The 61,675-nt window shown below is 34.2% G+C and overlaps 7 protein-coding genes and 1 long non-coding RNA gene across 13 annotated transcripts; 3 read left to right on the forward strand and 5 right to left on the reverse strand.

The window, feature by feature from the left end:
- Window positions 1–4,295: 4,295 nt before the first annotated feature.
- On the reverse strand, window positions 4,296–5,885 carry LOC121267975 (trans-resveratrol di-O-methyltransferase-like). The gene is made up of 2 exons (XM_041172068.1): window positions 5,055–5,885; window positions 4,296–4,601 (listed from the first exon to the last, which is right to left on the reverse strand). The coding sequence occupies exons 1-2, from the start codon at window positions 5,838–5,840 to the stop codon at window positions 4,296–4,298; spliced, it is 1,092 nt and encodes a 363-aa protein (XP_041028002.1). The 5' UTR covers window positions 5,841–5,885.
- A 19,584-nt stretch (window positions 5,886–25,469) lies between these two features.
- On the forward strand, window positions 25,470–27,827 carry LOC121267979 (OPA3-like protein). Its single transcript, XM_041172070.1, has 4 exons — window positions 25,470–25,598; window positions 25,863–25,997; window positions 26,172–26,258; window positions 27,669–27,827. Exons 1-4 carry the CDS (start codon window positions 25,470–25,472, stop codon window positions 27,825–27,827), a joined length of 510 nt encoding a protein of 169 aa, XP_041028004.1.
- A 2,246-nt stretch (window positions 27,828–30,073) lies between these two features.
- LOC121268636 (transcription factor VOZ1-like) lies at window positions 30,074–34,037 on the forward strand. 5 transcript variants are annotated; one of them, XM_041172967.1, is made up of 5 exons: window positions 30,074–30,296; window positions 30,951–31,213; window positions 31,404–31,553; window positions 32,360–32,882; window positions 33,011–34,037. In XM_041172967.1, exons 2-5 carry the CDS (start codon window positions 30,986–30,988, stop codon window positions 33,553–33,555), a joined length of 1,446 nt encoding a protein of 481 aa, XP_041028901.1. In that variant the 5' UTR covers window positions 30,074–30,296; window positions 30,951–30,985; the 3' UTR covers window positions 33,556–34,037. The 5 variants fall into 5 exon arrangements, with proteins under 5 accessions (XP_041028901.1, XP_041028903.1, XP_041028904.1 ...); XM_041172969.1 differs by lacking the exon at window positions 30,074–30,296 and adding an exon at window positions 30,304–30,492; XM_041172970.1 differs by lacking the exon at window positions 30,074–30,296 and adding an exon at window positions 30,325–30,470.
- LOC121268642 lies at window positions 31,820–45,863 on the reverse strand. Its single transcript, XR_005941195.1, has 3 exons — window positions 45,853–45,863; window positions 35,425–35,427; window positions 31,820–31,955 (listed from the first exon to the last, which is right to left on the reverse strand). It is a non-coding gene; the product is annotated as an uncharacterized LOC121268642 (long non-coding RNA).
- LOC121268641 lies at window positions 36,231–37,888 on the forward strand. The gene is made up of 2 exons (XM_041172975.1): window positions 36,231–36,815; window positions 37,625–37,888. The coding sequence occupies exon 1, from the start codon at window positions 36,445–36,447 to the stop codon at window positions 36,808–36,810; it is 366 nt and encodes a 121-aa protein (XP_041028909.1). The 5' UTR covers window positions 36,231–36,444; the 3' UTR covers window positions 36,811–36,815; window positions 37,625–37,888.
- Window positions 38,656–41,591, reverse strand: LOC121268639 (ras-related protein RABA1f-like). The gene is made up of 2 exons (XM_041172973.1): window positions 41,113–41,591; window positions 38,656–39,366 (listed from the first exon to the last, which is right to left on the reverse strand). Exons 1-2 carry the CDS (start codon window positions 41,331–41,333, stop codon window positions 38,934–38,936), a joined length of 654 nt encoding a protein of 217 aa, XP_041028907.1. The 5' UTR covers window positions 41,334–41,591; the 3' UTR covers window positions 38,656–38,933.
- A 4,925-nt stretch (window positions 45,864–50,788) lies between the features above and the next one.
- On the reverse strand, window positions 50,789–53,350 carry LOC121268638 (WUSCHEL-related homeobox 9-like). The gene is made up of 3 exons (XM_041172972.1): window positions 53,074–53,350; window positions 51,833–52,642; window positions 50,789–51,361 (listed from the first exon to the last, which is right to left on the reverse strand). Exons 1-3 carry the CDS (start codon window positions 53,183–53,185, stop codon window positions 51,123–51,125), a joined length of 1,161 nt encoding a protein of 386 aa, XP_041028906.1. The 5' UTR covers window positions 53,186–53,350; the 3' UTR covers window positions 50,789–51,122.
- Window positions 53,351–58,421: 5,071 nt separating this feature from the next.
- Window positions 58,422–60,416, reverse strand: LOC121268640 (rac-like GTP-binding protein RAC13). 2 transcript variants are annotated; one of them, XM_041172974.1, is made up of 7 exons: window positions 60,131–60,411; window positions 59,962–60,049; window positions 59,766–59,875; window positions 59,602–59,665; window positions 59,148–59,212; window positions 58,990–59,055; window positions 58,422–58,744 (listed from the first exon to the last, which is right to left on the reverse strand). In XM_041172974.1, exons 1-7 carry the CDS (start codon window positions 60,227–60,229, stop codon window positions 58,646–58,648), a joined length of 591 nt encoding a protein of 196 aa, XP_041028908.1. In that variant the 5' UTR covers window positions 60,230–60,411; the 3' UTR covers window positions 58,422–58,645. The 2 variants fall into 2 exon arrangements, 1 of the variants encoding a protein (XP_041028908.1); XR_005941194.1 differs by having other exon boundaries at window positions 58,724–58,851; window positions 58,882–59,055; window positions 60,131–60,416.
- Window positions 60,417–61,675: the final 1,259 nt, after the last annotated feature.

A 61,675-nucleotide genomic window follows, 5' to 3' on the forward strand; every position in this document is an offset into this window, starting at 1 on the left:
AGGTCCATGCCTGAACGGGTCGTCTCCCATTTGTATCAACAAAGGAGAATGATCTGAAGTAGTGTGTGCCAAAACTTGATTAAAAGAATTTAGAAAACAAGTAAGAAAGTTAGAATTAATAAAGCATCTATCTAACCTTGCACAACTTCTAGCCAAACTGCCTTGGCCATTACACCAAGTCATCTTTTAGAACACATCTTTAGCAAGCAGCAATTCTGAATACAGAAATTAAAATCTTCCATCGTAGTAAACTGACGAGGATTTCCACCTTTTCTCTCAGAGTCATCTTTAATGATGTTAAAGTCACCACAAATAACCCATGGTATATTAACATTGTCACTCGCCTCCAAATCCTCCCAAAGGACTTTCCGCTCTAGTTGACTACACTTAGCATAAAAGATAGTGAGAATGAACACGTGGCCATTCTCCTCAACTTGCACAGTCACAAACTAATTAGAACCTACCACCCAAAGCATTGATACTGTCGAGTTCCACAAAAGCCATATTTTACCACCATGCGCTTCATTTGTAAGGAAAGAATCACAAGTAGATTTTCTCAAGCAACTAGGAATTTTGTCCTCCAGCAGGAAGGGCTCAGCCAAAGCTAAAATATTTGGCTTGTACTTAGAAATGATCTTTTTCAACCGCAATTGAGAAGTTTCGACTCCCCTTATATTCCAAAAAATTATAGAGCTAATCATAAGTTGAATTTTTGAAGGACGAATCACCACACTCATGAAGATCCTTTTCAAAAACTTGCCATCTGATTTTTTTGGAATTTCTAAATATGTACTGTAGTCCTATTGCATATCGTCCATAATTTTATCCCTCTCGACTTCATTTTAGAGTGAATATCTTCCTGAGCCGCATCACCAACACCCTCCAAAGCACTATTCTCACTACCATTGGCCTGTGTACTACCCATATCAGAGTAATCTTTGGATCCTAGCTGCACACTTCCTCACCCACTCCCTTAACATTTTCAAAACTTCCATTTCCTCCAGACCCCTCTTGCCGAGTAACACACAGCATGACTAACCTTTCTAAGGGACACGTTCCCCTCTTGTCTTTGTAGATCCTTCAAACACTTGCCACGGTCCCCACCCAATAAAGCTCCCACTACTTCACGGACATCACCTACAACACTTGCCTCACCGATCTCCTGCATGTCCTGTGCATGGTCCCCACCTGAAACAAGTTCTACAATTTCACAATCAGTACATGCACATGTCAGAAATTCTTGCCTACAACTGTTGGGCACAATAAACTTGTCTCTACTTTCCTGCGCATTATCACATAAATCCTTAGCCTTTTCTATTTCACGAACATAAGGTTCCTGTTGAACCCCAAAAGAAGTCAGAAATTCTTGCATGCAGCTGTTGGGCACAACGGACTTATCTCTACTTCCCTATGCAAGATCACATAAGTCCTTATCCTTCTCCACTTCTTTATAATTTCATGGTTGCCAACCCACAGTATTTAATCTTCTACAATATATTTTCCCAGCACATCATCACCAACCTATGAGATATTCGAAGGCCCCTGCTCTATCAACAACTGCTCAAAATCTTCTTTGCACTCTTCACCCGATACCACCTTCTCCTTTTTCTTCACGCACACCTGCCCTCCCTTCATTTTTTTTTTCTAGATTTTCAGTCCCCATTCTACATGTCTGCAGATTATGTCCCTGCATTTTACAGTTACGGCAATATGCAGGAAGGGTCTCATAGACCACCTCCTGTCGTTTACTACGCTGCAATCCAAGTCTCCCTATCCAAAAATGTGTAACCGATTCTTTAGAAACATCAACCTCGTAGCAGACACAGGCTCCATTCTTTCTTGTCGCAAAAAGGGTAGGATTATCCCTATGGATGAACCTACCAATTTGCGCCATCAAACTTTTGAGAATTGAATTATGATAGAAGTTAGGAGGCAAATCTAGCAAAAACACCCACATCGGCACACGTGCAGGTTCGTATTCTTCATCGAAGTTCAGCGTCCAAGCAAGGGCCCGATATGACACACCATTCACCTCGCAAGACTCTTTGGACACAGCCTTATTAAAATCCATCTCATTTGACAGCCTTATGAAGACATGCCTCAGATGTCTCATGGTTGAAACCACAGGAACAACAAAAAGTCCCCATCGACCACGTATGAAAGCTCTAATAGAATCCAATGACGGTCTTTGTCTTAGGAATTTTAGGACCAAAGAAAACCAAAATGGTTGTGCCATTTTTTCTATTTCTTTCCTAGAGAATGTTAAATAGAGTTCTCCATCAATTAACTTCGGTGCTCGGAAGGCCACATCCATCTCTGGCTGAGGTTGCGGCACTGCTGTCCACGGCAAACCTAACAAGAAGAAAATACTACAAAACCTAGCAGAGCGTATGTTATTTTTGGAAAGTTGAAAATATACAACTAGTATATAAAATAATATAATATATATAAAAATATATTTTTAAAATATATATACTAATTCGGTCGATTTCGGTTTGGTCCAGTCTGATCCATAAATCACAGGCCTCAAGATCGGACCAAAACCCATTCGGTTCATGATCTGTGGGACTGAAACCGACCACTCACAATTTCAATCCTAATTGCCACACCTATCGAAAACAGTGTCCCTAAGTGTACCAATCAATGTATTTATATATTTTTTTAGCATTTGTGTGTGTGTGTTTTTTTAGGTACACAAGATTCGAACAACTAAGCATTATCCATTTCCTAATTAATGCAAGTCTTCAGGACTGCTATGGGCTTGCGCTCTCTTTAGATTCAAGTTTTTGTTTCTTAATGGTTGTTGCCGAAAGACCCATCACTGTGCTTTCACAGATGGTGTGACCTCCATATCCCATATATTAAAGTATAACTTTAATTGCTAATTAAACAAAAGGCCTTCCTATTAGAGGCTACCCACGAGATGCAGTAGAAACACTATTTTTCTCTTTTCATTGTTAATAGTAGTAATATACTTGAAAACCTTGATCCATGACCATTTATTCCAAATCTTGAAAGCATTATTTAAGAACATTGTTAGAATGGTAGCTTGATTTCCTATTGAAAACACCATTCCAAAGACTTGGCATGACTGCGGCTTAACCTTGACTCAAACGAACTTTGGCTCAACCTTAGCTCTAGCGAATTTTAGACAAATTGGTCCCTCGATATTTGCTCAACAGTCCACTCAAGCGAACTTTAGACAGATTGCTCGCTCGATAGTCCACTCGAACAAATATTCAAAAAACCTAGTTCCTCTGCCGTTTTATATATAAACATATTTTTGTAAATAGAAAAGGGGTGAGTTGCGGCTAGAAAGAGAGATAACTCTTTTGTGAGATTTTGAGAGCTCATTGGGTGATTTGTGATTACTCTCTTGTATTCCATCTTTGTGATAGTGAATTCTTTGAGATCGACTCTGCCAGTGGACGTAGGCTATTGTTCAAGCCAAATCAGTTAAATCTTGGTATTCTTTGTGTGATTGTTGAATATTTGTTATTTGCTTCCTCTAATCTATTTCAAAGTAGTCTCTAGATATTCAGTTAATCCTAACAAGCATCATACTAGAAGACTTTTGTTCAACAATGATCTTGCGCTTTGACATTAAGAGTGACAATTTGTCTTTGCAGGTCGTGTTTGTGCTGTGTTTAGTCATAGACATTCAATTAAATGGGTCAACCTAAACATGACCCATTAAGCTAAGTGAGTCAAACCTTTAATCTTTAACATGATCTATTTAAATAATGGGTGACAACACAAATCGTTTTGACTTATTTAATAGTTAATTAGAAATTGTTCAACATGAAACGACCTATTTCGACCCGTTTTATGTAATTGGGTTGAAGAAATCCGATAACTCATTTGATTTAATTAATATAATCTCACACAAAAGCTAAAATATATATTTATTAATAGTCACGATATTTAAAAAAACAATAATACCACCTACTAACAAAAGGTATAAATATTCTTCATATTTTAATTTATAATAAGACCAATATTACAAACAACAATAACAAATATGAGTATAGGTTCAAAATTACAATCTCAACAATAAAAACATAAGCATATTGAGAAATACCAATATTACAACACAACAATGATAAAGTTAAAATGATTATTTCGAGTTTATTTCGGGTTAAGTTAATTGACCCGTTATTGATCCGTTTATTAATATTTTCTTAGTAGGTTAACCCATTTTGACCCGAACTCATTTATATCAAACCCAATTAATCCTTTAATTTTGTGTCGTATTAGTGTTGGATTCACGGGTCGTATCACATGTTTATGATTTATCAATAAGGATAAACCTCAATCAGGGACTTCAAGCCATATGGTGCCACTATTTTGTAGTGGCTAAAGCCTGCATCCAAGAAGAGCTTTTCCCACTCTTTCTTGGTTCTCTCTTTTCCAGTGACCAAAATCATCATCAGAGCGTCCGAGAAAAGCTTTGCTTTTGTAATATCATGTTGTTCCTCCTCCTCATTTATCACCACGTCTATGATAATTATCTTTCCGTCCTTACCTTTGCTCCTAATAGCCTCTTTGCATCTCTTTAGTATGTCGATGCATTCCTCATCGCTCCAATCATGCAAGATCCACTGCATGTCAAATATATATAAGATATCAGAATCAGTACATGCAGATCATGCCTTAAAATGCGTAACTTCAAACCCAGCTAATAAATTTTGAACTCTGGCCACTTGGGTATAGAGGGATCAGACACCGTGATAGTTGTCTTTAATTTACTGATAGTGTAAGTTCGCATAAATATTCTTATATATGTTCAATTTTGGTTTCAGATCCCTTAAAATACAAATAAAAACTGTATGATTCAAAGTGAAAGAAATAGTACAAATTAACACACGAAGTAGGTCCATAATATTTATGGAGCTTTGCTGGAAAAAAATACAGTACTCAAGCAAGTACGACCAATACGAATGGCGAAAACAAACGTACGGCAGCATATCCAACTAAGAAAAATAAAACATAAAATTAAAAGAATATTTTTTGTCATTAAAAAAAAACATTAGGCAAAGAAATATTTTGCACACCTTCATCAGAATGGCATCTGCAGCAGGGATGGACTGAAACATATCTCCACCGACGTATTTCAAGTTTTTATCATCTGGCAAATTAGCAACCACATGTGGGAGGTCAAACACCGTGCATTTGATGTGAGGGAATGCCTCAGAAATGATCCTCGACACTGTCCCACTTCCACCTCCAACATCAACCAACGAATCCAAACCCTCAAAAATGGTCTTGTAGTCCTTGATCACCTTGCTCATTAGTCGGGAATCGCTGGCCATTCCTTCATCAAAAGCGACACCGTATTCTGGGTTTTGTTTGCAGTAGTCAAAGAAACCCATCCCGTGCTCTTTCACAAAAGGTGTGAGCTCAGTGCCTCGAAACCAATCTCCCAAGGAATACCATGAGTTTACAACAGCAGGGTCAAGTATTGCTTGAACCAACGGTGACAGGCCGGTGACCTTATCTTCGAGGACGACCCTAGAAGAAGCTGTGAGAGCATAAGCTTCTTCTTCTTCTCCTTCTTGATCTTCATGAACTACTGGGGCCGTTTTAGTAATGAAACCGGAGTGTACCAGCAAACGCATGAGCCTGTGCATGCAGCTGGTTTTTTGTGGGTGGATTCGAAGCTTAGAAGCCAGCTGTTTAAGAGTAATGGGTTGGCCATGGTTATGGATGATGTCAGGGATACCTAGCTGAATTGCACAATAGAGTGACATGGAATCTGTGAAGCTTAGTATATTTTTGTATAGATGAGACTGAAGTCGAGACAACTCATCACTTGCTCCCTCGCCATTGACGAGATCCATCTTAATTTGGTGCAGATAAGCTTCTTGTACATCTTGCGTCCAGCATCAGCTTCTTATATAGATGTTCCTGGAGAGGTGCCCAATCCATTACAGGGACAAACGAAAATATATTCGGATTCGGGACTTTGATTTAGGGACGTGGTCGGCCCCAAAGTCGGTCGACGTGTGACTTTAGGGGATAGGGGCCCAAAGTTGTCCTGTGACAGTATTAAGGAAATTGTGAAAGAGGCACCATATGCTAAAAAGAAGGCTGATTATATGGGATGGGAACCTTGATCCGTGATCGTAGAGAATGTTATGCAGTGTATATTGTCCATATTTTATACGGCCTTTATTTTATCCATATTTTTACAGCTTTGATTCACAGTGTATAGGGCTGTACCATTTATTTATACAAAAATACTATTTTATCCATTCAACTGGTCTCTGATTTTGACACTTTATATATTTTAATTTTTTTCTTTATTTAATAGTTAAAGAAGTGACTATTAGTGTATTGATATTTTTTTTATATTTTTTTAAAAAATTTTTAAAATTATAAAAAAAATATGAATAAAAAAATTAAACAGGCCGGGTTGGCCAGTTTATGGGAGTATCAATTCATCCTATAAAAAATAATTATTACGAGTAATATTATTATATATTATTATTATTCATTCTAAACCTTATCATTTAAACTCACATCAATTGGCGCGACACATTTTAAACTGAATAAATCAACTACTTAAATTAAAAAGTTATGCGACAGCACATGATAAACTAGTATGAACTAATTATATTTTAAGATAATCGAATTCAGAATTAAAATCAATATTGCTGAATTAATAAATGAACAACCCAGGCCTTCATGCAGTAGCTAGGCGATTATCAATGATCTATACATACAAACATACATACCTCTATATATTATTTATATATAATAAACCCGGCCCACCTCTCTCGTAAAATCAACTTATTAATTGTAATTTCTTTTTTTCCTGATTGCGAAGACCGAAGACTGATGGAGACTCGAGATCGAGCATATAAAACACGTTTAAGAAAAGTAATTAGATTCGTATAATATAATTAAATATCTCCACTCATCTTAACCTAATAGCCAAATTAAATTAGAGGAAACATGATATTGATCCATTAATCCCGTATCTAGTTAGTGCATGGTCGATCAGCAAACCGGCCCGCCCCACTTTGAATATTGGTCATTAATTCTTTTTATTTTATATCTTTTATATAATATAAATTATCCTCCTCCACGTTTCCAATGCCTTTATAACGTGAATATTCCTATTAAATATTAATGGCTCATGCTGCTCACGTCAATATCTTTAATTCTTTGTATTTTACTCTTTTGTCCACCATGCCCAGCTAGCTAGCTCCCATTCAAGACCTAGCTACCATGCATATTGACCACGTGATGATCAATGCCCCTAATTAGAAAATTTGATCACGATATGTAAAGAGATATATAAAATATTTGAGATAAGTAATGATTTTATATAATACGAGCGGCTTATAGCCTGCACAATGTGCGAGTTTTGTCTTGCTCTATTATTAAAAAAAAAAAAAAATCACAGAGAAATTTTATGTACAATTAATTATATAGTCAATTTTGACATGTGTGTAACAATAAGTAATCCAATTTTAACACGTTGTACACCATGGATTGTGTTGAACAGCATGTAGAGTTTTAAATTATATATTTAAGTTTTAAAATTTAAATTATGTTTATGGCCGCATAGTAAAAGTTATAGTATATCTATTCTATTATAATAAGTGATCATTTAATTATGAATAGTAACTTTTATTTTTTTTTGTTAACTTTTCTTATTTTTTCGTTAAGTCATATTTTACCAAAATATTCTTAAAATTTTTGACCATTTGACGTGTAGTTAGGGGTGTAACCGGTCCGATTTTAGACAAAATCTAAGACTGAACCGGTATGTACCGATTTTGCATTTTTCAAAACCGATTACGCACCGGTTACCCTCCTAAACTTGTACTTCCTATTTTACCTGTTTCCTGTCCGGTCTGGTTTTCTATTTTTTTAAAATGTTAGTTTGACAGTTTGTCATTAAAATTTTGTTTATAAAAAAAAAAACTAATTTAAAAAATCTGTTTTATACTTTTATTAAAAAAATCTATTTTAACTTTTACTAAAAAAACCTGCTTTACTAGAAACTACTTAAATAAAAAAATCTGTTTTACTATAAAAAATTTGATTAATTAAAATTTGTTTTCCAAAAAACTGTTTTATTAAAAAAAATATGCTACAAGCTTATAAATATAACTAATACAAAAATTGGAAAAAGCTCATAAATATAACTACTACAAGCTTATAAATATAACTACTACAAGCTTATTAATTATATATCTTTTAAAGCAATCACAAGAAACTCAAGAATGGACATCAACAGGCCTATGAGCCTATGGAATAAAATAAGTTCAAAAGTCTAAATTAGAAATCCAAAAGCCCAACAAATTACAAGTCCAAACACTTAAATCCTCAACCCTAATTGATAAACATTAAACAGGACACACTACACATATGTCATTCAAGTAGAAAAATTACAAAACTCTATCAATGTAATTTCAGTTACCCAATCACAAAATCCAATCAAAGTAAAATTCGGATTCAAAAAGTCCTAATATCACAAATATCATCTATCATAATTTCAAAGTAATTTCACAAACCCAATCACAAAACCCTAATATCACAAACTAAATAATAAACACAATCACAAAAAATCCTAAATTTCAGATTCAAAAACCCTAATATCACAAAACTGAAAACCCAATCACAAAAACCCTATCAATGTAATTTCAGTTACCCAATCAAAGTAAAATTCGGATTCAAAAAACCCTAATATCACAAATATTATCTATCATAATTTCAAATTAATTTCACAAACTCAATCACAAAACTCATATATCACAAACACAATAATAAACACAATCACAAAAAATCATAAATTTCGGATTTGAAAACCTTAATATCACAAAAATTCCAATATTACAAAACCCAATTACAAAAATCCTAATATCACAAAAATCCTAGTATAGTAATATGTAATTTCAAAAAAAAAAAAAAAAACTTACCGTTCGGGGCAGACTTGGCAGACAGACAGGGGCCGAGAGAGTTGAGAGAAGAAAGAGTGAGATACAAGAGAGTGAGAGACGGGAGATGCCGAGGCAGAGTCAAAGACGGGAGAGTTGAGAGACGAGAGACGCTAAGGCAGAGTCAGAGACAAGAGAGTGAGCGGATGAGAGAGTGAGAGGCGCGAGACCAAATATTGAGTCTGAGACTGATAGTTTGAGAAGTGAGAGGTAGAGGCTATCCACTTACAAGAAAGATGATTTTAGTGTTTAGTTGTGGGGAAAACGGCGCCGTTTGGCGTATTTATAAAATATTTGATTATTTTCATTTTTCAATGTGTTTTTTTTAAATGATAATTAAAATTTATATATATTTGTAATACATTTAATATATTATAGTCTAATATATTATATATTAGACTATAATATATATATATATATTTGTGATACATTTAATATACTACAGTCTAATAGTATTAATATTAGCTTATTACTATTAGTATAGTTATATTAATATATTAGTATTAGTTATAGTGATTTAGTATAACTATATTAGTATAAGTATAACTATGGTCTATATTAAACTATTAGTATTAGTTAAATAGTTATAGGCTTATATATTACTTATTAGTGTAGCTATATAATATATTAGACTAGTCTAATAGAATTAATATTAGCCTATTAGTATAGTTATATTAATATATTAGTATTAGTTATAGTGATTTAGTATAACTATATTAGTATAAGTATGACTATAGTCTATATTAAACTATTAGTATTAGTTAAATAGTTATAGACTTATATATTAGTATAGCTATATTATATATAATATATTAGACTAGTCTAAGAGTATTAATATTAGCCTACTAGTATAGTTATATTAATATATCAATATTAGTTATAGTGATTTAGTATAACTATATTAGTATAAGTATAATATATTAGTATTAGTTATAGCTATACAATACATTAGACTATATAATAGTATTAATATTAGACTATTAGTATAGCCATATATTAGTATTAGTTATAGTGATTTAGTATAACTATATTAGTATAACTATAACTATAGTCTATATTAGATTATTAGTATTAGTTAGACTATATAATAGTATTAATATTATACTAAAAATTATAGTGATTTATATCTAATACTATAGTATAATATTAGTTATAGTTATTTAGTATAACTATATTAGTATAAGTATAACTATAGTTTATATTAAACTATTAGTATTAGTATATATATTAGTATTAGTTGTAGCTATATAATATATTAGACTATATAATAGTATTAATATTGGACTGTTAGTATAGCTATATATTAGTATTAGTTATAGTGATTTAATATAACTATATTAGTATAAGTATAACTATAGTCTATATTATACTATTAGTATTAGTTATATATTAGTATAGCTATATAATATATTAGACTATATAATAGTATTAATATTAGACTATTAGTTTGGCTATATATTAGTATTAGTTATAGTGATTTAATATAACATATATTAGTATTAGTTATAGCTATATAATGTATTAGACTATATAATAGTATTGATATTAGAGTATTTGTATAGCCATATATTAGTATTAGTTATATATTAGTATTAGTTATAGTGATTTAGTATAACTATATTAGTATAAGTATAACTATAGTCTATATTAGATTATTAGTATTAGTTAGACTATATAATAGTATTAATATTATACTATTACTATAGCTATATATTAGTATAGCTATATAATATAAGTATAACTATAGTCTATATTACACTAAAAGTATAACTATAGCTATAGTGAGTTTGTTAATTGTTATATTAGTATTTGTTAATTGTTATAGTGAGTTTAATTTATTATAACTGTATTATTGATAGTATTATAGTGATAGTATTAGTATAGTAATTTAGTATTAGTAATTAGTATTAACTAATTACTATATCATTATTTTATATGTGATTATTTAGTATAGTGATTATTTAGCTATATATAATATGTCTGTATAATTAGTTATATATTCGTATAGCTATAAATAAAATGTTATTAATAATTTAAATATATATTTTATGCTTAAAGCATATGATAAATTAAATTTTCATATTTAAGATTTACATTTTATGTTATAATTTATAAATTATAATATGAAATTATTTCATATATAATTATATATTATATATTATATATAAAATTATATATAAAAAATATTTTGTTTAATATTTTGTATAAAACTTATCTATATATAAAATTTTTATTTTTTTCCAACCGGTCCGGTCCGGTCTTGGAAATCATGGAACCGGAACCAGACGGTTTTATGGTTGCAAGAACCGGTCCCGGACCGGACCGGTTCAAAATCGGTCCAACCGGTCCGGTTTTTCGATTCAAATTTACACCCCTACGTGTAGCTCCCTTGTAGAATTTAATGAAGGATCATGTTTTACCAAAAGACCCTTAATAGCCCCACGGCGCACATGAATTGACGTATCTTTTTCATGTATTTTTTTGTTCTGACAGTGTGCTCATTTTTCTTTCTTTTTGTTTTAATTTTTTTAAAATAAAAAATTAATAATATTTTATTATTATATGGAGAGTAAATAGATAATCCAATATAGATGTAAACCAATGCTTATAGTTTGCTAAAATTTAGATTTTTTTAATCTTTTTTTAACCTTGTATATATTTTCTTTTCCCAGATAAATAAGTTACTGACTTTTTTACTTTTTTTTATTTAAATCATTATGTCAGGTGCACCCTGGGACTAACGCACCCGGGGCTGTTCCCTAGTATTTTAAAATTCGTATATTATATCCATTATAAAAATAAAAATAAAAAAATTCTCAGAATATTATTTATTGTTTTATTTTTATTTTTATCTATCTTTTATTATTATTCACTACTATTCAATATTTTATCATTATTTTTCACTATTATTTATAAAATATCTGAGAATACCTCACTATTCAAACGCAATCTAAGATTATACATGTCCCGCAATTAACCAAAAAAAGACAGATTATTACACTAAGAACAGGAAAAAATATATTTCTGACTCATTTTCCGATCATTAATTTTTATAGTTTTTTTATCCAAATAACTATTATGATTAGAAGAGGAATATATACAATAAGTAGACTTTATTATATATTTAATATTGAAATCCACGTTAATTGTGTGTGGATATGGTATCATGCATGTTCATGATTTTATAAGCAGTTATCATGTTGATAAGTAATGGTAATTCTGATTAGAAAAAAAAAAAAAAAAGTAATGGTAATTCAACTATATGGTTTAATAAGTAATTAGGACCAGGACCACGAGTTAAAAAGGTGGTCTGGTTTTGCAAAAAAGATCGTATTCAACAGCAAGCTAGCAGCAATGCGAAATTAGCTGTATATATGATAGACATCGTTTATAATATTTGTAAATTTTATTACACAAACAAAGCTTTTGGTGGATTTGGAGAGTTGGAGTTAGAGATGCGTGCGTGCGTGCGTGCGTGAGTGGTTCCAAAAGCTAGACATGAGAGTAGAGTAGAGTGGGGACCTTAGGCAGTACATGCAAGATCCTATAGTTTAATGGGCTGCCTAATTTATTGGACCAATTTCCCTTTTATATTAGAGGCCAAGTCCATTATAGCTGCCTCATAATAGTGGTTGGGGTGTTGGATGGGCAAAGGCCAATGATTTAAATATAGGAGTCTAGGACTCCCTTTAATTTAATGCCGCCTGCCCTACCTTTTTTGGCATATTTATTTTCTGGTTCCCTTTCCCCTTTCCCAACCCTCTCTCTTTTTGTGGGATTGTGATGCCGGGTGGTTTCAACCATCATTCAAATTCATCTTATCTAATTATTAAAATATTAATATTAATTTTATTAAAATTATCTTTAAAATTTAATAAAAAGTACATATTTTTCATAATTTCAAAATCTCCTTATCTATAACACCACATTAGATTAGTTTTTAAATTCATCAAAATAATAATATAATATTATTTTTTTAATAATATTATTATTTTTTCATATTTTGTAATTACACTAAAAAAGTCCAACAATTAATAATCAAAGATTAAACGGAATGCATCCCAGATAGCATCAACAACTTTTTTACTAGCCTGGAATTAGATGGGAGCATAAGATTTTTTAGCTAATAATATTATGTTATATTATTATAATAAATCAAAATTACTGTAGCTCTAACCTTATAGTATTAACTCTATACAAATTTAATTGAGTTATTATTTAAAGAATAAACTATTATATTACAGTACATCGTTTACACAGGAAAGAAGTTAGTTTTAGTTTTTATAATAAAATATTACTTTTGATAATGAATAGTATATCTTTAAATTTGAAGATGTACTTAAAATCACTAAAACTCAAAATTCAAACTTTTTCATTTTGATGAAACCAATGTAGATGATTTTTTATTTACATTTCTTCAAAATTTGAAGATGCATTGGCTTTTGATGAAAGCAATGTTAATGCTCTTACAACTTACTCAAATTTTTATACAAAATATAATAAATAATTTAATTTTTTTAAATCTCAAAATAATAATAATATTAAAAAATAATATTCTATTTAATTTATTTAAAATCATCTCTTATCTCATTACCTAAACCGTACCTTAACTTCAATTTTTTTTTCTTTAACTTAACAAAAGAACTTAGTAGTAACAAAGAAGAGAAATTGGTGCACGAGGAGCCGAGGAGCCGAGGCTATCATTTAATAAGGAAGATAGATTGGGTTCATTACTTCAATTCGGTCCATACTGGCAGGCTTCGGTGTACCCTTGTCCAATAAGCTCCATCCACGAAACCAGTCTTCTAGCTTTCTTTAGGGCTTGGGCTTTTTTACTTTCTGTTCATCCGCCACCTTTGCAGTAATAAAAATATTTTAAAGACAGACATAAATTATAAATCTTAGCTTAAAAAAAAGGCTATGCAAATTAGAGGGAGTTAGAATTAATATTTTTTCTTATTATAAATAAGACTCTATAAATAACACTCTCATACTTTATAAAAAATACTTACACTCCCTATAAAAAAAACTATAAGTGTGAAGTGTGAAAGTGAATAATAGCTGATATATAGTAAATCCCTTAATTAAAGCCAACAAATCCAAAATTACACTTAACATTTAACTAATTAACACCTTGTCATGCATGTTCACTTACCTTGAAAATTGTAAACTGATTTTAATTTAAAAAGTTATGCGACAGCATATAAACTATTACGAACTAATTATATTTTAAGATAATCGAATTCAGAATTAAAATCAATAGTAATGCTGTATTAATAAATGAACATTAACCCAGGCCTGCATGGTGCAGTAGCTAGGCGCGCGCGCGATGATCAATGATTTTTCTTCAATCCAATTTAACTGTTATCCGATCGTATGAAGAGTAAGATTTACAAAATTATTTTAAGAAGTAATTTTTTTGTTTCTTTTAAAATCTTATCATTCTCAAGATATATATATATATATATATAAATTACTTATATATATAGTATCCCATTTAGAGACTGTTCTTATCATTTCTATATATATATATATATATTATTTATATATAAAGAATTCCACCTCTCTCGTAAAATCAACTTATTAATTGTTTCTTTCTTTCCTGATTGCGAAGACCGAAGACTGATGGAGACTCGAGATCGAGCATATAAAACACGTTTAAGAAAAGTAAATAGATTCGTATCAATATCTCCACTCATATAATATAGAAGTCTTGATTTCTCATATTTCAAATATGACAAATACCGATCGATAATGCACACGTGGAGCATTCTCATATATATTCCTTGTTTACATGGTGGAATTAATTAAGAATGAAAAAGCTAGACACATGCAGTACCATATGTTATAGATCGCCCATTTATAATATAATTCATCACAAACAAATTAAGTGAAAAGAAAGGACTTGACACGATTCCAATGTGCTATCAGGTCATGATTTGAGAGATTATCGAGTGGTGAGCTATATATATTGGCAATCTCGCGAGAACTAATACAAAACAGATACCAAAAATGCATGGTAATTAAAGTACTCATGTGATCGGGCACATGTGCACGAGGTCGATCTCATTCATAGACCCACCCCTCCAATGAATAATTATTATTCATGCGCGCAATGTTAACTGACGTGACGAAGAGTCGGCCATGTAGATCATCCCGTAAACAATGCGTACGTGATCTATTGACAGCTATTTCTCTTCCTATATATTTAGTCTCCAAAAAATCAGCAGTTTCTTTTATTCTAGGAATTAGCCTAATTAGCTCACTTACTATATGTATATGTTTCTATACTTGTCTCTTGTAAGTCTATTTATCTGTAACTCTATACACAAAAATACATACAGATTCAATACAAACAATTATCTTCTCTTAGTTTTAAGATGGTATCAGCCTAATTGATTCCTAAACCCTACCCATATGGTCACCAACTCCAATCCACCTGTCTCCTCACCCTATCTCCATCACCCCACCCCATTCGAAAGCCTAGCCATGTCTGTTCGCACTCCTGGAAGGCCAAAATTAGTCTTCAAGTGCACGGTCTGCGGGAAGGAGGGTCATACACGCGAACGCTGCTGGACAGTCTTTGGTTACCCACCTGGTCGCGAACTGCGCTCCAAGCCGCGACCTTTGATCTTTGGCCAACCCCCACCGATTGCGAACCTAGCTACCACCACCACGTTGGCGTTGAGTCTTGTCCCTGGTCTCTCACTGGAGCTCTATAAGAAATTGCTTTCCTTGCTAGTACAGGCGACTTCTTCCCCTTCGATTTCGTCCGCCCATTTCGTTGGTAATATTTTCTCCCCCATTCCTCTGCTCCTCTCTTCAATTTGGACCACCACTGGGTGGTGGACAGTGGCGCAAGCCATCATATTTGTCACCAGCGAGCTTGCTTTGTCGATTTGAGAAACTATGTTCAGCTTCCCATTGGAGACGATGTCCCTGTCGAAGGCATTAGGACTTGTATTCTCTCCCCTTTTCTTACACCATCCAATGTCTATTATGTCCCTACTTTCTCCTTTAATCTTTTATCTATTTCCCAACTCACCCTTCAAACTTTTTGTGTCATCTTATTTTCTTCTAACACTTGTCTATTTCAGGACCCACAATTGATGAGGCCGATTGGAGTGGGTGATCTTTGCAGTAGACTCTATGTGTACTGACCTGATCATCCTTTTACATTCGCTGCACAACCCACCGTTAATAAGACCTTATGGCATCAATGTCTAGGTCATCCTTTCAGTTTTACTATTCCTAGTCTCTTTTAATTCTCCTTGTATTATTTCTGATTGTGACATTTGTGCTCATTCTAACCACACTAAATTGTCTTTTTATCTTCCTGCTAATAAAAGTGTTTTTCCTTTTAATCGTATGTTTTGTGATATTTGGGGTGACTATCATACTTCTTCTCTGTGTGGGGTTCATTATTTTCTCACAATTGCTGATGATTTTTCCCGCACTACTTGGATATATCTCATTCGTTTTAAATCCGAAATTTATACCCATTTAACGCATTTTTTACTCTTGTCCAAAATCAATTTAACACCACTATTAAAATCATTCGAACCGATAATGAACAAGAATTTCTCTCCCATAAATTTCAAACTTATCTTCGGGATCACGACATCAATCATGAATGTATCTGTGTTGAAACTTCTCAACAAAATGGCATTGCAGAGCATAAACATTGGCATCTTCTAAATGTTACTCGCAGTCTCAGATTTCATGCACACCTACCTTTAAAATTTTGGGATGATTGTGTTCTCATTGCTGCATATATCATCAATCGCACTCACAGTCGTCTTCTAAAAAAGAAATCCCCTTGTGAGACACTTTTTGATAATATACCAAACTATAATCATCTTCGTGTGTTTGAGTGTCATTGTTATGCTCAAAACTCTTCGTGCTCACCGTGACAAATTTTTTCTCGTGCTACCAAATGTATGTTTCTAGGTTACCCAAGTACTTATAAAGCATACAAGCTCTACAATATTGACACTCAATACATTTTCTTTTCCCGTGATGTCACATTTCATGAGCAGCAATTTCCTTTCCAAGATATTCCTGATTCTTCCTTTCCCTCCAATTCCCTCATCCCTCTCCCTATTCCAGAACCCATAGTGTCTTCTCTTTCATCCTCTGACTCTTCTGCCACCTCATCTCCATCACCTTTTTCACCTCCACCACCTACTTCCCCTCCATCCCCCTGTCCCTCGTCCTTGCCGCACAATTACTCGACCTACATATCTTCATGACTATGTCTATCCGATGTTACATATGGAGCCCACGACACCCTCACTTGCTCCACTGGCCTTAGGTATTACTCACCCTTTATCTGATTTTCTTTCATATTCTCATTTTTCTTCTTCTCATATATCTTATTTAACTGCTCTCACCATTTATATTGATCCTTCCTGTTATTCTAAAGCTATCTGCCACTCTCATTGGCATGAAGCCATGTCCTCTGAAATTCATGCCTTCGAGGATAATTTGACTTGGACACTTGAGCTTCCTCCTGGTAAGAAACCCATTGGTTGCAAATGAGTTTTTAAAACCAAGCTCAAGGCTGACAGTTCCATCGAGAGGTACAAAGCTCGACTAGTTGACAAGGGCTATACACAAATTGAAGGCCTTGACTATCATGAGATATTTGCTCTGGTTGCAAAAATGACCACTGTACAATGCTTGTTAGTAGTTGCCGCCACCAAATATTGGCTCATTCATCAACTCGACATCAACAATGCCTTATTGCACGACGATCTTGATGAATAAGTTTACCTGACCCCACCATTCGGATATTGCACTAAGGGGAAGACCCGTGTTTGCCGCTTCAAAAAATTCCTATTTGGCGTCAAATAAGCCTCCTGAAACTAGTTCTTTAAACTAATCACTGTGCTTTTTAATGCAGGTTTTCATCAGTCCCAGACATATCATTCTTTGTTCATTTCTGTCATCCGCACCAGCATCACTCGTGTTCTTATTTATATTGATGATATATTGGTATAAAATAGTTTTAACATGATCAGTAAGTACCCGGAAGATTTTTATGATCTTTAATTTGATATAAACTAACCTTTTTTCTGTACCACCAAATTAAAATGAACTTTTTCATATTATTTTTCACTATTTTCTGACATATGAACCTCTAAAACCATTATCTGATTGTTGTTTCATGTATAATATATAGTGCGGTTTTTCTCCAATGTAGTTCTTTTCATTGGAGGCTTATAACAATTCACCTTATGACTCATTTCTTAGTCGAGTATACTTCAAATGTTGTTTCCCCATATTTTTAAGCGATATATATATATATATATATATATATATATATACACCAAAATTTTGAAAAATGACAAAGACAACATGATTTACAACTCAATTTTAAATTGGGAACATTTTTATAAAATAAAATTATAAGTGTCTGAGTATCTCTATTTTATAAAGATATTTTCAATTATTTTGTAAATTAATAAAGGATTCTATCATATTATCAATTCTTGTAATGATGGCTATAAATTTATTAAGCAGGTCTTTATTAAATATATAATAAAAATAATTAAATTTATATCTTTTCATTAGTTTAAATTTAGTATTTAAATTTCGGATTTCGAGACAAACACTATTCATAAAAACAAGAAACACAAAATAAAAATTATACCTATGCCCATGGTTCAAAAAACGTATGTAAAGTTATATAAGCTCACGTCAATTTTTTTTTTTTGAAATCAACAACTTTTCATTCATCTAGATTGGATGTCAACAGTACATTTTTTCCCCCCCACAAGAATACAATCAGGCACTCCTCGAACCAGACCATTTCTACTTCGCAAGATAGTGCATGTTTGGCCATTAGGTGTGCTGCATTATTTCCTTCACGTGGAATGAACTAACTGACCAATGCTATTGATGTTGTGTAAAATACACACATACCCAATGATGACAACTAAAATAAACAAGTACACGATCAAGCAAACACAACACACAATTTACGTAGTTCTACAACTTGCCTACGTCTATAGAGTTACAAAAATCTTATTAATCCAAAGAAGATTACAATCACTCAATCTCAACTCACTCTCTTTAGGGTTTTTGTTCTCTGATACAATATGCACTCATACTTGACTTTTGTTCACTCTGGAACTACTGAAAAATCATACACAATAAGTCAAATATTACATATTTATAATAAACGGCACTGGAAATCCTAATTGAAAAAAACTAGGTCATTCGCTCGAGCACGCCTCGAGCGAACAACAATCAACATTAGCTCGAGCGAACACTAGGGTTTGTGTCTCGCTTGAGCCCACTGTCACGCGAGACTCGAGCGAACTCACGGGTTGAGTTTCGCTTGAGCGCTAGATCAAGCGACTGTCGAGAGAACTCACTGTTTCTCGATTTTTTAACTCCAAACCAGGCTCTACATACAACCCAACAGCCGGCCCCTGCTATAACATTTAATATCTTTAATAAGTTGGCCATGCTCAGACCAATTCTTCGTTGGCCTATTAACATCATCAGTAACTGCTTTGGCATCATCGACAAACACCACAGCTTGTAGACCAATTTCATCACATAAGACCATAGCTCTCCAAAGGGTTCTTGTTTCTGTAACCTCAGGTGTTGATGTTGCCTCTTCCTTCTGACATAGAGATGCAATGACTTCTCCCTGTTAGTCCTTTATGATGATCCCAACACCCATCTTATTATTCTTCCCATCAGTAGTTGCATCCCAATCAACATTGAAAAAGTTTTTGTATGGTTTCTGCCACTTTATAGATCCGTTTACCCTTCCAACTGTGTTATTTTGTTATATCAACATACTCTGAGCTTCTTTAAATTCTTCTAATTCCTTCTTTGCCTCAGTAACTATTGATCTTAGTCCCTCAAACCTCTACTAAAAAATGAACTTGTTTCTTTTGTACCAGATTCTTCTGAGAACTACTGATATCTCCTTTACTTCATGCTGATTCAATCTATGCACCAAGTTCTCCCATATGCTGAAGAAATCATCTTTAGTGCTATTCCATTTTTGAACTAGACTACTTACTTTTGCCCACACATCAGGGGAAGCAACACAACTTCATAGAACATGAGAATTTGTTTCCTCCACTGTCTCACAGATATGATGCTTCATTTTAGTTGGAAGAGCATCATTCACTGCCTTCCAAATAAATACTTTGACCCCATTTGGCACATTTAGATTCCAATATTGCTTCCACCCATTCAGATCTCCCTTACTACCTGATGATTGTCCACTGTCCCTCCTTCTTTTGTTAACTTCTAGATGGTATGCACTTTTCATAGTAAATAGCCCATTTTTAGTACGTTCCCAAAAAGTTTTACCTTCTAAATCCATTCTACTAAAAGACAAGTTGCATATAACATCTACCTCCCTTGCTTCAAATATTTCATGGACTAAATTCATCTTCCAGCAACCCACTTCACTATCTAACAGCTCCTAAACTTTTGCATCCTTATTCAGAATTTTCACTGTAGATCGCACACTGAAGGTACTTGGTATAGGCAGCCATTTATCCCCTCATATCCTTATTTTGTTACAATTCCCTACTCTCTATCTTAATCATTCTTTGAGTAAGGTTAATGGACTTCATATACTTCTCTATATTTGTGAAGGGCAAACCACTAACTTTGCATCTAGGATAATCTCTCTCTTGTAATTTTTTTCCTCCATTATTTTTTATGCCAGTGAAGTTGGATTTATTAGAAGCCTCCAACATTGCTTAGCTAACAAAGCCTGACTAAAGCACTCAATATCCCTAAAGCCTAATCCTCATTCAGCTTTTGATCTGCCCATCACATTCCACTTCTTCCACTGTATCTTTTTGTCTTAAGCTTTATGACCCCACCAGAACCTTGCCATTATGTCAGAAATTTCTTTACATAATTGCTTTGGAAGCTTGAACACACTCATGGCATATGTAGGTATGGCTCAAATCATTGCTTTGATAAGGATCTCTTTACCAGCTTGGGTGAGAAGATTGTCCTTCTAGTTATGCACTTTGCTCCACACTTTCTCTTTTTATTCCCTTAAAGGCTTTATATCTTGACTTCCCAACCACTGAAGGCAGCCCTAAATACTTCTCAAAATCCCTACTCACCCTAGCTCCTTACTTTCTTATAATCTGATTCTTGATATCCTGCTTGGTGTTTTTCCTGAAGAAGTTGTTAGTTTTCTGCATATTGAGACCTTGGTCAGAAGCTTGTTTATACTAATCCAACATATCTGCTATGTTCCTCCATTCCTTCAAGATGGCTATGCAAAATAGAATGCAATCATTTGCAAAGAGGAGATGATTAATCATTGTTCCTCCTTTTGCTACTATTATACCACTAACAACACCTCTAGCTTATGAGAACTTTATCATAGAGCTAAGGTCCTATACACAAATAAGGAAAAGGTAAGGTGATAAATAATCATCTTGCCTTAATCCCCTTGTAGGTACAATCACTTCACCTGGTTGACCATTAACTAATCGTAATATTGAACTGCTGACACACACTGCATTATCAAGCTCACCCATCTTTATCCAAAGCCCATTTTCTTCATAATTCCTTCCAAGTATACCCTTTCAACCCTATTATAGGCTTTGGAGATATCTAATTTAATGGCCATACATCCTTTTTTTTTTTTTTTTTTTTTTTTTTTTTTCTGGTTTTCACAGTGCAAAGCTTCATATGCCACTAATATATTATCTATTAAGCTAGTTTTGATTGCAAGGTGAGTTGAGATTATCTCAATTCATCTTACTACTATTCACAAATTTGAACTCACAAATCTCATTACTATTCATAAACTATCTCAACTGAACTCATCTCATCTTATCTCTTAATCCAAACGGGGCTCTACCAAGAATGAAGTCACTTTTAGACAAAGAAATCACATCAGGCATCACTTTTTTCAATCTGTTGGCAATAGTTTTAGTAATGATTTTGTACAAAACATTGCACAAACTTATTGGCCTAAATTCACCAACAAACTTAGGATTTTGCACCTTCGGGATCAAAGTTATATAAGTGGATTTTATATCAGTACATAAAGACTTACCATTTAAGAAATTACGAACAATTGAACTAACCTCATCACCCAACACTCCCAGTAGGATTGATAGAAACAGGCTCCAGACCCATCAGGACTTGGGGATTTTAAAGGGGCCATTTGAAAGATTGCTTCTTCAACTTCCAGCCTAGTAAAATCCTTCTGTAACTCCTTGTTCATCTCTACTGTTACTCTTGCATCCGCATGTTGTAAGCAATTATCAACATCTGCTTTGGAAGGATTCATTGTTTGAAAAATGTCTTTATAGTGATGCTGGAAAGCTTGTTGTATCCCTTCCTGATTTGTTCTAAGCACTGCTTGAGAGTCAAGAGCCTGAGCAATCTGATTCTTCTTCCTCCTTTGGATAGCACATGCATGAAAATACTTTATATTTCTATCACCTAGCTGATACTAGTTATTCTTAGCCCTTTGTCTCCACCTTAAGTCTTCCCGCTCTAACAAAAAGCCTGCCTCCCTTTGTAGATTCTTAATCAGATCTACATTTTAAGGCCCCTCTGTTGCTTGCAATCTACTAATAAGTTCATACTTTTCATTTAAAACCTTCTCACTGCATATACTTCTCTGTTTATTCCATTTGAAAAGAGAACTGCTACATTTGTTAAGGGAAGCATGAACTTTCTTCAGAGAAAGGTTAGGTAAGACACCATAGTTCCACTATTTCTTTATAATGTTTGCACACTCCCCTCTTTGATCCACTTTGCTTCAAACCTGAAGACCTTCCTTGTTCTGTATTGGTTGTTAAAGCCCCTCTTAAAGGATACTAATAAAGGTTTGTGATCTGAGCTAACTGCTGGTAAACCCTTTATCCTTACTTCTTTATATAGTTCTTTCCACAAATTATTGGCCACTGCCGTGTCCAATCTCTCCTTTGTAACACTCACATCTGCATGTTTATTTCTCCATATATACATATCTCCAACAAAATTCAAATCATACAGATTATTTTCTTTAAGAGCTAATCAGAACCTTTCCATCTAAGCTTCTGATCTTGCTCTCCCACTGTTTTTCTCAAATTGAAAAAGGATTTCATTAAAATCCCTCACCACACACCAGGCTTTATTAGTTGGCTTAAGTCTCTTCAAAAGATCCCAGGACTCATTCCTCTTACTCATGTCTGAATGACCATAAAAACTAGTAAGGAGCCACATAGTTTTTACCTTGTCATCATAGACCCAAACAATAATATGCCTCAATGAGTAATTGAAGACTTCCACTTCCACCTCTAACTTCCAGAGTATTGCAAGTCCCCCACTCCTACCCACTGGGTCAACTACAAAATAGTTATCATATCCTAATTTCTTTTCAAGCTCTCCAATTTTGGTGACTTCAAAATTGTTTCCATTAAAAACAGCACCTTGGGCTTTCATTTTGCCAAAAAGTAAAGTTCTTGAACTGTCCAAAGGTTTCCAAGCTCTCGGTAGTTCCAACTAATTATATTCATTGGTCTCGACGAGGCTAACCAGCAGCCTCTGCCGATGCCAAATCATTTAGGAAAGCCTCTAATCCATTAACAACCGTTGATTTCTTCCCACCCTTCCCAATGTTATCCTCTTCTATCTGCCCCAAACATGGTCTTTTAGTAAGATAGGATAAGGTGGTGGACTCATCTGTACCACCAATACCCCCGCCCTCCATTTTTAGTTCCTCATCTTCTCTCCATATGAATTTCCATCTTGCTTCACCCCTGTTCACTAAGAACAACGTCTGGGCTTCGAAGTGTGGACACCTTAGGCCCATATTTGCTTTCACCTCTACTAGGCTTTCTTCACTTCCCTTATCCAATTCATCAGTCAACCTCCCACTAATCTCCTGAACTCTCTCCCATACGACCTTATCATAATTACTAGATAAGCCTTGATTTAAACCCTTCCTTATCATCTCACTTCTTTTTGAATTCTCCATTATCCCTCCCATACCGTCGTAATTCTCTTCAACGAACATTGGCTCCATTGAACCACTGTGCCTTAGTTTTTGTCTTGATTCAGATGGACTATCTTCTGTTGCTCTTGATGTTTGGGGATGGTCACTGCTTTCCTTTAAGTCTACCACTCTACACCGACTGCCACTATCCACCCTAAACCATGGCCCAAATAGGCTGCCTTTGTCTATACCAAGTCCCGTACTTTGATCACCAATCAAACATCCTTCATCACCATGAATAATTTTGCCACACCTAAAGTATATCTTAGGGAGCTTCTCATATTGAATGGCACTGACATTCTTTGTGAATTAATGTTGATTGTACGCCCACGAGCCACAACCTTCCTCAAATCCATCTCTACTTTTACTCTCAGAAAACTGCCCCATCCAACATCGTCAGTAGGCACATCCACTTTCAAACTACCAATTGTTGATCCTATCTATTCTCCTATATCTCGGTTCATACAAAACATATGAAGATCATACAGATGAACCCAAAATTGTTCCTAATTGAAGTCCATCAGATGTGGTTGAATTGTACCTTTAAAATGCTTCAGTACAAACAAGTGATTGTCAAACAACCAAGGGCGTCCTTCCATAACCCGGTCTCTGTCCACTTCATTTGCAAATGTTATAACAAAAGTGTTCGATCAAATCTCCCTAGAAACAACATTGTCAACCTTCCACAACTTTAACATTATTGATCGAATTACTTCTTTACTTATACGACATTCTATACAAATTCGACCAATCAAGCTGCGGTTCTCCTTAATACTACCCAATCCACCAACATTAATTTCGATTTCTGTTTGTTCTTCATCATTGAGCCTCAACTTTTCCCACTTCATTCCCAATTCTTCCATAACAGCTCCGCCACAATCCTCCACTCAGTGAAGGAAAAAAAACTATACTCCTGAGGAATAGACAGTGACTATCTCTTCTCCTCGGACATCTCCAAAGAAACGAAAGAGAAAAGACTTTTATGACACCTAACTTACGTCAAATTAATGGTAAGTTTATCATCTCTCGTTTACAAATAAGGTTAGATACAAATTTAGATAGCACAAAGGGCACAAAATCTTTTTTAAGTAGTTTTAGTGAGTTTCTTATTTAATTTTTGAAAAAAGCTTGTATTTTACAAGATTTGTACTCCTCGAACTTACACAAACAGTTTTTTCTAATCCTAATCACACTTTGAACTCTTAGTAGGGAGAAACTAAAATTCACAGTAGATGTCCTCATTTTTCCTTCGTCACATGATCTAATTTCACGTAACCATTGATTAATTGCAAGCCTAATTCTCCGGTGCCTTGGGTGTGTCTTTCCTTTGACACCCTCGTCTGCCCTCTTTCAACAAGAAACGGAACCTCTCCGATCCAGTCCAACAAGTAACAAACAACAATACCAACATTGGCCACGACCCCTTTTATATCCCACCTATTTTTAGTCAATCATTTTCGAAGCTCCCATTTCCTTGGGTTCAAATAGGCCAAAGATCAAGCATTTGGTGCTCGTCTATTACTATGGTACTCCCCCTATTGAAGCTAGGGACGCTGGTCTTGAAGACTCTCAGCAAACCCGTGGCCAGCAGACTTAAGCAACAGGCTGCGTTTCATCCGAAGTTCCGCCAGGTCATCGTCGACATTGCCCAGGTACTAGATTACTCGACATCACTCGCTTACCCGTTACAAATGCATATTTTTAATCTCCCTCCATCAAGAACCAATCATTGTACGTAATTGAATTGAATATCATTCTAGACATGAGTAAATTGTGCACTTATGGCCATGACCCATCTAATTATTTCATAGTTGCTGGTTTTGATATAAGTGTTTGTGGTTGGTATATTGGAGAAAAATGAGAAGTCCTACTGCACTATAAAGTTCCTTGTTTTCACCTATGATGATTGGAACCAGGCAAACCATCGATTCTCAACTCAAATGCAAAGACGCATATATGGTCATGCAACCGATGTTGAGATTCGCCCTTTGAATGAAGAGAAAGCTGTTCAAGCTGCTGTAGACCTCATTGGGGAGCTCTTTGTCTTCTCGGTACTGTTTATTTACCCGTTTTAATAATTTTTCAAATCTACTTTGTCTTCGTATATCTGAAATTTTTTTATACATAAATACATACTTATGTCCAGATATATACAGACATACATACACAAACACACCAAAGTACTTGCTTACCACACTAAATACCAATTCTCCCTACATATATAGGTTGCAGGAGTTGCTGTGATCTTTGAGGTGCAAAGGAGTGCTAGATCAGAAGCCAGAAAGGAGGAATTACGCAAGCAAGAATTTGAGGTGAAAGGCATTAACCAACCATCTGTGTTAGTCATACTTAGGCCCTTGTGTTTATTTCTTTTACCCATCAAGGTGCGACCTAGTGGTCAAAGGGTGGACTTGAGCTGAACTGTAGACTTCAATTTCACATTAGGAGTTCCTTTGGATTACCTAATACATGGTTCTTGCAGGTGGTGACGTGTATCTCTGGGGTTTTCTCCCCAGAGATTAGTCCAAAGGGTTCTACCTTGATAAGGTTCCACATCATTAAAAAAAATGGATATCTTTCCAGACAAAGCAGTAGCCATAGTGTCATACGCCAAAAACTCTTGACAAGCGCATGCTTTTTGTGTGTCTTTGAATGTGTCTAATTTCTGCATACATTATACGCCATAGTTAGGGAACAAAGACTTGTAAACATTAAACCTTCTCTTTGCTTCTATTTGCTAATATTTTCATCAACAAGTTAGTTTCTTCACCGTGAATTATTGGGGCTAAGTAAACAAAAGTTATCCAATTTTGCTAAATTGTCAAGTATGTGATTGCTAGAATATCGGGGCTAGGTATGTGATAAGATTGTTCAAATCCAGATGGAGTATGTTTGTCTTGCCCACAGCACGTGGTTGTTTTAGTACAGATTGCTGCCATATTTACAGGGGGAAAAGGGGCTTCACTTTGGAAGCCCAATTGAAAGTGGGCTACCTCTTTGGACTGATTTGTGAATCTCATCTTACAAACCAAACCAACTAAGCATTTTCTAGTGGAGCTGTATTGAGGTTGTGATAAACCAATATATATGAAACTCATGATGGGATAAATAAAGGTGTTAGAAATATTGGATTGATTCTTACTTATAAAAAAAACAGAGAAATATTGGATATGGAATTTTTAGTCTTCAGTCTTTCTGATGGAATCAATTCCTTTATTCTCCACTACTTTTAGAATACCCATCATAAATTAAACTATTATTGCTTTATGAATGCACAAAGTTTTGAGATAATGGATCGTATTTTTAAAAAGTTTACTATCTGATGCTTAAATAAAAAGTTCTCTTTGTTATGAAAAATTAAAAAATTAAAAATTCTCTTTTTTTGTAAGAAAATGTTTGTGTCTCTCTCTTTTGGCTTGAAAGGACTTAAGCTAATATATTTAACAATGTGTTGTTGAAGACAACAATCCGAAGGCAGACATGTCAATGGTTGTTACCACTAGGAGTTGGTGGATGATATTAGCCATTTGTTAAAGAAGATGGGTTTTTTAGAACATTTTTGCTTCATTTTGTTTGATATTTTGAAGAGAAAAATAGAAAATAATATTAACAGACGCCTTCTATGAGTCTGACTGCTATAGTTTTTTGATTCTCAGAAAGACTCAGTATAATACTTTTTAAGTGCCCCTAACGCACCAGCCCTGTTGATCGCCTTTTACTAGGCAATGAGGCAAAGAGATGACGACTTGGCAAAAGAGGTGGAACTTCTCAGGCAAAAACTTGAGGAACTGGAGCAGCTCGCCAAGGGACGAGGACTTAGAGGTATTTTCAACATCATACATAAGAATACAGAAGCTGTAAAGGTAGCCAAGCCAGCTTAATCTGAACAGAAGTTTCTTCAAATAAATCAAGTTCTGCAACACAAATTCTGATTCATCGAATAGTTTCCCTCATGTAAGAGGCAGCTCTTTTTCCACCATTCTTTAGACCCCCAATCATCTTTTGAGATTGAATTTTGGCTTCACCTATCTTAATTGTAAATGAATACTATCGAAAATTGGAAATAGGGGTCCTGTTTTCATTGCTGGAAAATAAAATGAAGTTGAGTTATACAGAGGCTGTCGATTGAGACAAGTGATATATCATAGCAATGGGACAAGATTTTCTATAATTCGACCAGCTGCCAGCCTTGGTTAATTTATAAATGCCATCACTTTTCCCCTTGAAAACTACACTCCCTCTCTCAGTTTCTCCTCTCTTACACACGCAGACTGTCTATATGCCCATGTTCATGTATGCATGCAGAAGCTGGAGAGGTGTTATAATCATATTTTTTGTTATGATGAGTGCCGAGTCTTATGCACTGCTCTTTTCATCCATATGCATTAATTCCTTTTCCTATTAGTCAATAGACCTTATCCGCTTCGTTCTTTGATTTGATCCTACTACATAGCTCAAATCTGTGTACATTTAGACTTGGTGACAGTATGCTCCACTTCTTAACTACGTTTGTCCCCCAACAGTAGATTTCAGCATACTGATTCCAAATAGCAGAGCTAAGACCTGTAATTTTCAAATGATTTGTCTTTTCTATTTTGGATAAAATATGGAATGGACATTGCTAATTATCATTAGCAGATATCCCATTTTAACTGTAATTTTTTCTGGGCATTTTACTATAGAATGAATATGCTTGAATTTTTCTTTGAGGATAATAATCTGCTTAATTTGCCGTTCTTTAAAATTTTTATTAACAGGAAGGGCATCAAAACTGGAATCCGATGGACGGTAGTGGAAGTGCCCTTTATACCTTTCTTGCTCTACTCACCTCTCTCTTTTCTTACCTGCAACCTATTTTATTTTTTGGCAAGAAAAAATGATTTGCCTAGTTGAGTTTTTCCTTCTCTCAAATCAAGCAGCTGCTTGTTTTTTGTGAATCGGAAAAACTCGTTTTTTCTGCTGAAGGTTGCTTTTTCACCGAGCAAAGGCATCATTGCCAGTTGTCACAAAATGCATATTTCTTAGATCCTGGAGGAGTGACGATTACAAATGTTCTCTCAAACACCACAATCCTCGCAAATATGAAACGCCAAAAAACATCTCATAAATGAATGTAGCAGCCTCATCGACAACCACACAAATTACAAAGAGTGCACAAAAGTCTATCCTTTTCAAACGATAAATATTCTATACGATTTTAAATTCTTTAGTTATTCGATCTATCCATTATTAGTTTTTTTTTTTCCTGAGCAAATATAAGAAACAACGTACATGAATATTACAAATTAGTGAAAATAATAAAGAGAGTATGTGCAAACGTCATGTAATTATTTAAAAAAAAAATGAAATCTATTATTAAAAAATTAATTTTTTTATATAAATTTATATTTACTCACTCTATGACTGTAAATATCATTTCTCTTCTTATTATTCTAAAAGTCATTACTAGTATTAAATGTTTGATCATTTTAAATTATGGCTGGTACATAAAAATATTTGGTATGGAAAAGTAAAAGATTTCAGTGCACGAGAATGGAGAGCATGAAATGAAATGAAATCATGACTCATGAGCGTGACTCATACCATACACCTAACAAAATTGTCAATGTTTGACACAATTTGTGCTCGTACAAATTCAATGCCAACTTGTAACTCAGCACCAACTTAAATGATTATGATTTAGTATTAAAAAAAAAAAATACTATCTTTATTTACGGTTTTACACGCCTAACAATATGTGCTGTAGCTATTAAATTTATATTATCTAATTTAGGTCAAAATAAATTATCTTGATTAAAAAAAAATTATATAACATGTAAATCCGCAATGGACTTATGTAACTTGTACAACATAAAATAATGATTTTCTCAAATTATGATTATTAATATTGATTTGAAATGAATTTAGATTATTGATAATTGATATAATTTAAATGAAGTAAAAAAAAAAAAATTATGTTCATGATTAAAATGGAAATTTATATTAAAGGGAATAAATGAGTTAAAATTGGCAGGATTTGAGTCCGTCCAAAAAGATCTTCGTAATAATTATTAATTTCTCAGAATTTTGGAAGGACAAAATTTGAAGACCAATCACCAACCACATTCTCTACGTTACAGTAAAAGCAACCATCTTTCTTTCAAGCTTTTATTTTGCCGCGTCCACGTTGCTCCCAGTCACAGAGAGAGAGATGAGAGAGAGAGAGAGGAGCAGCAGCAAGAGGAGTGGACTAATCAGCCAAGGGCGAAGCCCAAACTCTCTCGCAGTCGCAGTTTCTCTTGGATAAAGCTTTTTATTTTTTTTATATCAAGGAAAATAATTATCAGAAAAGAAAGCAAAAAAGTTCGGAGGTGAGCATCTCTTTTTCGATCGCTCTAGTCTCCTCGAATAATTTTTTTTTTTTGTTCTTGTTTTACTTTTCGTGCTCTCTCTCTCTCTCTCTCCCCACCAGTTCCTGCCACTTTTTTGTTTTCTAACAAAGATCTTTAGTAGGGTATAGATAGAAAGAGCTACTCTCTCTGTAGGTTCGATCTCTTCTGAGTTTAGGTTGTGGATTCACAATTTTTCTAATTATCCTGATCTTTGATTGCTATCCCCTGAATATTTGTATCTAAATTTTATTCCTCCCCCCGCGGGGCTGTTTGGTTCATATATTGTGAGGTATCATTTTCATAATTCTTGGTGTATTTTCAGTGTATCTCTGTAGATTTTGTCGGTTTAGTCTCAAAATTCAATTTCATTCGTTCAATTTTATTTTGGGTTGGCTTTAATCTATCAGCATCGTCTATGCTAAAAGACTGACTCTTCTATTCTTAGTAGCAAAGTTCTGCTAATCTCATAAAGTATCTGATTCTTTTTCTTTGGGTTTAATTACCCTTTTTTTTTTTGGGGGGGGGGGGGGGGGGGGGGGGGGGGGGGAGGTTACATACAAAATGGTTGTAATTTGTTACTCTTACGTTGGTTTCGACCTGAAAATTAGGTTTGTTTGCTTTTCTGGATTGCAGCGTTTTATAAAGAACTAAGGTTGGGTGGTTCTCTGATGGGGAAGGGTTCGAAGAGCAATTGCAAGTCTGCATCACACAGGCTCTTCAAGGATAAGGCAAAGAACCGGGTCGACGACCTCCAAGGCATGTTCATGGACCTGCAGTTTGCCCGGAAGGAGAGCCGCTCGGTCGACGTTGCTGTTCTTGAAGAGCAAGTCCATCAGATGCTTAGGGAGTGGAAAGCCGAGCTCAACGAGCCCTCTCCAGCTTCATCTCTGCAACAAGTTAGCGTCGTATCGTACCCATATCTTTTCGAGAGCATATCTTGGAGCATATGTTTAAATTCTGTATAGATACCTATGTCATATGTGTATGTGCATTGCAAAGAAGGCATTGCGCCTGAAATGTTATGGTAACGGTTGATATTTGGATAGGGATGATTCTGAACTTTTGTCTTTATGGGTGACTATATAGGGTGGCAGCCTTGGGTCTTTCTCCTCGGATATATGTCGGTTATTGCAGCTTTGTGAGGAGGAAGATGATGCCACTAGTCCATTAGCTGCACCAAAGCCCGAGCCTAATGATCAAAGTGCGCAAGTCAGAGATAGTGTGATGTTTCTAGAGGTGGGGCTTCTAATCTTCTTATTACTTACTGTTATAATTTGTTTGTCTCATGTGTATTTTGTTAATTAATATTAGCTTAGATTTTATTATTGAATGAAACATAAGATCCTTCGAATTTATCTTACCTGCAATGTTAGCTACGGTTGTAATCTTGTGTCAATGGAAGCTGATATCAGTTTGCTTTGCCAAATTTAGATTTTAGATGAGACACAAGTAGAAAAGTGAAACAAACCAAGTCAACCGCACACATAAGATAAAGTTCTTACTTGCTGATAAAAAAAAAAACCACACACATAAGACCTAAAATTTTTGTTCAGTACTTCCACAAGTAAAGACAATCATACTGAAATTTCATGAACATAAGATGGCTTACAATGTTGCTGAGCAACGCTCAAATACAAGCTATTATGGAAAATACATTAATAATTAAAGATGGGGGAAAATAAATTTGATTCTTACTCAATACCAAGTGCTTGAATTATTTATTTTGGAAGCTCTGTTTGCTGTCGTTTTTCATTTACCCTTACAAATTATACATTCAATTGTGCTTTGATAAATGGGATTTCCCAGGGTTTGCTGGCCTTTTTTTGTTTGTTGGGGGGTGGGGGGAGATATCTGTATATCTATTTAAAAGGCTGTGCCCCCAGGGCATGGATTCTGGCTTCGTTCACCACGTTGGCAAGTTTGACCTTCATATAGTACTATCTATCGTGGTGTGATTGAGGCAGTTACAATTCTTTTGCAATGTCATGTTAATTAGGTTTGAGAATGGGCATTCACTGCTAATTAGAATTGATATGTTGCAGGGATTTAGTGTGAATCAGGGGCAACAGGACCATGGTTTTCCCCCGATTGGTGAATGCAAAAACCTGTCTCCAGAAGTCCGGGATGTGGCAATTAATAACTTGGAAGGGTCTACGCATTTGGACTACCATCAGTTTGATTTGCATCAAGACTTTGAGCACAACTTCTACTCCGGTTTTAGTGGTACCGGTTTGTCTGGGGAGGATACTGTGCCTCATGTTTCTAGCTATCTCCCAAGTATATGCCCACCACCTTCTGCTTTCTTAGGCCCAAAATGTGCCCTTTGGGATTGCCCAAGGCCTGCTCAAGGCTTGGACTGGTGTCAAGACTATTGCAATAGCTATCACGCAGCTTTAGCATGGAATGAAGGTCCACCTGGCATGGGTCCAGTTCTAAGACCTGGAGGCATTGGCCTGAAGGATGCTCTGCTTTTTGCTGCTCTTGGTGCAAAGGCACAGGGAAAAGATGTTGGTATCCCAGAATGTGAGGGAGCTGCAACTACAAAGTCTCCATGGAATGCACCTGGTAGGTTTTATTTTTGGCTTTCCATTTTTTATGCGCCAGGTGATTTTTGTTCATTGGAAATGAATGTATTCTGAACTTTGATGACATCATTTTTATGCTGATCGGTTGATTTTGCTATATGATTGCAGAACTCTTTGATCTTTTAGTTCTGGAAGGTGAAACAATTAGGGAATGGCTCTTTTTTGATAAGCCTCGGAGGGCATTTGAGAGTGGGAACAGAAAGCAGAGGTCTTTGCCAGATTACAGTGGGCGTGGTTGGCATGAGTCAAGGAAGCAGGTGATGAATGAATATGGAGGCCTGAAGAGATCATACTATATGGATCCACAACCACTTAACCATTTCGAGTGGCACCTCTATGAATATGAGATCAATAAGTGTGATGCTTGTGCTTTGTATAGATTGGAACTGAAGCTTGTTGATGGGAAGAAGAATTCCAAGGGGAAAATAACTAATGATTCAGTTGTTGATCTGCAGAAGCAGATGGGAAGGCTCTCTGCTGAATTTCCATCTGATGATAAGCGCTCTGTGAAGGGGAGGGCCAAAGTTAATACAAAGGTTGGTGTGTACCCTGTTCCAAATCGAGTGACACCAACAAATGGAACATTTGAGTATGGGGTAAATGCACCATATGATTATCCTGTCGAGAATATAGGTGACTATTACCTGACGTAGTTATAGAAGTTTGAATGGATATGGAACATGCTGGATGTTGTTAGTTTAGTACATTAGCAGCAGTGGGTTGCCTTTTTTCTTTTCACTTGTTCGGTTTCTGCAATTTCGCCTTCAATAACAAGAAGTGTCAGCTCATTTTTTCTCCACTTTGGAGAATTGTGAATAGCTCATTCTCACATGAAGTATTAGACTGTCCCGATACTGGAGCTTGTTTCTAACTTGGAAAGATGGTGACAAACAGAGAAAATGGGTGTTTTTTGTTCGGTCCATTCTTAGAACTAATTGTGATGTTTTGAACGTTGTATACCAGTTACTTCCACCAAAACTGGAATAGGTGGGTGAATACTGTTGCTATACTTTATCCTTCATCTTTTCTTTTTTCAAATTATGCTAATGATGTAGGCCATTGGCAAGTTAATGACAGTCTGCAATATGTACTGTGGCTGCTAGTATATAATGTTACCTATTTACTTGATGTTGAAGTATCTCTTTTTAGTTATCATACCATGATAAATCAAGAATTTGCAGATAAATATTGTTTTTGAGTTTTAACTGTTGGCGTCTGCGATGCTTGGTGTGGAGCCATGGAGGTTTGGCTCTTAGGAGTGAAGTCAAGAACCACTGGCTCTTGGAGTTTCATGGTGCTCTTGGGTAAGAACTTCACTCTACCATGAAATCCATTGCAGTAGTCTTGGATCAAGTTCGTATAAGCAAGCAACATGAGGGTTGCAACTCATTGCATTATTGAGGAGGGAGGAAATGCGGTTCGTCCACTCCATTAAATTTGTCAAGAGTTCATAAAAAAACTGTACTTTGCAGTTCACACACAGAATCGTTTCACTACATAAAAGCAAGCTAGACACTAAACAGGACCTAACGTGAAATTGTAAGAAATTATTAGATTTATTTTTTTAATAAGAACAAAAATTATTAAATAGTTTTGATGTATGAATGACATGGAAATTTCATCTAATTATAAAATATTATGTCATTACAATTATTTTTGTAAACACAATTTTTCGTGACATTGTATGATGTAATAAGACGTGGGCACCGCATGTGCATATTGTGTCGCATGTTGCTAACGTTGTTCCTTCAAATGTATTATGTACACTACTAATTTTGAGCAATGCTAGGAATACGAGATTTGTTTTTGATACATTGGGGGAGGGGGTCGAATCCATGATCTCCATTTTGATTTCCATTTTGTAGATGTGGATCTTGTGTCATCAGGTCACAAGTCGTTGGCAGGAATATGAGATTTGTGTACACGGATTTCTCATATAAGTAATATTTTTATTGATCATATGAACCATAAAAAATACTTTTCACATAAGAGTCCGTGTATCCGTGTTCTGTATTCTAACAATTTTAAATTATTTTCTCACACTAACATGAAATTAGATGAAAATAAAGAAGGATTAGGATTATTAGAGTTTATGTTAGGTTTTGAGTAATGTTTCCGTTTGGATACAAAAATCGTTTCATCTCATAATTATAACTTTTACAAAATTTTTATATAAAATATTATAAACAATTCGATTTTTTTTAAGTTTTTAAATAATAATAATATTAAAAAATAATATTTTAACAATATTTTTTTCAATATTCAACTTTCATCTCAACTCATTATCCAAATCGCACCATAATCAAGCCAGATAGAAATGCGAAAAAGTTACCCAAAAGCATCTCACTCTGTTTAGAAGGGAGATTAAAGTTCAACCTAAGCTTTTGGATAGGAAGAGCACATCAAAGTAGCCTCTCCAGAATTTGTGTTATTATTAGGAGAAAAATTATATTATGAAGTTGGTCTGTAGAGTAAATATACTTAATAAAATATTTAAAATGACGTTATTGAGTCATCTAAACTTACTCTTCAAATGAACCTCTTGACGTGACACTTTATGTGGTGCTACGTGATTTATTAGAAAAAATAAAAGAAAATTAAAGACAACATGATTAAAGAGAACTTTGAGTTTTATTTTTCATTTTTTTTGTGTTTTTTGATGTCTTTTGTTTTGGAGAAATTTTATTTACAGTATTGAGTAAGGAATTGAATGTATAGTCTCATTGATAAATGAGAGTAAAATGAAAAAAAATTATTTTTAAAATGATATTATTGTAATTTTAAATTTTTTTAAATATAACTATATAAGCTTATATGAGTAATATCTAAATAAAAACTGTACGTAGATATATTCTTTGTTTTGAATATGTTTTTTTTCTTATTTTTGTTTTTTTAATAAACCACGTAATCACACGTGGTTGTGCCATGTAAAGAGGCCAATTTGAATGGTAAACTTAAATGGTCCAGTAGCAATATTTAAATATTTATACGAAATAATTTGATTCGAAATATAATTTTAAAATTTAAATTTTACAAATTAAATTTAAATGTAGACAGCACGCTGCTAGATACAAGTATGAAAATAAAAATTTTCTTGTGCCCTTAACTATCTTTTACAAAATTCATGTTCTTATTTATTCTACACTTCTTAGAGGTAAAATCCTAAGGAAATATGTATGCATCAGTCTATAGTTGCAGCACATCTCATATTGAGATAAAAAAAATAATAATAATAATAATATAAAGTATACTGACTGATGTATAGCAAACCTCAAATCGAAGAAGAGGAAAACACAAAATCCCCTTGTCCATGGAGTACAGTTCTGATCAAGGACTTATCCAAACAACACCTCAGGAACAGAGAGCCAAATGTCACCAACTGAACAGGTGGCACCATTTACACGACTTTGGCTGTAACTTGCAAGCGGAGCAAGCGACCCAACACTCTCACCTTCAACAAAGCAGCACCGAGTGCAAGACTCAAGTTTCGAGTTTCGACTGTCGGAAGCAGCAGCACACCACGAAAAAACAGAGCATCCACTATGACTGATCAACACCAGGACCCCAATCCGCCCAAAAACTCGCCCTCTTCTTCCTCTTCTTCTAATAGAATTCCCGGCAACGGCACCGATTTCTCGGGTCACAAGGTCCGATACCCGAACCCCCCGGACGCCTCGAATCCGGACCCCACAACGCTCCGAGAGCAATGGAGGTTCGCTATCAAACAGTACAGCAGGTGGTACTCCAGCGCCTGGGGCACCGCCATTCTCGCTGGCATCTCTTTCTTCGCCCTCGGTTGGATCATCAAGGGTTCCAATCCCCTCCCTTCTTTCCGCGACAAGCACCCCGAGCCTTCCTCCTCTTCCGCTTCTTCATCTACCGATGATGCAAATGAAGCTCGCCCATGAATTCGGTGCGTTATTCTGTTATCTATGTCCCTGGGCGTGTATATAGGTTTTTTTGGGAACTTTTGCTGGGTTTCTTTTGACAGGTTCTGAGGACCTGTTTGCTACGTTTCTTTTGAGATTTGATCAATAATTAGCTATTCTGTAAATCATGATTCCAATTGTGGATTTTTCGCTTTGGGAACGTGTCATCCCCGTTTCTAATATTTTGGATTGAATTGGTATTTGTCGAATTCTAAAGGTTGTTTTCGTGTTACTCTGAAGTGTTCAAACTTTCAGGCCTTGTGCAACACTGGAGTTCTGATTTACATAGCGCTGGCCTAGTGATTTAATTATCAATACACTGCGCAGATCAGTAGATGATGATAAAGGCATAACCTACGAATGGGAATTTTTCGGTTATGTGAATTGTGATGTCTGAGTTTAGGATTAATAGATTTGATTACTTCAGAAGTGCCTACTGAGTTTTCCTGGTGATGGTAAAATGTGGCTTTGTTGAGTGTGGACCTCTGTTGTGTCATGTTGAATACTTCATGGGGGGTTTTTTAGAGGTCTAGGCAATGTTGCTTTATGGCAATTTGAGCCTAAGAGGCGAAAATAGTTTGAATTGAAAAGGGAGTTTTCTCATAGTTGGTTATCTGCTGGTGTTTGTGTGAATTTGGTGTGTTTTCCTTAAGACTTGGGTATTATTTTGGTTGTAGCGTAGTGTTTTATTGGTAGTAGCATAGCTCTTCATATGATGCAATATGATAGCTCTTCATGCTACTATATTCATATCCCTGTAATTAAGTTATTCATGGTGCAATAATGATTGCAGGTGCCTCAGCAATAAGGAAGATAGCCACTCAATCCATGGGTCTCAGAACTGAACCTTCAACTGATTTTGGTGTTCATTGTCTTGAAAGTATCATAACTTTTTTGTTTTAGATGCCAAAGGTACAATATGATGGTTCCGTCCAAATTATAGGATATGTTTGCGGTTGATTCACCATAGATGTCGTGGATAGTTTGAAGGCATGGTGTGCTGTGAAAGATTCATTGTATATTTGCAGCTGAAAGTTTTTTGAAGTTGTTTGGTAAATGATGTTCATCTTTGCCCGAGAAGTCTCTCCCCAGCTTTAGCTCGTTGCTTTTTAGTTTAAAATCAAGGAAAAGAGAGGTTATCGAAGCAGACTTGTTATCGAAGATCCGCAAAAATTTCCAAATTCTATTGAATTCAGCAAGATTTCAACTCTACCAGTAAGCTCAATAAAAATTTAAAAACACAGCTTCTTTTCTCTTTAATGTTTATTAGTGCAGCTGGAAACATATTTTGTAGTCGGACGTCTGACGTCCTGATGTTGTTAATTCCGAAGGAGGTAGCTTTTCAGGACGACTACTCTTGACATTTCCTACCGTGGGATCGTCCCGGGGGTCGTTCATGCGGCTAGCTTAGAGACTTAGAAGTTCTTTGACTTGTAGGTCAGAGTTGAGCGGGTGGATTGATGGCCCATGCACACCCTATAACATTACAATACAATATTTTGTCCCTGATATCCATGAGATGGGAGGGAGGATCATCATTTTAGCATTCATCCCAACCAGTCGTTGAACTTCATAGCCAAAACAATTCACTCAATATAACATTGAAGTTTAGTTATTTTAGTAATACAACAAGGGAAACGTGGGAACAAAGGTATTCCAAATTGAATCAAAGAAAAGAACAAGTTCTGTTGCATTGTCTGAGCAAGATGTTCAAACAATAAATAGTCTGTTAGAAATATTTTTTTTACTAGAGAATTTATTAATCCACATAATTAGACATAGTCCAAGTACACAGGAAGTATACAAGAAAAAGAAACCTAAATATTCTGCGCATAATATTATTCTTCATTTTAAATTTTGTCATCTTTATACTTGTTAATAGAACACATTTTCAGTGGCTTCAAATGCCTACCATTTAGATGGACAACCATTTAAAATGTGCTACATTAACAAGTATAACTGTGAATGATCAAATCTAAGAAAGAGCATTATTTCTCATGTTCTGTAGACAACATTTTCTTCCACTTGACTGACCTTTACAACAATATAAACAGTGCATAGAATCTCAAAGATGGTATATGGTTTAGATCTCATCTCCATGCTTAAGCAGAGCAGCATCCAACTTTCTTCACTGCTGATACATCATCCTTGGTTCCGACATTGATGGTTTGTCCTTTGGGCAAGGCTGCCGGGTCTTCCCCAATATCGAGGGCCTTCCTGCTTACAACGCGATAAATTTGGGTCAGCACTTCTGTGAAGGCGTTCTCAACATTCGTGGACTCAAGGGCAGATGTTTCCATGAAAAAGGTATTCTCCCGTTCAGCAAAACCCTTGGCATCTTCAGTGGCAACTGCTCGCAGGTGTCGCAGGTCTGCTTTGTTTCCCACAAGCATGATCACAATGTTGGCATCCGTGTGATCCCGAAGCTCCTTCAGCCATCTCTCCACATTTTCAAATGTGACATGTCGGGTAACGTCATAGACTAGCAAAGCACCAACAGCACCACGATAATAGGCACTCGTAATTGCTCGATACCTTCAGCAACAATGTGAAAAAAAATGGATGAATATACTAGAGAACTATATACAATCAATTAAATATAGCACAATGCACCCAAATTGATATGAGACTCAGAAAAGAGATGATGCTGCTAGCTCTAAGTATTCTTAGTAACTTTTCACTAAATTCTTTATGCACTTTCTTATCTTCAGAGGTTCTGCAAGGCTGTATGTAAGTAATGCAGGCCATGAGTTGTAACCATATAGCCTGGGGTTTGTTTCCGAACAAATCCATTTGATTTTAGGGTTTCATGAAGCCAACAAACATCCTCACCATCAAGAACAGGACACCGTTTGAGATATAGTGAATATTAGATCAATTTACAGGAAGCTTTTCTTTTATTTAGACCAGTCATTTTCGCTTCCTTTTTATCATCTTAACTTTATGTATTTTTATATCTCCTTTTGCCTTATCATTTATGAGTGTCCTAGTATGTGTTACATCACAGCAATATCACGAGATGAAGTACCAAACAAGAAAAGAACACAGATTTCATAAAAGGTTAATGACAGGCTTTGAAGCTAACAATAACTTCAGCAAAATTGCTCTATTGTTGGTATTAAAGGGAAAAAGATGGGGTTTGTAATTTGAACAATTTTAATTTCCTAAACTGAAACAATGTATATAAAGAGCAAAATCACAATCATATTTCCCATGTTAGAGCAACAACTATAGAAACGCAGTCACCTCATGAATAAAGATGTAGTTTCCTAATCTACTTCTCGCCAATACAAAGAAACTTGGAGGAAGGTGGGGGATAGTGGTTCCAAGAAAAAAAAAAAAAAGTCCCTAACTCAAAGGTTCCACCCGTACAACACTACTTTCTACTCGAGGGGAAGAAGAAAAACAGCAATCTGAGCTCCTAATTTAGAGCTCTGCATGGCCTTAATAGTTTACTGGCTCATTTGGTACAAATATTTTCACAAGATCTCCATACCAGAGGGTGAGGAAATGGGGTGATTTTGGCAGTGAGGAGGAAGGGATCATAGTTTTCCGCTTCTTTGGGTATAATTTTCCATTGCCCATGAGAAAACTTTCCTCTGGCTAATACTTTTCAGTTGCATCAAATGCAGAGAAATCCGAAAACAATTCATTAAGTCAAAACATAGAGAACCCTGGTATTTTTTTCCCCTTTGATAAGTAACAAAGCTTTTATCAAACACAACACAATAGGCGCAATCCAAGTACACCCACGTCATTCATACACAAAAAAAAAGACAATAAAAGAAGGAAATGCCAAAAGAACAAGAACAAGAAATTAATGCAACAAAGCCACCAGCTAAATGTAATCTCAAACATAGCACTGAAACCAATTTCCATGGCAAGCAAGTATTCAAGTCGTAATAAGAGAAAATGACATGACATGATCCGGCTTTCGTTTGTTTTGAAAAGGCTCTATATCGGTTTCCATATAGAAAACTCGGACACCAAATTAATTCATGCACGATTATACAGCTGAATTAGGTTAAAATTGTATTTTTCACAGCAAAATCCAATTGCCATTTCTGAATTTGTTTACCTTAATTTTATCCGCAACCAAACAAAGTGTAAGGAAGGAAAATTGCAAGGCTAACAACCAAAATAACCACACGTAACAAAACAAGAGACAATTCCGAGATCCATGAAATACCCAAAATTCAAGACAAATGCAGTTTCAAGATCCAAAATAGACCCAAATTCATATAAGGGTATTTGAAACACAAAATTGTAAGAAGTAAGAACCTTTCTTGGCCAGCGGTGTCCCAAATCTGGGCCTTGACGACCTTATCATCGACCCGAACACTTCTCGTGGCGAACTCGACCCCAATGGTGGACTTGGATTCCAGACTAAACTCATTCCTTGTAAACCTCGACAACAGGTTTGATTTGCCCACACCCGAGTCCCCGATCAGCACCACCTTGAACAAGTAATCGTAATCATCGTCCGCTCGGTACGCCCCCATCTCATACACAACTCTCTTTCAAGCCGTTTGGTAAGAAAGAAAATAAGATATAAAACTGCGGTTTCGGCGTCAAAGAAACATGATGTTTTGTGTTAGCATTACAGATTCGTGGGAAAAGAGGTTGAAACTTGAGAGAACGAGACAGGAGAGAGCTGGAAGTATGGGGTTTCTCAGTTGGCAATGGGAAAATTGGTGTCCTTGGGTTGGATTTATTCTTTTTTGGACAAAACTCCAGAAGGAGTGGGTTGGATTTGTCGATCCAATTAACGATTTCACATGTAATAACGACCGATACCTTTAACGGTTTGGACTCTATAATTAACGTCTCCTTGAATCACGTTCATTGGAAAATTCTAAGCATCTTCTTCACACCATTAACTGCACGGATGATCTGTAATTGAAGAGATAACGGCACAAAGTATCTAGTAGAACTCCAATATCAAAGTTAGAGAGAAGTAATCTCAATACAAATATATGAATGAATGCTAAATATGTTATATTTATGTGCTATTTATAGGAGTATGAATGTTATGATAATGACTAACCTCAAAATCTATCTTGGATAATCCTCGAATAAATTGATAGGATAACCTTCCTGATCAAGCGGAGGCGTTATCTGTTCACTATATTATCCAACACATATTTGTGGGTTCAATTCCTGGACTTACAGACTAATCCCGATTCTTGAAACCTCAAACTTGGGCTTTTCAACACATGGGCTTATCTCTACGGGGCGCTAAATATCCCTTCCAGAGTGGGTTGGATTTGTCGATCCAATTAACGATTTCACATGTAATAACGATCGATACCTTTAGCGGTTTGGACTCTATAATTAATGTCTCCTTCGAATCTCATGCATTGGAAAATTCTACGCATCATTTTCACACTACACATCACCTAATACTTGTGATTTTTTTAAATTTTTTCTTTCTCTTACCAAATATGTATGGATGATGAGTAGAAGAACTCAATTAATTTAGGAGAAATTAAACCAAGAAAATTAAAAAATAAATAAAAATAAATGTGTTGTGTGAGATGATGAGTAACAAAGCTCCTCGACCATTACATATGACAGAGTAATCAATCGTCGATAGACTATACGTCGATAAAGATAAATGATTTATACAAAGAAAAAATCTTATCTTCATTCTTACACTACACAACATACATAATTTTCTTTATTTCTTTTCTCTTATCAAATATGTGATGTATGGATGATGAGTAGAAGATCTAAAATTCATTTAGTTTAGCGAGAATAAAACAAAAAAAGAATCATGTGTAGTGTATGATATAGGGATGATGGGTAATATAACTCTTACACAAATCTCAAATAGATAAATTCCGTGCAACCCATTTGTAACCAAAAGTAGACCACATTTTAAAAGAAGTGTAAAAAAACTTATTATCTTTTAGTAGAATTTATTTTTATAAAACTTATATATTTGAAAAATGTACACTAATACTGTATAAAATGTCATGTCTTTGATTCGTGTTTGTTGAGGAATACTTTCCTCTTAAGGTCCGGGAATGTATGCCCGACACCGGTAAAGCCTTTGCAAAAAAGCCCATCACAAGTACTAAAAAGTCTCAAATAGAAAGGTAACTCCTCCCTTTAAAATAAGATCCATTAGCACCTGAAAGGGCCTCATCATAATCATCTAATTAAGATTTTGTATATCCAAGGAATTTCATATACTCGAAGGGGCATCAAGGTAAGATTGATCGGAAAAATGTATTTATATAAGGACAATGCTAGGGTCGGCCATGTACTGCTGGATGTGCCCCTAATGCATTTTTATTTTTTTTTATTTTAAATATTTTTTAATTATATTAAAAAATATTCTAAAAAAATACATTCTTTCACTAATAATTTTTTTAATACTAAAAAATTAAAATTATATTAAAATACACGAACGGTCAAAAATAAAAGAAAATTACTTAACATTTTCCTTTATATAAAGCCTGGCATTATGTTCTGCAGCCCAAGAGCTTAATGACTAGGCCCAAAGCTTTGGGTTAATAACATGGACTTCAGTCTGTAGATTTTTGGGCTCTAAGGATTTCGTAAACTCCAAAGGATTTCGTTTATTTTTAGAAGTGAGATGAGGTAAAATAAAATAAATTAAAATTAAAGTTAAAAATTTAAATAAAATATTATTAGAATATATTTTTTAATATTATTTTTATTTTGAGATCTGAAAAAGTTAAATTATTTAATTTATTTTATGTGAGAATTTGAAAAAATTGTAATAATAAGATAAAATATTTTCAAAGTTTTAAATTTTAGTCTTAAAAACAAACTACAAATTTTAGTCTCGAAAACAAACTACAAGGAGGTATGTATAATGCCTAAAAAAAATTTATTAGAGGTTTATTTATTGACACATTCACAATATCTCTGACGTCGATTTCCGTATAAACTATCATAAAAAAATTATTTGATTTTTTTAAAAAAAAAAACTGTAATGAACTCCATAACATGTGTATACGTGTACTTTATCTATATAAGTTTTGAGGGGGCAAGTCACTAATCTCATGAAATAATGTCAAATGGTAAAAGAAATTCATTATGATCACGTCTTGAGACACACATACGGCTCGTGGTCTCAAGCTGCACACGATAAGATGGAGAAGGAATGATGGTGGTAGAGAATATCACTAAGGGGATGGCATAGGATGGTATGGCATATCAAGAAGGCTTCCGGATTGCCGTCGAGTCTCGACAGGGCAAGGCCAGACCGGAACAAGCTCCTGTTGTGTGCTAAGGACTGAGGAGGAGGAGGAACTGAAAATTGATTAGCTCAAGAAAACTGAACAGAAAACGGTGTCAAAAGAAGAAAAAAGTCAAGGTTGCACGGAAGAGCGTGCGTTGATGTGTGTGTGTCTTTCCTATAATATAAGCGATGTTAATTTCATGTGTGATGTGATCACTATCACAGACTTTTTTACTGTAAGCGTACCTCAATATTGTACGTAACTTTATAATTAGATCAAGCTTGCTTCTAGTACCATTTGCACCTACGCAGTACTCCTACTCAAGGTCTCTCACATCATGCTTGAATTTATTATTTTAATATATATATATATAAATAAAAGAAAGAGAAATAACAAGTAGAAGAACTAGAACAATCCCATCAAGATCACGACTGTTCCAATACCTAATACCCTGGTCGGAAACACAGACGGAAATACATCCAATGAACGTATGCCACACGTAACTATTTCCAGTACTCCAAACAGACATCCCCACGTTTCTAGCTGAAACTCTGTTCTCCGACCATCGGTCATTCTATTTTTTAAATTTTAATTAATTATTTAAAACTTAAAATTTATATTAAATTAGTCATTATTCACTCTATAATAATAAAATTTTATTATTTTTTATTTTTAATTAATTTATATTTTATTTTCATAATCTTCAATAACTTCTAATAAATTATATTCATTTTCATTTATATAATCCAACAATCTATAATATAATAATCTCATATGTATATAGATAGTAAAATCTCATATAAATAAAAATCTCATATCTATAATATAATAATTTCAAAAAATACTTTTAAACTTTTTATAGTTCTTTTCATATTTGAAAAGAATAATAGATTTATTGTAGCTTATATTTTGGATGAAAACAATTTAGCTAATACAATGTGAAGTAAATATGGATGATATTTACTAAATTAGATATTTGGCTAATCTAATGCTAATGCTCTCAGGCCGGGAATCCCAAACACCACTTTTGTATGTTATATTAAGTTGAGTTGAGTTGAGATAAAAGTTGAAAATTAAATAAAATATTATTATAATATTATTTTTTAATATTATTATTATTTTAAAATTTTAAAAAGTTAAATTGTTTATTATATTTTATATTGAAATTTGAGAAAATTATAATAATTAAATAAGATAAATTAAAATGAATTGAGATGGATTTAGAATCGTGCAAATTGTTGAGATCAGATCATTAGCGATTTTCAATTGGATAATACCACTTAGTTTGACCGCTTGTCTTTTTTTTTTTTACTTAGTGATTAAGAAAGTGATTTTAAATGTATTGACATATTTTTTTATTTTTTAAAAATATTTAAAAATGATAAAAAAAATGTAAATAAAAAAAAAAGATAAAAAAAACACTAAATTTGCACGAGTAAAGCTATAGAGTAATCTATTGTAGCACATCAGCCGTAACACACTTGAGCTGGCTTCTTTTTTTTTTTTTTTTCTTTGTACGCTAGTTTTTTTTTTCTTATACAAAATGAGCAGCTCACTATACCACATCACCGAATATATCCGTAGCACATCAGCCATTCTATATGTAAAGTGTATTGCAACTGTCATCAAATAGTAGGCTGATGTAAAGATTTATTCAATTTGCACTAATGGTCCCTTGCAGCGGTAAGGAGCAAGCGGCATGCTTGTGCTACTCTTTTCAATTTTGGTAATTGGGTCATGATTACGATCATATATACGTGACGATGCATGCATGGTTTATGCAAAAAACGTACAGTATGGGCACTGTGAATTAGCAGTGAGGAATTCTTGACAGACATCCCTCTGGAATATCCAAATCACTCAGCCTCAATCAAATCTGAGTCATGTAGTAGAGAACTATACAAGTAGTACTGTTGGCACCAGTGTGCACGTAAATGTATAATCCATGGTCATGACCTGCAGTTCCACTCAACCAAAGTTGTCCATTTGTGACCAATTACAATTTACAACCACTCCTTTCTGATCGTATATTTTTCAGATCAGCAGCAAAGGGCGGTTAATTTCTCATTTGACGTACGTACTCGATCGGTTTCAGATCACAACTGTTCATGATAATCTTGAAGATAATTAATATATAGTACTACTTGCAGTCATGACTAGCTTACGTCTAATTATTACAAGACAAAACCCTATACGATGTATTTTCATGTGGACGACAGTATATTCCAAGTGAAAGAATATTTAATTACAATTATATTTATGCTGTTGACAATTATTATTTATTAATTTAAATTTAAATTTAAATTTTTAATATACATAATTATTAATAATATCATATATTTTATATATGATTAATGAATTATAAATATCAAATAATTTAATTATATATAAATTATTCATACTTACTTGTAACTTTAATATTTAAAAAAATACTAAATTAATTTAATCTATACGCCTCTATAAAAACATGCATAGAACTATCAATCAAGTCTAAATTTTGATTAAATTTTTTCAAAATTAGATATGTTGGATTAGTCAAATCACTTCAAATCAAGTTATAAATTATTTCAGTAAATGAAAAATCAAAATTATATTTGGTGAGTTACTATTCACCAATCAGAAAAATATTTTATTAAAAAGTATTCACTTTCTCTTTATTTTTTTTTATTTCTTTTTCATGTTAAATAATTTATTTGGATAGTAAAAATTAAATTATTAATTAATATATGAAGTGTTTTTGTAAAATATAAAAAAATTATTAAAATATATAATATAATATTATTATTTTAAATTTATAATAAGTAATCTAATGTAAATTAAAATCTTCAAAAATTTTGACTTTAACCAAAATTTCAAATTTTAGTCAAAATTGTTAGTCAAAATATGGACTTGGGTCTAAGCGTTGGCCTGTAATGTCTTCGGTCACTTCATTTCTCGCTTTTACAACTTGTCTTACTATATCCATCACTCGGTTCCTAAAAAGCATGCATGCACTTAATTGACAGCTAAAAATATGGACAAACCTACACCTCCTGGTGCTCTACCATGTATTTTCATATATTTTTTTAAGTTATTTTTTATATAGTTGTTTTTAATACTTTTAAATATTTTTAAAAATAAAATAAATTTAGAATATGATTAAAAACACTTCCTTAATTAAAAAATAAAAATAAAAAATCATTAAAAAATAATTCCTTAATCACAAAGTAAAATAATTTTATTTTATTTTATTTCGTGATTAAGAAAGTATTTTTTAATAGTATTGTGAGTTGTTTTTATTTTTTTAAAATATTTAAAATTGTTAAAAAAATCTATATAAAAAAAAGAACTAAAAAAAATACATAATAAAACACATATTAGGGCCCAACGGGAGCTCTAGCATTATTCGTAAAAATATTGTAGAATTACTATTTAACTTTCCAAAGAATTCTATGCAATTGAGATTTTTCTTCCTGTTATTTTTGGCAAACTTACATTTTTGACAGATAAAAATGTTATTCTTGCAATTGAGAGTTTTTTTTTTTTTCTGTTAATATTATTATCTTACAGTGGAGTTTTCATTCACATGTGGATTATTTCAATAATATTATTTTTTACCATTGTGTAGAGCCAATATAAAAAACTAACTTATAGAGTCATGACATCATGCATAGCCGTCAAATCATACATTTCAGAGCTTAATTGAAACCCTGCTTTTATATTTTTCCTTACGGAGAAGATGTACTCGAAACTCATTGAAGATTTGAACTCTCAAGATTAGTTGGAATTTGGAACAAAAATCATACCAACTTGCTTGGAAGTGGAGAGCTTTTTCTTTCGTTACTAACAATTTAAACACGACTTTTTTTTTTTCCTTTTTCATTTCAAACGCATCATAGGAAAAAATAAATATTTATGATGTGTTATAATTATTTATGTAAAAAATAATTATTTGTGACAATAATCAATTTATTTTAACAAAAAGTAATTATTTTGATAGAATTAATAAACAGTTTTGAATAAATTTGAACACGGTACATGCCAACATGATATAAGAAGTACAGTACGAAGAGACAGATCACATGTTAGCTTTTAACCATGGTAACTAGTCTATTCCCAGCTGATCACTAGGCCTCTACCAACGAAAATAATTGATTCTACCTAATTTGGAGTCAGAATTCACGGGGATGATGTTAACATTTTAATTTACACGAATTCGGAATCGTATTGGATGAATTTGAACAAGTGTAAGTAATATCTTATTCGGTCATGTGGAAAATTTCGTTACAAGAGATTGAGTTTTTTGAGTTAAATTATTTTACCTCAAAAAACATAATTTTTGTCCTTAATTATTTTTAAAGACGAAAAAATTTTATTTCTATTTTTTCTCAAAAAGATTGTCTTAAAAGGTTTTTGATTTTCATATCAAAAAATGATTTTTTAGGAACAAAATTAGGTGGAATTAGTCGAACTTGTTCAAAAGGATATTTTTTTAAGATGAAAAATTTTGGCCTCAATAATACGTTCGAATGGAATAATATAAATTCAAACTGACACTTACTATTCGAACTATAAGAAATATTCATTCGAACAAATGACCATATTTGATCTTGTTCGAACGGATTGAGTGTTCGAACATATTTTATGCGTTCGAACAAATAAAGTTAGTTTTCAAATGACTTGCATTCGAATATAAATTATGTCCATTCGAACAAAATGTTTATTTTTGAAATTATTTCCATTTGAACGAGATTTTGCATATTGATATTGTTCAAATAAATATTTTATTATTAGAACGGACGTATAGACTGTATTTCTCGATTGTCATTTGAATGCATTATTTCGTATTCGAATGAGTCTATTTTTGTTCGAATGGATTTATAAATAGTAATTGACCGTTCGAACAGGTTATTTACCGTTCAAACGGTATTAATCATACAATACAAAATTTAATGAAAAATACTATACTAATATTACAGAAATTGTAATTCAAACATCACAATTGTTCAAATATTTTGAAGCATCATAATAGAAAGACAATTAAAGAAAAAATAAATTTTAAGATTGTGCTAGTGATATAGAGTTTTGGGATATCACGATTGACTTGAACTGTTCAAACATTTTTGGTTAGTCAACTGTAGCCTCTCTTCTAATCTCGCTTCTAAATCCGCAGCTTGATCTAATTGGATCGGCAACTTTTTTTCCTTGGATCTCAATCATTCTATCTCAAGTGTTGCTTCCTCTAATTTATTAGTCTTGTCGCCATTTGATTTGGCTCGAGAATAGGATGATGATATTGATGATGATTTCACGCAACGTCCTAAGCCCCTCAAGCTATACGTTCGAATGAATAAATGTGATGTTTGAATATGTTCGAACTAAATATGTGTCGTTCGAATGGTCTTGAAACCTTCCCGCTAGATTTTGCCATCAAATCTATACCGTTCGAACCAAACAATTTCGGTTCGTAAGGTTTTAAACTTTTCCCGGAAAAATAAAGTACTTCCCGGCCAAGATTTGTTTGTTTGAATATATTTTTTGACCATTCGAACGGTAATGACTTTTTGAGATGATCTTATTCATCACAAAAGATCCAGTTCGAACGGATATTTAGACGTTCGAACGGTTTTATCAAGTCATCCAAGTTTTGAGACGAAATTTAGCGACCAATAATTACTTTTAGGGATGAAATTCAGTTCATCCCTTAAACTAAAATTTGTTGTAGTTTTTATAGATGCTTAATTATTAGATATCTTACAATTCTGACAAGAAAATGAAGAATGTGTGATCACGTTAGGTAGATAATAAGAACTTGTGGTGCATGGGTAATTCGATCGTAAACACGACAATATCTTTCAACTATATGGTATTTATGATCAATTGCATCCAAATTATATGCATATTTGCATAGCAGAGGAACATTCCATTTAACTTACATATATAATGTATATAGTACTTGTTTTTATAAACTATGATAAAAAATAATTAGATCAATCAGTCAGTCTAGTATATATTGTATATGAAACAATCATCCTTATTACATTTCTTAAGATCACTCTCAAATAAGTTCCAATCCTATTAAGTTTTTTTCCTCATTAATGTTGCATAGTACATTCAGATCGATTAAGACACTTTTAATGTGGGTTAAATTTGTATTTATGCTTACGTGTGTGTGTATATTACGTTCTCTTAATTAATGAAATGCAATTTTTTTACACTTTAAAAGTTAAAAACTAAATAATAATTTTCATCTAAAAATAAAATATTTTCACTTCAAACGATAGTCCACAAACCCCCTTCTTCAAAAACTTAAAAACCAGTTTGAAGTCTTCACTCGATTGCGTTCATGCATGCACCCATCCATAATATTATATGTACGTGTGGATACATATAAGGTTGTACGTGTATCATTATTTCTCGATAAAATTATATGCTGCATGGCCTACGCCTTATGGAATATTTAGATTAATTATATCCGGTAATTTCAATTTCAATGATTACAACATTAAATGTCGATCATTAACATGAGTACTTCCCAAAAGTAGTCTCAAATTATATATATGGTAAGGAGTAGAAGTTCCAACTGTTTACTGTTAATTAATTTGTAATCTCATGATTACCTTACGTGTGTTAAAAAAGAACATATGTATTCCATTTATATTGTTTTGAAAGAGAAGCATCACACGGTGTACTGGTCCACAAATTTCATGCATGTTATCCAAAGACCCCTAATGCACAGACTTCTCACAAATGCCTAATTTCAAAACGAATTATAAATAAAGAAAAGAGAAGCGCTTCTTCTTTAGACAACACAGGAAGTCAGGAACCATAGCTTAGCCATAACAGCCAGCCCATATTTTCAGCTTCCATACTTCTAAATCTGCAACCCAATAAAAAGATTTTGATACCAAAATAAAAAGCTTTTAGAGTTCACATGCACAAGGAAGGTACGTAACGCAAGCTGATCACAAGCTTCAACATGGCGTACTTGTCAGGCAACTATATTCTTTTATTGTCGAACCTCAACAACATTCTGATCAAGTACCAATCAAACAAGTTTCACATACGCACTTAACCAAGCTAGCAGCTTCTTAATTAATTGAAATCGGAGGCGCGCACCAGATAGTAAAATGCGCCGTCCAGAAGTGGCTGGAGGGTGACACCCCACTCGTTGGTGATGAGGGGCTGACCCGAGGAGTGAATCAGCACCGCATCATAGCCAAAAGCCTCTCGCACGTTGAAGGGCCCCGTGGTCACCTCAAAGGCCACCTCGTTAATGAACACCGTCGATTTCGCCGGACCACCCGTGCCAACTGCACCCGATTCCCCAACACCTGCCAGCACCGAATCCTCTTCTCAAATTCGTATGTATGAAACTGACGCAGTAGGTCAACCAAGAGAGACTGCTGCCAAGCCATGCATACGTCCGTCTAGACACAGATCGTAAATCCCGGATCCAAAACACGAAATTTGTAGTCCTAACTAATATGACAAACATGTCCTTCACCGTGTGTGTACCAATTAAACTTTCATACGTCAATCATGTCCAATATCTAATGACAGTGGAATTAGTGGTATATGTTTTTATATTATATATAATTAATTAACAAGGTTAACAAGGGCATGAAAAATATCTTGCAACGCGCCTGGTGTTCTTTGAACTTATCTGTTAATCGAGTTATGCCATTTGAAAAATAGTTCATTTTCACTGATCCCATTGTGGAAATGGTAATTCAGTGAGGAGGGAAACATATGTATATATAATCATGCAATATCCAAACAGATTGAAGTTTTTAACTTTTTACCTTGAACTTGATCGATGGGGGATGAAACAGTACCAGTATAAGTAGCTGTAGTAGAGGGAGAGACCGCAGTTGTGTGAGTAATTGGATGAGTGGTCACAGCGTAATTCTGCTGATGATGGAAAAACTTCATGGCTTTCTCATCTTCTAGACTTTTCTCTGAATCACCATGGTTCATTATCTCACTGATCAAGAGACTCGTGCAAGGCCCAACAGTGTCCTGTTCAGGTACCTGAACGACATTTGATAGTTCAGAAAAGCAAAACCCTTGAGTGAAACTAGCTGTTCCTCCCTTATGGTGCACCTGATCTCCTGTTATCTGTTGCACCGGGAAGAAGAAAGGTTCAGGTAAATTTTCTCCGCGGGACTGAAAAAAGGTATGGTTCACCGAGGCTGTTGGAGAATTCGAAGCGTCCGTAACATTTGGAAAGGCGACCTTGGAGGTGGTCATCATTTGGGGTGCTTTAGGAGATGATTTTTCGGAAGAGGATGATGAGGATGAACGTGCGTTTATGGCGGCAGCAACGGAATTAAGTGAAAGATTGTTTTGGGTATGCTGGGACTGGTTTTTTGAGTTTTGGAGATGGCGGAGCTTGTTCTTACTTCTTGATTTCCGGTTCTGGAACCAGTAGAAAACGTTGGCATCACCTACTTGACCATACTCTTGCAATTGAGCTCTGATCTTTCGTATCTCGTCCCTTGGAGGGTTCACCATGCCAGAGTTGAAAATTGCTTCTAGTATGCGAATTTGCTCTGGTTTTGGATTCCATCTAGGCTTTGGCTCCGGACTCCGCTCTTGATCACACCCAGGAACTATTAAAAAATAAAAAATAAATAAAATTAATGCAGACAACTGAGCTCCTAAATCCATGAGAGCTTCCTCTACTTTTGGGGTTATATTGTAATTGTAATAAATCATCCCCAGGTGAAAAGGTCATATCGATCGGTATATAGAACACGATGCGTCCTTGCATCCCAAGATAAATAAATCATTTTTTGTTGTCGTCATCAATTAGATGAAAATCTTAAAATTTAAAGGTATTGGCCAATATTTAACTTCTCATATTAGTCCCAAATTCTCAAAAATGAGAACATGTTTTGCCAATTAATTGTAGTGAACTTCCATTAAAAATTATTAGCTTCCGAGATCTACACTGGAAAAATGTTAAGGAGCAAGAAAGCAGATGGAAAGTGTATAACTTTGAACGAATGATTGGTTTAGCCAAGTCCGAATTTTGTTATACCTGAAGTGTTAGGACCTCGGTCACATGAGTTGATGTCATGCTGCCATTGGTGGTGGGTGTTGCCGGGCTTTGACTTGAACATGCTTGGCCAGTGTCTGTTCGATGAAGCCATGACGACGACGGTGATGATGATGATTATGATGATCGGCAAAATGAAAGCCAGTTAGCTAATTAAGCAGCCAACCAAAAGAGAAACAACAAGAAGTAGCCCTTTGTAGCTCTTGTTTTTGGCAGTGAGTCCTCAAAGCAAACATGACTTCTTTTATAGACTCCGCACCTACCACAATAGAGATCAGTACTCTATAAGTAAATTAGAATATATTTTTATTAACAAAGTAAGTTAATTAGTACGGTATTGAAAACTAATAAACAGTCGTTCCGTCTCCCAAAGAAAATATGAGGACATACACAGAAGATAGTTGAATATAAAATAGGCAAAACCCGAAACAGGAATCGCCTGCGCAGAGAAATACAAGACAGGAAACCCCAATAAATAAAAAGGGGAAGGAAGATAAGAGAGAGTACCATGTCCCCCATCACTTCCTCACACTTTTGCATTAAAACCGAAATACTTCATGTGCACTACTCAAAGGGACAAGCCAAATTCCCCCCCGAGTAGAAGCAAAAGGAACATGGGAAGGAATACGTGCTGGGTGCTTATTTAGAATCTCCCTCAGAGATGACAGAGAAGCTCTTATTAATGCAATTTTTTTTTTTTTTTATAGCTTTAGAGAAGTGGGGGAGGTGGTTCTGAAGTCTCTGATCGGTTCCAGATTTCTATGTAGAGGATTCTCTGCGTCATTTGGGTTGCTCGCAGGCTATATTAATTGGATGTTGAAGGCCGGGTAGAAATAAGTGTGGGATTATTCTAATGGAAGAGGTTGTTGCAGGAATAAATAGTGGGTGGGGGTGTTCGAAAATATTCAAGAAGGGCTTCGTAGAGTTCTTCAATTGGATTAATGTGGTGGTGGGACAGTAATTGCAAGTCTAGGTTACTTTGGGCAAAGAAGCTGGGCTTTGGATTGACTCGAGGGCCATTATTTATTGTGGATGTATCTTCGAGCGTTTGCTTCTCAATAATAATCTCCTCATTTCAGATCTTCAAAAGATCAGGGTGGAATGAATGGTCTACACGATCTTATAACTAGTTGCATGAAGTACTTTACAGCCACAGTACCATAATTAATAGTCGTGAGGGCAGTCGCAAAACATGCACCTAATCTTATATTATTGGTGACAGTCCAAAAAAGATGGTGAAAAAAATGGGAGGCTAGTGCCATGGCAAGGTAGCAAAGCCTAATTAAGGGTTTGGGCCAAAAATACCTATTTCTTCCCCTTAACAACAATGGTAGGAGGGGCTAGAGGTTGATATAAATTCTTTTTGGGTTGTAATAATCATACAGCATGCTATCGGTTGAAATAGTACTTGTTTTAAGGAGTGTGACGCGAGCAAACTCAAGAATCTACGTACCCACGACCGGAAGATGGATCGAACTAATATAATGTAAGTACTTTAGATACACCAAAAAGATGGGAGTTCAAAAAGATGGAGTTTAAGGTCTGGTTTGAATAGTGAGATGAATAGTGAGATGTGATGAAATGATATGTAAATAATAGTGAAATAGTTTGAATTAATATGTTTTATGGGGGGAAAATTTTATACACTACATTACTAATATTTCACTTTCATCCCATTATGTAAAATGTGACACATTTATCACTATTAGTTAATCATTTGTAATTGGATGATTCTTTATTATCCAATGGTGATATATGTACCACATCTTACATAATTGTATGAGATGAAATTAGTGGGATGGAAATGTGATGTATAACAATATTAATCTTTGTATATTATTTTTGTTTTTGAATTTGAAAAAGTTGAGTTCTTTTTTGTATTTTATTTGAAAGTTTGAAAAAGTTGTAATGATTAGATAATGATTAGATGATAATGTTGAAAATTTGAAATCGAAAAGTATTTATGTTTGTAGTATTTGGATATTGAGATTAGACGGAATGATATGAGATGAGATGAGATGAGATGAGTTGAGAGAATTTTAGTATCCAAACTAAGCTTAAGTATGATGTCCTTTAATTTCAAATATGAAAATTAGAATCCATGATCATCCCAAACACCAAAACCTCGCAAAAGTAAGATTTACAACTTTACCTGGTGGGGAAGAAATATGAAACACAATTCTGGTACTTGACATGGGTAGCATGCAGGTGTCGGTCTGATTCTGACATGCAAAGCTAGCTAGCTTACACAGAGATTGAACTGCATGCCATCTAATCACTTACCTCGTATGTTTTTTACGAAATGAGATAAGTTGAATTGAGATTAAAATTAAAAATTAAATAAAATATTATTAAAATATATATTTTTAATATTATTATTATTTTGAGATTTGAAAATTTTAAATTATTTATTTTATTTTGTATAAGAATTTAAAAAAATTGTAATGATTAGATGATATGAGATGAGTTGAGAGAAGCAAACGAGGCCTTACTCACTCTACACCCTTTCTGTCTCTTTCACACTGATCACAAACAGATAAAGGTTTGGGATTTTTGCTAATAAAGGTATTAATTAATTGAAAGTTAATAAAGGTAGTTAGCTACCTGATCTATCGTTTTTTAATAGCTCACAAATTGATCAGGTTCTATGGTTGGACTTGAACGAGGATCCACATGGACTATGTGAATTATGTAAATGTACTGGTATATGTGGCCTTGGAATTGGCACGCCACAATATGAATGTAAATGCCCTGGTGTGTGTGTGTGTGTGTGTGTGTATATATATATATATATATATATAATATTGTTCATGATATCAGGAAAAAAATAGTTTTTTCTCTCTTGCCAGACATGGAACCAGGGATCGATGCTGATTCTGCATTTCTGCTGCGCGCGCGCTAGCTAGCTATATACTTCTGCACATGATGTCAATGGTTGATCATTCTATTCGATCCAGTTTAGATTTTTTTTTTTTTAATATGTAGCTAAAAGGGAATTATTGTCCTTAACATGAAGAAATGAAACCAATTAAGTTATCCATGTTGTTTATTGTTTGACTAAAGACAAAGATACGTCTTTAGATCAGTACTCGTCGCTATCTACATAATAATCCTCTACTAAACTAATTGATTAGCTAAGCATGCAGGCAACTTAATTGGGAATTAATGATTACCAAGGAAATTAACTGATCTGAACATACAAGACATTTTCTTTCTTTAAATGTTGAACGTCCCGCACATGATAACAATAAATGATGATATTAATCTAATGCAAACAGGAAATGGGTATGTGTGTCTTAGCAAAAATTGCGCCAACAGCTAGCATTGACTAAATGAGAACGTGCAAGCAGTAAATACACAACATGCTGCAATTAAATGCTGGAATTTGGTGCACATGCAAACTAAATAAGGTCCAAATATAGTATGTACAGTATATCGTTGAAGTTTAATCTGAAGACAATACATACATTCTTAAAATACAACTTTGGCGCAGAAACCTTGGGGGCGGGGGGGAGCTAGGAAGAGAGATCTACAGATCAGAGTACTGGCCGGAGATCATGTGTTTGAATTCGAATGTTAACTCGTTAGAAATATTCATGCATGGCACTCAATATTGTTGGGTTTATTTTCTCCTCACTTAAAACCCTAGCTATGATGATCGGTGGGTGGAGTTCAATTGTCCTCCCATGCATTATAATCAATTCCAATCCAAAAACTGGAAATTCTAGTACGATTAATATATATTGGAATTAAGACTAGTATATATTATTGGAAATCATGTAAGTAGGCCGGGGTACTGCTTCTTTCTCTCGTCACTTCCAATGGTTTTCTTATTCTTTTTAACTCTTTTTCATAGCTAGACATACTTTGTCAAGTTTACTTTTCTTTTTTTCTTTTTTCTTTTTAAAACAAATTAAACTTCACTTTTATTAATTGAAAGCACCCTCACTTAAAGTGAGCAGAGAAATAGTACCATAAATAAAACCGAACGAACGTCCATTAACGCCCCAAAACTAAATATAAAAATACAAATTATTTGTACAAGTCTCGATAAAGTCACTTGTAGATTCTTTATAAAAAAAGGACTACTATTGAGACCGATAATTTAACCGAGGAAATTGACTGATAAGCTAGTGCAAATGCACTTTTTTTTTTTTTTTTCCTTTTCTTTCAATTATTTTTTATATATCTTTAAATATTTTTTTTAAAAAAAATACGAATTCATTAATAGTCACTTTCCTTAATTATTAAATAAAAAAAATAAAAAATAAAAAATAAAAAATTCAATCGGTCACTTTTATTAATTCAACTAGCATTTTCCTTATAAAAAAAATAGATCACACTATGAAAAAGTGTATTTTCTTTGTTAGTGGGACTTACATTTTTACAAAAGGTCTGCCTATCATTTGGGATTAGAATTATAAGTTATCCAATATTGTAATTCCCCACTTAATGGAAACAACTTTTTATCATTTATATTTCGAGCAATATATATATATATATATATATATGTGTGTGTATGTATCATGCCCTTGATGATGAAATAGTTCTGCATCGAATCACTCTTATTAACAGCTAATTAATTTACAATATCCTTTACTCCCAATAAACAAATCCAAGTTCGAAAGACTACATTATATTAATATTGTGTCGGGACTCGGGATCATATATACCAAGGCAAACCGAATCGAAAGTTGAATGATAGGAAGGTTAGCTCTTAGGAAAAGAACAAATAAAATGGAAAGAATGTCAACCGTTCGCACTGTATTGGGAGTGGCTTGAGATCCATTGCCGGTAGGGAATTGTGTGTGTGTGTGTTAGAAGAAATACTTGGTGTTAAATATTGCTATTAGTAGTACTTCAGTACACATCACGTGTGGTTGAGAAATCTAGCTAGATAACGACTTAAACAGATATCGATCATATAATTAAAAATGCCTGTTCAAATTTTCTGCTTTGGACAGATCAGCTAGCCTAGATTTATAAGATGATATTATTAAAACTCGAGAATGATTTATTTATTTGATTTACCTATTTTTGGTTAGGGTATAGGTACAGTACCCTTCATTACCCTATAATATATATATAGCATGTGGTGGCTCCATCAATTGATAAGGATGAAGCCAAAAGAATGATGATCGGAAAAAGTTTTCTAAATGAGTCAGAGCCGGCTGATCAATATTCATAAAAATTGTCAAATGTATGTGGTTGGTTGACATAACCCTCAGTTTTCAAAATAGAGATTTATTCATAGAAATCAGTACTATTGGTCTCGTACAATATAAGTATACAAGTAAAGTCAGGAATTATTTTGCCATTAACAAAAAGAATGATCAACTTAATACTGCTTATACTAATTTCATATGGCATATAAATCAATGTGGATATATATATATATATATATATATATATATATTGATGGGAAACGTCCTCCCAAAAAATGTCCCATTGCTCCAGACTGAGCTTATACGTATTAGAAAAGTATATAACAATTAAGAGAAACAAAAATATAGATTACAAGTGACATTAATCACGATCGATTTCGTATTGGCCGCTAGAGGAAAGCACACGTTCTTTGCTTGCGTGGTTTCTTCTTTGTTTTCGGTGGCCTCAAAGCAACCTTTATGGCGCCATCAAACACGGCCTTCACATTCTGAAAAATCCAGAAACGAGAGAGACTTTAAAATTAGCAAGATCTGTAAAAGTTGTCGTTCAAGCAATATTTTTATTACCAGAAACAAACAGAGGTCTTATATATATATATATATATATATATATATATATATATATAACTTCGCATTGGGATTCTTGAAGTTCTGATTGATACTTCTCTGGTAAATATTTTAGCCATTTTTATCATACTTATTTGGGCTGATTATTCAGGAAATAGGTTTGTACCTGCTGAGTTTTGGAACTGCACTCTATGTAGAAGACTGCGCCGATCATTTTCTTCAAGTCCTCACCCTAATCATGATCAAATATCTCATGTTGAACCAACAGATATCTGATTAAAATGACTGTAAAAAAATAGCTTTAATGAAATGATTTGCGCATACCTGAGCAGTTGTTATCGGTGTTGCTCCAGGATGATCAGACAAGAACTGCTTGTCTTCTCGTAAATCTGCAGATATACGTTGTCTAATAAGCACTTGATATATATTTAGAGTAGAAAAAATTAGATGATCAGGATCAAGGAAAAGTAAAAATTACGACGAAATGGGAAGTTCTGCTAAGTTTTTAACGATTTTAATTACTGGCCGGTTGTAAAAAATAGCAAAGGTATGATTTGCATTCCAAATGTACTACTAATTGGAGTACTAAAAGAACCGACGGAGAATCGATGAGTAGAAGCTCCTAAGGCCGAGGAAGCACGAAATTTGGATAACAAATTTCAGATCAAATTATCAGAAATTCGAATAATCAACAGAGAAAACATGGAAATGTAACCAATATGGAACAGTACTTTGTCATATGGAAATAACTTGTGCTTCTAAAATTAAATTGTCTTACCAAGTTTGGTGCCCACGAGTATAATTGGCACGTTGGGGGCATAATGCTTGAGCTCAGGGATCCACTGCAAGACACGAATCCAATTATCATTGCAATGTCGACTCACAGATTGGAGAGAGATCTTGGGTAGAAGAAAACATGAAAAAACAGACAAAAACCAAAACCTTTTTGGAGATGTTCTCATAGCTGGCCTTGCTGACGAGAGAGAAGGCCAACAGAAACACATCAGCTCCTCTATAACTTAGAGGCCTTAGCCTATTGTAATCTTCCTGTCCTGTAATACACAAAATTATGTATGCTAACTCAGATCAGAGACCATTCAATTCCTAAAGTAGCATTTGAGAGAGGTGGAATCATGACCTGCAGTATCCCATAGGCCAAGGTTCACAATACTACCATCCACGACAACATTGGCACTGAAGTTGTCGAATACCGTTGGAACATAATCCTGCAAAAAAGAAAGAAAGAACATGATAAGCACGCACTGCTTTCTACGGTGAGAGCCAGAAATGATGAAGATCAATCATACCGTTGGAAAGCTGTTGCTGGTATAGGAAATGAGCATGCACGTCTTTCCCACTGCGCCATCCCCCACAGTCACACACTTGATAAATCTGGCTGTGGTCATTTCCGTAGGCCCTTAATTACTGTTTTTTCTTCCTTATAGCCAAGAAGCATGCAAAACGCCTTCCACTTATAACCGAGTGGAGATCGACTTGAGGAGAAAATGAAGAGTTTTTCTAGTATTCAAAGGAATGAAAGGGAAAGGCAGGAACTTAACTACCTAGAAGCATAGCTTCACCCACCTTAGTTGAAACTTTCATCCAGTTTAAAATGATTGCTCTTGGGCTTTTCTTTCCTTTAGGTGCAAGGCCAGAGCCAGAGAGGTTAGCAAAGTAGGTTTGGTGGGAGTGTTAGTTGGTTAAGTGTATGACAAGGGATAGGGGAAAGCATAATGAAGAGAGATGAAATGCTTAATTGGTTAGCAAATGCACTATGATGAGATTTGGATTGACCTAACCTAATGGAGTTAAAAGTGGTTATGACCTAAAAGTGTTCTGTTGGGTCTCACCATTATTATTGCTCGATCGGCTTTGTGCTTATCTCGGCGAACTAACTAAAAGCTTGCACCCATTGATATTCACAAAAGAGCAATGTTAGTTTTCCTTTTAGATATTGTCAATCACTTAAAATGATAATTACTTTAAATCTTGTCATCCTATGTCATACTTGATGTGACAAATTTTAAGACACTCTCATTTAAGTGGTTAATAGATCAATAGGCCACTTGAAATATTTTACTTCAACAAGTACCATGACTAAAAATATTCATAAGTGGCCGGTTGATATGAGAAATGCTTCCCTTACAAATAAATTTCATAAATTGATATAATACAGATTTATTTTTATTATAAAATAGATCTAACATATCACATGAAATTATGTCAACTTGCGAATTTATTTTTGCAGTTATGAGATGAAAGTATGTATAGAAGTAGAGTGATGCTAGGCTCTTCTTTTTTATTATTTTTTATTTTCATATTTTTAAATATATTTAAAAAAATTTAAAAAAATAAAAAAATAGTAATACACTAATAGTCATTTCTTTAATCAATAAATAAAAAAATTAAATATATAAACAATCAAAATATGAAAGAACAAAATGAGAGGAATACTAATGTATATTATTCTATAGAAGCATCGGCTTTGGGTATCTGTTTTGATAAAAGCCCAAATTCGAGAATTCAACGTACGAGAGAGCATGGCTGCCATTCTGCCTAGGGTTAATCATAACAGGATCTGCCAACACTTATTTACTGAGACATTATCCAGTTGCTTGAAATTAGGGATTACATCTGCGTTGGGTAGATGGCCTCCTCACCTTGTGCATAGTCCGCACTGGATCCACCTGGATCCACCTGCATGAGACAGCTGGGCCCAGCACCTATCCTCTTAGTGGGCTATCGAATTCGGCCACAAAGAGGCAAGCTGCATGGCCCAGATAATGGGAATCAAATGAAAAGGGGATTTTTTGAGCTCTAATCAAAGTGGATATAAAATAGAGAAATATTTG

This window comes from Juglans microcarpa x Juglans regia, chromosome 5S (assembly GCF_004785595.1).
Source record: "Juglans microcarpa x Juglans regia isolate MS1-56 chromosome 5S, Jm3101_v1.0, whole genome shotgun sequence".
Lineage (NCBI taxonomy): Eukaryota > Viridiplantae > Streptophyta > Magnoliopsida > Fagales > Juglandaceae > Juglans > Juglans microcarpa x Juglans regia.

Bases quoted from the DNA above. Each gene is read 5' to 3' on its own strand.
- LOC121268639 (XM_041172973.1), bottom strand. From the start codon at position 41,333: ATGGGGGCGTACCGAGCGGACGATGATTACGATTACTTGTTCAAGGTG. The intron at 39,367-41,112 runs GTTCTTACTTCT...TTGTTGCTGAAG, and splicing joins GACACCGCTGGCCAAGAAAG to GTATCGAGCAATTACGAGTG.
- LOC121268640 (XM_041172974.1), bottom strand. From the start codon at position 60,229: ATGACCACAGCCAGATTTATCAAGTGTGTGACTGTGGGGGATGGCGCA. The intron at 59,876-59,961 runs GTCATGATTCCA...TGTGTATTACAG, and splicing joins TGGCCTATGGGATACTGCAG to GACAGGAAGATTACAATAGG. The intron at 59,056-59,147 runs GTATGCGCAAAT...GATCATGATTAG, and splicing joins CACCGATAACAACTGCTCAG to GGTGAGGACTTGAAGAAAAT.
- LOC121268638 (XM_041172972.1), bottom strand. From the start codon at position 53,185: ATGGCTTCATCGAACAGACACTGGCCAAGCATGTTCAAGTCAAAGCCC. The intron at 52,643-53,073 runs GTATAACAAAAT...ATTTTTTAATAG, and splicing joins CCGAGGTCCTAACACTTCAG to TTCCTGGGTGTGATCAAGAG. The intron at 51,362-51,832 runs GTAAAAAGTTAA...CGGTGCTGGCAG, and splicing joins CCCCATCGATCAAGTTCAAG to GTGTTGGGGAATCGGGTGCA.
- LOC121267979 (XM_041172070.1), top strand. From the start codon at position 25,470: ATGGTACTCCCCCTATTGAAGCTAGGGACGCTGGTCTTGAAGACTCTC. The intron at 25,599-25,862 runs GTACTAGATTAC...GATTGGAACCAG, and splicing joins TCATCGTCGACATTGCCCAG to GCAAACCATCGATTCTCAAC. The intron at 26,259-27,668 runs GTGAAAGGCATT...GCCTTTTACTAG, and splicing joins TACGCAAGCAAGAATTTGAG to GCAATGAGGCAAAGAGATGA.
- LOC121267975 (XM_041172068.1), bottom strand. From the start codon at position 5,840: ATGGATCTCGTCAATGGCGAGGGAGCAAGTGATGAGTTGTCTCGACTT. The intron at 4,602-5,054 runs GTGTGCAAAATA...TTTGACATGCAG, and splicing joins CAGATGCCATTCTGATGAAG to TGGATCTTGCATGATTGGAG.
- LOC121268636 (XM_041172967.1), top strand. From the start codon at position 30,986: ATGGGGAAGGGTTCGAAGAGCAATTGCAAGTCTGCATCACACAGGCTC. The intron at 31,214-31,403 runs GTTAGCGTCGTA...GTGACTATATAG, and splicing joins CAGCTTCATCTCTGCAACAA to GGTGGCAGCCTTGGGTCTTT. The intron at 32,883-33,010 runs GTAGGTTTTATT...ATATGATTGCAG, and splicing joins GTCTCCATGGAATGCACCTG to AACTCTTTGATCTTTTAGTT.
- LOC121268641 (XM_041172975.1), top strand. From the start codon at position 36,445: ATGACTGATCAACACCAGGACCCCAATCCGCCCAAAAACTCGCCCTCT.